The 71,406-nt window shown below is 46.5% G+C and overlaps 4 protein-coding genes across 5 annotated transcripts in view; 2 read left to right on the top strand and 2 right to left on the bottom strand.

Annotated features, from left to right (window-relative positions):
* Window positions 1–27,670: 27,670 nt before the first annotated feature.
* On the top strand, window positions 27,671–44,377 carry PKD1L3 (polycystin 1 like 3, transient receptor potential channel interacting). Its single transcript, XM_073584560.1, has 23 exons — window positions 27,671–27,794; window positions 28,018–28,234; window positions 30,054–30,247; window positions 30,699–30,929; window positions 31,062–31,163; window positions 31,515–31,690; window positions 31,777–31,923; window positions 33,036–33,226; window positions 33,458–33,660; window positions 34,701–34,884; window positions 34,961–35,153; window positions 35,238–35,457; window positions 35,595–35,694; window positions 35,858–36,001; window positions 39,215–39,397; window positions 39,523–39,808; window positions 39,890–40,023; window positions 41,158–41,285; window positions 41,586–41,746; window positions 42,116–42,326; window positions 42,408–42,509; window positions 42,702–42,833; window positions 43,479–44,377. Exons 1-23 carry the CDS (start codon window positions 27,738–27,740, stop codon window positions 43,587–43,589), a joined length of 3,807 nt encoding a protein of 1,268 aa, XP_073440661.1. The 5' UTR covers window positions 27,671–27,737; the 3' UTR covers window positions 43,590–44,377.
* On the bottom strand, window positions 43,715–53,481 carry IST1 (IST1 factor associated with ESCRT-III). The gene is made up of 10 exons (XM_073584574.1): window positions 53,325–53,481; window positions 46,821–46,920; window positions 46,543–46,723; window positions 45,934–46,021; window positions 45,759–45,842; window positions 45,574–45,684; window positions 45,302–45,481; window positions 44,975–45,091; window positions 44,404–44,446; window positions 43,715–44,289 (listed from the first exon to the last, which is right to left on the bottom strand). The coding sequence occupies exons 2-10, from the start codon at window positions 46,906–46,908 to the stop codon at window positions 44,102–44,104; spliced, it is 1,080 nt and encodes a 359-aa protein (XP_073440675.1). The 5' UTR covers window positions 46,909–46,920; window positions 53,325–53,481; the 3' UTR covers window positions 43,715–44,101.
* Window positions 53,482–58,871: 5,390 nt separating this feature from the next.
* Window positions 58,872–64,363, top strand: ZNF821 (zinc finger protein 821). Its single transcript, XM_073584588.1, has 7 exons — window positions 58,872–59,027; window positions 60,708–60,795; window positions 61,242–61,349; window positions 62,333–62,457; window positions 62,555–62,659; window positions 62,795–62,961; window positions 63,148–64,363. The coding sequence occupies exons 2-7, from the start codon at window positions 60,756–60,758 to the stop codon at window positions 63,782–63,784; spliced, it is 1,182 nt and encodes a 393-aa protein (XP_073440689.1). The 5' UTR covers window positions 58,872–59,027; window positions 60,708–60,755; the 3' UTR covers window positions 63,785–64,363.
* A 5,203-nt stretch (window positions 64,364–69,566) lies between these two features.
* The window catches only part of ATXN1L (ataxin 1 like), a 17,215-nt gene continuing 15,375 nt past the window's right edge, over window positions 69,567–71,406 (bottom strand). For both annotated transcript variants that reach the window (XM_073584600.1, XM_073584609.1), the window contains exon 2: window positions 69,567–71,406. This exon is cut by the window's right edge and continues 1,537 nt beyond it. In XM_073584600.1, the coding sequence (XP_073440701.1) occupies window positions 70,766–71,406 (641 nt within the window). In that variant the 3' untranslated portion in view covers window positions 69,567–70,765.

Genomic DNA, 71,406 nt, shown 5'->3' on the forward strand with positions numbered 1-71,406 from the left:
CTTGTAACACAGATGTATGAATTCGGCCTTAGACTGCACTCACACATCCATTGTCCATTATGGATGCAAAGAGTTTCATTGATTCTTACACACTTCTGCTTTAAAAACAGATCTGTGACTCCAGTCCGGGAGACTCAGAGCAGGTCCTCTTCATAGCAGGTCCTCTTTTCATCCATTTTGCTGATCAGACTTGGCCATTAAAGTGTATGGGGATCTGATAAAAATGGGAGACCCATTTTATCTTCACTTTTCCATCAGTGTTCCATAAGTTTTTAACTGATCCATTGCTAAGAGTCAATGGATAAAAAAAAGTTCAGACACTTTACTTACAGATGAGGAGAAAAAAAACCCCAGATGCAAAACAGAGGATGACACATGAAAGACAAGGGTCTCTTTTATAAGGATGTAAAAACATTTTACATTTGTGCCTCTTTAAGAAAAGTAGATGATTAATCTCAGGTTCTCATCACTATTGATAAATCATAGAACGATCCGATCGGTATCTCGCATCAGAACTTTAGGCTTAAATCATTTGTTTCTTCCTACAGATGATGAGTTTTTCTCAAAACCCATATATCATGGACTCGTCATTCAATATCAGCGGAACTGTGGCCAGTCTGTCAGTCCTGAATGACAAAGAAGAGCTTTCCATGTACAACTTGTCAGACAATTTCCAGGTCGGTCAATAAAGGAATTTCTGGTTATGGTGTGTATCCAAAGCCGATTTTATGCTACTATTATCTTTGCACGTTAGCGAAAATCTGCAGTGAAAATTTGCCGCTGCTGCATATGTGAAACTCACAGCATATCAATTTACGCTAGGGTTGTCATTGCAGCTTTCACCCTTTGCAATGCGGCATTTCTACGAATGGATTTTGCTGTAAATTTTACACTGGAGTGGATGCAACCTGTCAGAACAAAACCTTGGAGTATGTACTTGTGTACAAAGTTTCCGCTACAGATTTTGCATTGGATTTGGTACCGTATGCTGCATCAGTATCACATGTTCCTTCTCCTGAGAGAAGCCAGCACAGTTCGCGCTGTTATCAGGCGACGGGTGCTGAAGACAGCTCACATCATTATCCCCTGCTCTGCCTACGATCAGCGCTAGCTACAATGTTGAGAGTTGTATTCAATTGTAAAATTAAGAATAAAATAAAAAATCACATTATACTCACCTTAATACCTAATACTCTGAAGCCATTGTCCCCTGTAAAACAAAATAAAAAATAACAATATCCCTCACCTGTCCGAAGTTGAAAGAATCCATAGTGTCTGACGCCGTGAACTTTCTGTGCAACATTTGATCATCAGCATGAGCGGTGACTGGAGGTGACCACTCACACTGAAGAGCTGGGGAGAATGACTCGCTACAGTGAGAGCAGGCCTCACGGTGAACTGTGGTGACCTCAGTGAGTCTCATGGTGCAGCGCTGAGCTCAGTATGTTCACCACAGTTCACAGAGACTTTTTCTCACACTGCAAGCATTGATCTTACTCAGGTCACCACAGTTCATTGGCCGGGCTGGAAACGCAGCCTCAGTGATCTGCGGTAACCTCAATTACATAAATGCTGGTCACTGATGGTGCGCTCGCAACAGCTCATTCTCCAGAGGTTTTCAGCCTGCAGGCTCACATCTTGGCACCGTCCAGGTTGAAAACCATTTACCGCAGACATGGATTACAGCTTGGGACAGTATATCTTACAGGTGAGGGATATAGTTATATAGTATTTTCTATTTTTGTTTTATTATAGGAGACGAGGGCTTCAATGGAATGGGAATTAGGTGAGTATAACTGTGCTTGTTATTTTTACATTTAAAAAGTTTTTTTTTTAATTTCAAATAAAGGCCTCCTGCTCTTTCTCTTATCAGCGTCAGCAGGCGTAGGCTGATGGGAACACTAGTCCCATCAGCTGATGCCTACGACTGGAGGTAAACTTTGAACTTTGGACAGGTGAGGGATATTTTTTGTTGTTTTGTTTGTTTGTTTACAGGGCGTAATAGCTTCAGTGGATTAGGTGTTAAGGTGAGTATAATGTGATTTTTTATTTTATTCTTAATTTTATACTTGATTACAACTCTCAACATTGTCCTTTGCTCAAGCTGATAGCAGGCTGAACAGGGAACAATGATGCGAGCTGTCTTCAGCACCTGGCGCCGGGGAACAGCACAAACACTACCACTGATTCCCAGGCATCAGTACATGTCACACTGATGACACATGGATGCCATCCATATGTCATCAGTGTGCACATGTGCGGTACGTTTTGTGGCCCATGCTGCTGCTAAAAAACGGTCATGTCAGCGTGTTTTGCCCACGGACACATGGTCCGTCGAAACACACTGACATGTACGCAGACCCATTCACTTGGGGCAAGTGTTTCTGGTACGTGTGAGAACTGTCACCACACGTACCGGACACACAGACGTCTAAAAGTCTTTAACAGCCAGCCAGTACGAGGGTTTACAATGTGATCCTCGCACGAGTTATACGGCAGTCTGTCTCTGCCCTTAGATGGTGACTTTAGCGTCATTTTTCCATTACCAGAATCTTGAATAATGAATTTCAGTCTCAGTATCCTTTTAGTAATAACTTTCTTTTGATAACAGATATTTCTCCCTCGTACGGCAAGCTCGGGAACTCAACCAACCCCGGTCCAGACACCTGCAGATAAAGCTCTACAACTATCATTGAAGATCAACCCTCCGGGAAGCACGTTGGTTGTCATCGTCTCAGTTAATCACGGTGTGCGGCTGGACTTGTTCCATGGATTAAAAGTTATATCAAAAGCACAAGTGACCCTACAAAGCATTTTAGGTATGAATCTAAAAGTGCATTATCAGGATAGAAAATAATTGCTTAAGGTTGATAATTTGCAGTACAAGTGTGATTTTAAATCCGCAGCATCGTCCATAACACTGCAGTTTTTATTCCTGCAGCATTTTGTAAAATTTTATCCACGATGCTGGCACAGTAATTCGCATTTTCCATTCATCACAATGTATGGAAAATTAGAAGTGTAGCCGGTGTGCAAAACAAATATGAGTTGCAAAACTGTTCATACTGGTATATTATTATATTACTTTGCTTCTAGATTCCTACACATGGATTTTGACCCCAGACATGATATCAAACCCAACAGCCAGTCAGATATTTTTGGTCTCCCCATCAAACACCTACGGGATACAAAATCTGCAACTCAAAGTCTCTACATTCACAGTACAATGTGCCTTCTGGAATGCCAATCTTCAGAACTGGAGCTCTGATGGTTGCCTGGTACGGTATCTACTAGTATATGTAATATGAATATATCTCAATAAAGGCTGCAAATTACAGAAAGGAAATTAGAAAAATAAAGCAAAATACCAAATAAAATATTTAGTAGACTGGTATATCATGATGGCGAGTATCACGCCGTGTGGTTCCTATGGATGGCACTGATACACCAGGATTATCTTCCATGCTAAATTAGAAGCAGTTTTTATGTTTTAGGTCAGATTTCATCTCTGTGCATCTCTTCTGTGCAGGTTGGCCCTCAGACGACCGTAACGAAGGTTCAGTGCCTGTGTAATCACCTGTCAGTCTTTGGTTCATCATTCCTGGTTCTACCAGTTGAGATCGACGTCACCCGTACGGCCGAGTATTTCTCTAGGATCTCAGAGAATCCAGTCATCGTTGTCTTAGTGGCATGCTTTTACTTCTGCTACATCCTGATCGTCTTGTGGGCAAGACGCATGGACCTAAGGGACCAAATGCAGGTAGCAGATTGATGGCACTGGCATAGCAGCCCCCTGTAATTTTTGCAAAAGCATGTCGAAACGCTGCCGATTTCTCACAGTTCAGGCTAGTGAACTTCTGCCCCATAGACTAGTGCTAGTTTAGTGTGTATTACGTTGGATCCAAAATGTTTCCATTTTTTATAACCCCAGAATCGACTGATTATTCCTCGTGATAGTGACCGGTGTGCATTATACCGATATCTCATTACTGTATGCACTGGACACCGGAGGGGGGCAGGGACCAGCGCCAAGGTAAGAGGACTTTATTTTTTCTTTATTAATATTTTATATAACATATAAATTATGTTGTGCCCTGATAGTGACTTATTATTTTTACCGACAGGTGTGTCTGTCCCTTTGTGGTGCGGAAAACCAGTTTGGTCCCATCTTGCTCTCAGATACCAGACATCAGGTGTTTAGAAGTGGCAATGTAGATGTCTTCATTCTCTTTGTGCCATTTCCTTTGGGGGAATTGAAAAGCATCACACTTAATCATGATGGCAGCGGTGCCCAGAAAAATTGGTAAGATGACAATTTAGCGTGGTCATCTAATATGACCTACTTCCACTTTGGGGGATGAGAGGCGCTACTGACGTGGTGCCCATCAGAAGGGTACTAGTAGGTATCTTGGTCACATCCTGTCCTACTTGATAGGACAGGAGCAAGACTTGACAGCCATGCACGGGACCTGTCATGCTGCCGACGGGCACGTCAGTAGCACCTATTGCCTCGAAATGTGGATATGAAAGTCCCTGGGTAATCCTGAATAATGACTTTATTCTTCATCTCATAGGTATGTGACTCAGGTTACTGTTCAGGATGTTCAGCTCAAGATGTCTTGGCATTTTCTATGTAACTCATGGTTGGCCAGAAGAGACTCTCTGAGCAAGACCTTCAAAGCTGCCAATGACCAAGAACTACGAAGTTTTAGGTAACCAGTACCAAAACCTTATACCACAAAGATTATTTATTGCTAATCATTTCACCTTTGTCAAAAAGTATACAAGTATTAAAATGGTATTTTGCTTTGTTCTTCCCTCTATATTTTACTATTAACGGTCAGGGTTGACAACTTCTCAGAAGTAATTTTTCATAGTAGAAACTGAAAGAAAAGGGCGCAATAGGGTCTTACCCGAGAAAAATAAAGATATAAGACAATGATTTATACTCACCCTCTGCAGGAGAGTATCAGGCATAAAGGAACAAAGGTCAACTTGCTGCACATCCAAATGACCACGCCGTGGCCATAAATCTTCAGATTCAAGCAGGGAATTTTTATGGATTAAACGTGCGCTACCAGACCATCACTCCTCACAAGTTGTGTGGTTAATACATTTATTTCCCTACGCGTTTCAAAGTTAAAAACTTCTTCCTCAGGGGATGATATGACATATCATCCCCTGAGGAAGAAGTTTTTAACTTTGAAACGCGTAGGGAAATAAATGTATTAACCACACAACTTGTGAGGAGTGATGGTCTGGTAGCGCACGTTTAATCCATAAAAATTCCCTGCTTGAATCTGAAGTAATTTTTCATGTCAGTCTTACATGAGCCATGAGCCATGACTACTATGGGTTTCTCACGTTTTGGATATTTAGATTTTATAACTTTGGCATAATTATTATATTTTTTTATTTCTTTTATTTTAATTTTTTAAAAGTTTAATAAAATATATTGAAAAAAGTTGTCCAGACGATTTGTTTTTTTTTTTTAAAAAGGTTTCCGAGTCAAACAAACAAATATTCATTTACAACAAACACCCGCCACTCCCATCCCTGTGCTTACTGGGTCCCCGTCGGTCTCTGCTTCTTGGTCCTATCTCAACACCCAGGAAATAGCTTCTAGGCCAATCACTGTTCCCAGCAGTGGCCCGCCCCAGCCATTGATTGGCTGAGCAGAATTTCTGACATGTCAAGAAGGGCCAAGCAGCAGACACCTGCAAATTCTATAGGATTTTTGGAGCACACCATCAGCATTACATTTCTGTTCTGTTTTGCAAGGAATATATTTTTGCAGAAGACCCTTAGGGGTTTGCGTGATGAACACATTTGGATTTCCATCCTTAACCACCCGGCCCGTAGTGTCTTTACACGTGTCCAGCGGGTGTCCTGCTGTATGTGTCTTCTCCTCTGCACCATCGTCATCAACCTCATGTTCTGGGAGCTTCCTCAAACTGCGTATCCAGTGATTATTAGTGTTGGTGAGTACGGTAGTTTCTCTTGATCTTTTGCTGTGTTCTCTTAATACTATTTTTCCATCATGCTCCTGATTATTTCGCAGGCAGCTTCATTCTGACGTGGAAGGACATCATGATAGCTTTTGAAAGTGCAATTCTCATGTTTCCTGTCAATTTACTCATTATCTATATTTTCCGAAACACTCAAGTTAAAGAAACTAAAGGCACAAAGAGCAAAATTAAAAAGGGAAAACAAGTTCCCGATGCAAAAAAGAGTCCACCCATCCAGCCAAGCTTCAACACGGTTCTGAAGGTGAGAACAAAGCTGTGAGTTGACTTTCTAGTGGCGGGAAGTAATTACAGTGCTTTTTTCACTTTCATAAAAACCTTTCCAATTTTTTTTCCCCTCATTAGGACTTGTCAGAAACAGTGCGGACTCTGAGCCAAACTTCTCGGAATACGTTAGAAGTAGACCTGGATCAAGAATCGAATGAAAACTTTACCGTCCTCTTGCAGATCATCTCACACCTTTTGCAAAAGCAGCTAACACCTGGATGTGAGTACAACATTTCTCTTTACAACCTCTTCAGCATTGTATACCTGCTAAGAAAATGGCAGATAAAGAGGCAAAATGTGTACAGATATGACTGCAGGTTTCACCACCTTTCCATAGCGGAACAGGACATGTTGCAAAAATTTCAATCCGCAAAAAGCCCCTATATCTGTGCAAATTTTTGCCTTCTGGCCACCATCACAGTTCCTACAAGAAATGACATTCTCAAGGCTCCCTACACTTTGGAGAAAAGTAATCCAAACCTACATGACCTGCCAACCATCTATGGTGTATGAATTCCCCCAAGTCTCCCTTGATTGATGATGATGGATAGTGAAAGTTTAATTTCAATCACCGATCTAGTAGAGGCCTCCTAATTCCCCTCCGACAGATGATGTTGGAGAAGAGAAGCATCAGGCAAGTTGAGGTGTAACACCAAATTTTTTGTTACTGTCCTGGGAGGTGTCCATCAGTGACCTCAGAATGCACGCACCGGCCAATCCCAGCCCGTAGGTAATTTTGCAATACTGTGCACTTTTATAGCATTGCAGTATATTGCAAAAAAAATGCATATGTTTATATCACCCCCCTTTTAATTAATAGAATAAAAAAAATAAACAGATTTGGTCGCTGTGTGTGAAAATTGCTGAAATCATAAAATATTTTTAATATTTATCCAATATGGTGAATACTAAAACAGAAAAAAAAAATCAAAATGGCAGAATGAGTGTTTTTTGGTCTATTTGCCTAAAAAAAGAAAATGGAACAAAAAGATATCAGAAAGTCATATGGACCTGAAAATGATATTCATAAAACTGCAGCTCATACCACAAAAAAAAAGTTGAGATAAAACATTTTCAACTGAAAATTAAAGCGAGGATGAAAATTCTGCAACTTACCGTATCTGCCCCGTGGAAATTTGCCCTAGTGCGTTTTTCCATTATTTGCCCATTTTAATTATTTTTATGATTGCTTTCCAGCGTTATATTCTTCAACACCTCTGGCTCAGCTTTCCATCGATGAGTTACATGCCTTGTTCTGTGCACATTACGTGTCCCGAAAACTTAAGAAAGTTTCCCAAGATCTTCAGAAGCTTGGAAGCCAGCAGGTCCCGGACAAGCAACAGCATGAAGAGTTCCTCACACAGTTACAAGCTCTCCTGCATGTATTAGACAAATCTGTCCCCCCATTGCCCACACAGAGGTAAGAAACAAGGCCACTAAGTTACAATTTAAGGGCTATGGTCCTAACACTACATATATGTTAGATGCTTGTACTGTCATACCCATGCAGGCCCCAACAAAAACAGGAAATTAAAAAGAAAAGACTGCCTTGGTGGTTCTTGTTCATTGGGTGGTCCTTACTGATCTCCATTAGTGTGGTTTCCACCTACTTCACCATGATGTATGGGTTCCTGTACGGAAAGGATAGTTCTATCCGATGGATCGTTTCCATGAGTTTATCTCTTTTCCAAAGCATCTTTATCCTGCAGCCTCTTAAGGTCAGTAAATATCAAAATGTATGCCTTAAAATGAAAACCCCATGAAAACCTTCGTGCAACCCCATATTAGCCAGAGACAAGAGTCACTAAAAACGAGTGGATCCTTCTCTATCAGATTTGGCGACGTCTTACATAGTCACCCATTTATCTGTAGCATGGTATTAAAAAAACAATAATTATCAAGTTAGTATGAATCGATTTTCAGGACCTGGTCCATTGGCCACGCCAATAGTCTCTGGCTGTTGAACGGAATCCTGGAAGATTACCAATGGACACGGTCCTGCAAATCGATTTGCACCAATTCTAACAATGTAACTTCCCATCCTATGAACCAACAATGTACAAAGCAATGGCTGGATTATAAACTTTTATTACTTAAAAGAAAAGAAAAAAAACGTTTTAAAGTCTTTTGTGATTTCCAGGTTGTGGGATTTGCAGTTTTCTTTGCTTTGATCTTAAAGAAGGTAGATGAAGATGAAGAAGTACTTCTAGATACAGAACTAGGGATAGCAGGTTTGTCTCTACTACTTTTTGGATTGATAATTCCAGTTTTGATCAATCGAGACATGAGAAAGTATTTTACAATATTCCCTGAAATCACATATATCCAAAATAGACCTCACAGAATATGTGCACATATATATATACATACAATAAACACATGAATTCTCGGCTATGTATCTGTAGGATATCTGCTATGTTCTGTTTTGATGCGGATCCCAGGGACCATGTAGTAATGTAATGTGATTGTTGCTGTACGTTGCAGATGATTATCAGACATGTGATGAGACGGCACTGTGATGGATCTCCTGGCACTCCGCATTCCCTCTCATAATGTGCACTGGATCTACCTGGAACTTCTTTCATTTTATTGGGACAGATACATTCTGCAGCGCCGCACACAGATTTTTACAAAGTTCCATTTACTTTTTCTCTCCTCACGGTGTATTTAATTTAGGTTTGTATTATATATATAGGCAAACGATGGTATTGCCTTATGCCCAATCACAGGTGTTTTTTTTTATTGTTTTTTTTTTTTTTATACCGGATAAAAAGTGAAGGATTTCAACATTTTTTTTTCTTCTTTTTCCTTTAAAATAAATATATGTTACTAGCAAATATTATTGACCTCCTTTTGGTAAAATTGCATTCAGCCATTTATTGTTATAGAAAAACTGCACGATAACCTGTAGAACTTATATATTATGTATAACTTATAGAAGCACATGAGTTTCATCCTAGCTTTTCCAGCCCACAATGTGATGGAGAAAGCGAGGTTTGCACTCCCAGACCAAAAGAGGTGCTCTTCTATCATTTCAAGATGGCAGAAGAGCAAAACTTTCTGCAAAACTTTCTGAGAGCAAAACTTTCTGCAAAACTTTCTGAGAGCAAAACTTTCTGCAAAACTTTCTGAGAGCAAAACTTTCTGCAAATCCTCATGTACACAGGGATATTGGCCCCCAATTATTATTATTATTTATTGTTATAGCGCCATTTATTCCATGGCGCTTTACATGTAAGGAGGGGTATACATAATAAAAACAAGTACAATAATCTTAACAATACAAGTCATAACTGGTACAGGAGGAGACAGGGCTGTGGAGTCGGAGTCGGAGTCGTGGAGTCGGAGCTCATTTTGGTGGAGTCGGAGTTGGAGTCGGTATAAAATGGACCGACTCCGACTCCTAAAATATATAATAAATTGGGTACAGTAGTTCAATGCAGGATGTGCTGAATATTTTTTCATAGGAGTTTGGGAAAGTTATGAAATGTCCTATAAATGACTGTTCTATTCCTGATCTAAGGCTACATTCACACACAGCGTTTTTCCTGTGTTTTTTGAGGATACGTTTTTCAGCTGCAAAAGATGATCATCTTTTTAAAAAACTGCATCACCTGAAAGGTTTTTGAGCTCATAGATAATGTTTTCAATAGCAAAAACAGATTAGAAATCTGCTCTATCTATCCATTTATCCATATCTGTCTATCCATATCATATCTGTACCAAAAAGAATGAAAACCGGGTAGTACACCAATATATATTCTATTCTATCTAAATATCTTGATTATTGGATCATAAAAATGATTAAATGTCTGAGGTTCACATTGTACTACAATAAATTTTTCACTTAAATATAAGCAATATGTGTGGGAGTCGGAGTCGGAGTCGTGGAGTCGGAGTCGGAGTTGGAGTCGGAGTCGGTGTAAGGGAAATTGAGGAGTCGGAGTCGGAGTCGGAGTCGCAGGTTTGGCTTACCGACTCCACAGCCCTGGGAGGAGAGAGGACCCTGCCCGCGAGGGCTCACAATCTACAATTATGCAGACTTTCCTACAGTTTTCCTTTTTGCCTTTAAAAATAAAATCACCTTAGAAATTCCCTTGTTTTCAAAAACACCAAGTGTCCATTTTCCAGGCTTTTTCTGCTAGGAAACCACTCTCGATATTTTACAATGAAAGTTCAATGGCAAAACTAAAAAAAAAAAATTCCACAAAGACATCTGGGGGTCTTTGTGAGCATTTTGTAAGTGTTTGTTTTAAGCTTTTTTCCCATCCTTAAAACACTAAACTTTATTCATGCTGAATTGGTTTAAAAAAAAAAAAAAATTGTCCAGAATATAAAGCCATAAAAACAATAACAAAATGTTAAAGAAATGCATCAGGAAGAAGTTAACAAAATGCTATAAACCCCACTTCAGTGCAAAAAAATCCTAGAAGGAGCAATTCCTAGAGCATTTTCCACTTGAAAAACTCGTCATATTTCACCATCGCAAAAACACTTCGTCCACGCAAAGATTTTTTTGAGTCCTACATATCTGATGAATGTTTCAAGAAAAAACAGCTTTAAGAAATAACTTTTTTTTTTGTTGAGGCATTTTAATTTTCCTTAAGCTATGTTTACATGCAGCATTTTTGCCTTTTTTTTTTTTTTTTTTTCTTTAGCCCAAACCTGCTATCTCGGCAGGAAGAACACAGCGTTCAAAATGTTTGCAGTATTTTTGATGCATTTGAGCTTTTTGGGTGTGCTTTGTGCACAGTATGCGTTACTTTTATTTAATAAAAATGTTGTTTTTTGCAATGCTTTTTCACTTTCCCATTGTTTTCTATGGTGAAAAAAATGCAGAAAGAATGGACATGCTGCATATTGAAAAAAAGGAGCACTTTTCAACTCAGGAAGAAAAAAAAACCAGCATGAAATCTCATAGCTTTTCCTGATACTGTAAAAAAGCAGCTTTTAATTTGCAGAAAAAAATGCATAAAAATAATGCTGAAAAAACTCAATGTGTGAAAAATAGCCTTAAAAGTTTATTTTTGAAGCGTTTATGGCAGCTTTCTATTTGGACAGTGCCTAATTTGGAGCAGATTTCATTAAGATCTGCTTCAGCAGCACCAGCCGCCGGGAACAGCGCTTACTGTAGCGCTACTTCCCGGCGGCCGTCCTGATGCGGCTCACCTGCAGCACACGTGTCCACACGGATATGGATAGCTCCGGTACCGTGTTTACCGGTACCGGAATTATCTGGACGTGTGAAACTGGCCTTGAGGCCAGAGAAGGAGTCACACTACAGCAAGATACGGCCGAGTCTCGCAGGTTAAAACCAAGCTCTGGCACCGGCACTCCGGAGCGGAGCGTGCAGCTCCATGTATTGCTGTGCGGCTGCACGCTCCGCTCCGGAGTGCCGGCGCCAGAGCTTGGATTTAACCTGCGAGACTCGGCCGTATCTCGCGGTGTGTGATCCCGGCCTAAGGCTTCTTCTTGTTAGCATCTGTCCTCCCTTGGGACATGGTTTCCAGGCAGAGGACCGTCATCTGTGACATCTTTAGGAGTCCCTCTCTTTAGTGTTGGACAAAATGGTTTCCATACGGCTTTCTCAGAAAAATTGTATTTTTATGTTAGGACTGAGAAGACCTGCCTAGATGACTCATGGCAGGCAATGTCATAATTATCTATATAGCTTTTTGCTTCTTATTTTTCCTGTCTCTCCCCTGTATGGTACGTTACACACTCTTTTATGGAATCAATTGAATTAAAAATATGATAAAATGTAATACTACAGAACAGTGGCTTCAGATATGTATCGCAGGCTTCTGTATATACACTAGGCCTCGCTTATCAAAACTATCCAGATGAAAAGCAGTCTTTGTGGTCCATAACAACCAATCAGAGCGCAGCTTTCATTTCATAAACTGCTCTGGGAAAATGAAAGCTGAGTTGTGATTGGGTTGCTATAGGAAACAAAGACAAGTTTTCACTATATCCTTATATAATTCAGCCCGCCTTATATTCAGAGGAGTTAGACAATACTTGTACACCATGTTATGACTAGGTAGAGATAGCAGTCATGAACGACCAAAACTGTCTTTGTTACCCAGAGCAGCCAATCACAACGCAGCTTTCATTTGACCAGTGCATTGTTAGAAATGAAAGCTGCGCTCTGATTGGTTGCTATGAGCAACAAACACAGTACTTATTTGTAAGTGTATTAATAAATGAGGCCTAGTGTCTCCGTTTTGCCGCCTGAAAATGTGCTTATAGAAATGAGACCATATGACTGTGAGCGCATAGCGGTTTTTCTTTTTAGGTGTCTTTAACAGCAGGATTGCTTTAAAAAAAAAAGTCTGAAAAATCACTCAAAATTTTTTTTTTTAACAATTTCTATTAATTTCTATTGAAAAAAATAGATTTGCCGTTCCTACGTTCAGTCTTTGGAATATTTCTTACTAACATCACGTTTCCAAAAAAGAAGTGACCTAGCGCTCTACCCTATGAAGGCGCTCTACCCTATGAAGGCGCTCTACCCTATGAAGGCGCTCTACCCTATGAAGCCGCTCTGCCCTATGAAGGCGCTCTACCCTATGAAGGCGCTCTACCCTATGAAGGCGCTCTACCCTATGAAGGCGCTCTACCCTATGAAGCCGCTCTGCCCTATGAAGGCGCTCTACCCTATGAAGGCGCTCTACCCTATGAAGCCGCTCTGCCCTATGAAGGCGCTCTACCCTATGAAGGCGCTCTACCCTATGAAGGCGCTCTGCCCTATGAAGGCGCTCTACCCTATGAAGCCGCTCTGCCATATGAAGGCGCTCTACCCTATGAAGGCGCTCTACCCTATGAAGGCGCTCTGCCCTATGAAGGCGCTCTGCCCTATGAAGGCGCTCTACCCTATGAAGGCGCTCTGCCCTATGAAGCCGCTCTGCCCTATGAAGGCGCTCTACCTATGAAGGCGCACTACCCTATGAAGGCGCTCTACCCTAAGAAGGCGCTCTACCCTATGAAGCCGCTCTGCCCTATGAAGGCGCTCTACCCTATGAAGGCGCTCTGCCCTATGAAGCCGCTCTGCCCTATGAAGGCGCTCTACCTATGAAGGCGCTCTACCCTATGAAGGCGCTCTACCGTAAGAAGGCGCTCTACCCTATGAAGCCGCTCTGCCCTATGAAGGCGCTCTACCCTATGAAGGCGCTCTACCCTATGAAGGCGCTCTACCCTATGAAGCCGCTCTACCCTATGAAGGCGCTCTACCCTATGAAGGCGCTCTACCCTATGAAGGCGCTCTACCCTAAGAAGGCGCTCTGCCCTATGAAGGCGCTCTGCAGTATGAAGGCGCTCTACCCTATGAAGGCGCTCTACCCTATGAAGGCGCTCTACCCTATGAAGGCGCTCTACCCTATGAAGCCGCTCTGCCCTATGAAGGCGCTCTACCCTATGAAGGCGCTCTACCCTATGAAGGCGCTCTACCATATGAAGGCGCTCTACCCTATGAAGCCGCTCTGCCCTATGAAGGCGCTCTACCCTATGAAGGCACTCTACCCTATGAAGCCGCTCTGCCCTATGAAGGCGCTCTACCCTATGAAGACGCTCTACCCTATGAAGGCGCTCTACCCTATGAAGCCGCTCTGCCATATGAAGGCGCTCTACCCTATGAAGGCGCTCTACCCTATGAAGGCGCTCTGCCCTATGAAGGCGCTCTACCCTATGAAGGCGCTCTGCCCTATGAAGCCGCTCTGCCCTATGAAGGCGCTCTACCTATGAAGGCGCACTACCCTATGAAGGCGCTCTACCCTAAGAAGGCGCTCTACCCTATGAAGCCGCTCTGCCCTATGAAGGCGCTCTGCCATATGAAGGCGCTCTACCCTATGAAGCCGCTCTGCCCTATGAAGGCGCTCTACCCTATGAAGGCGCTCTACCCTATGAAGCCGCTCTGCCCTATGAAGGCGCTCTACCATATGAAGGCGCTCTACCCTATGAAGCCGCTCTGCCCTATGAAGGCGCTCTACCCTATGAAGGCGCTCTACCCTATGAAGCCGCTCTGCCCTATGAAGGCGCTCTACCCTATGAAGGCGCTCTACCCTATGAAGGCGCTCTACCCTATGAAGCCGCTCTGCCATATGAAGGCGCTCTACCCTATGAAGGCGCTCTACCCTATGAAGGCGCTCTGCCCTATGAAGGCGCTCTACCCTATGAAGGCGCTCTGCCCTATGAAGCCGCTCTGCCCTATGAAGGCGCTCTACCTATGAAGGCGCACTACCCTATGAAGGCGCTCTACCCTAAGAAGGCGCTCTACCCTATGAAGCCGCTCTGCCCTATGAAGGCGCTCTGCCCTATGAAGGCGCTCTGCCCTATGAAGGCGCTCTGCCCTATGAAGGCGCTCTACCCTATGAAGGCGCTCTACCCTATGAAGGCGCTCTGCCCTATGAAGCCGCTCTGCCCTATGAAGGCGCTCTACCTATGAAGGCGCTCTACCCTATGAAGGCGCTCTACCGTAAGAAGGCGCTCTACCCTATGAAGCCGCTCTGCCCTATGAAGGCGCTCTGCCCTATGAAGGCGCTCTACCCTATGAAGGCGCTCTACCCTATGAAGGCGCTCTACCCTATGAAGGCGCTCTACCCTATGAAGCCGCTCTACCCTATGAAGCCGCTCTACCTATGAAGGCGCTCTACCCTATGAAGGCGCTCTACCCTAAGAAGGCGCTCTGCCCTATGAAGCCGCTCTGCCCTATGAAGGCGCTCTGCAGTATGAAGGCGCTCTACCCTATGAAGGCGCTCTACCCTATGAAGGCGCTCTACCCTATGAAGGCGCTCTACCCTATGAAGCCGCTCTGCCCTATGAAGGCGCTCTACCCTATGAAGGCGCTCTACCATATGAAGGCGCTCTACCCTATGAAGCCGCTCTGCCCTATGAAGGCGCTCTACCCTATGAAGGCGCTCTGCCCTATGAAGGCGCTCTACCCTATGAAGGCGCTCTACCCTATGAAGGCGCTCTACCCTATGAAGCCGCTCTGCCATATGAAGGCGCTCTACCCTATGAAGGCGCTCTACCCTATGAAGGCGCTCTGCCCTATGAAGCCGCTCTGCCCTATGAAGGCGCTCTACCTATGAAGGCGCACTACCCTATGAAGGCGCTCTACCCTAAGAAGGCGCTCTACCCTATGAAGCCGCTCTGCCCTATGAAGGCGCTCTGCCCTATGAAGGCGCTCTACCCTATGAAGGCGCTCTACCCTATGAAGGCGCTCTGCCCTATGAAGCCGCTCTGCCCTATGAAGGCGCTCTACCCTATGAAGGTGCTCTACCGTAAGAAGGCGCTCTACCCTATGAAGCCGCTCTGCCCTATGAAGGCGCTCTGCCCTATGAAGGCGCTCTACCCTATGAAGGCGCTCTACCCTATGAAGGCACTCTACCCTATGAAGCCGCTCTACCTATGAAGGCGCTCTACCCTATGAAGGCGCTCTACCCTAAGAAGGCGCTCTGCCCTATGAAGCCGCTCTGCCCTATGAAGGCGCTCTGCCCTATGAAGCCGCTCTGCCCTATGAAGGCGCTCTGCTCTATGAAGGCGCTCTACCCTGTGAAGGCGCTCTACCCTAAGAAGGCGCTCTACCCTATGAAGCCGCTCTGCCCTATGAAGGCGCTCTGCCCTATGAAGGCGCTCTACCCTATGAAGGCGCTCTACCTATGAAGGCGCTCTACCCTATGAAGGCGCTCTACCCTAAGAAGGCGCTCTGCCCTATGAAGCCGCTCTGCCCTATGAAGGCGCTCTGCCCTATGAAGGCGCTCTACCCTGTGAAGGCGCTCTACCCTAAGAAGGCGCTCTACCCTATGAAGCCGCTCTGCCCTATGAAGCCGCTCTGCCCTATGAAGGCGCTCTACCTATGAAGGCGCACTACCCTGTGAAGGCGCTCTACCCTAAGAAGGCGCTCTACCCTATGAAGCCGCTCTGCCCTATGAAGGCGCTCTGCCCTATGAAGGCGCTCTACCCTATGAAGGCGCTCTAACCTATGAAGCCGCTCTACCTATGAAGGCGCTCTACCCTATGAAGGCGCTCTACCCTAAGAAGGCGCTCTGCCCTATGAAGCCGCTCTGCCCTATGAAGGCGCTCTACCCTATGAAGGCGCTCTACCCTATGAAGGCGCTCTACCCTATGAAGGCGCTCTACCCTAAGAAGGCGCTCTGCCCTATGAAGGCGCTCTACCCTATGAAGGCGCTCTACCCTATGAAGGCGCTCTACCCTATGAAGGCGCTCTGCCCTATGAAGCCGCTCTGCCCTATGAAGGCGCTCTACCTATGAAGGCGCTCTACCCTATGAAGGCGCTCTACCGTAAGAAGGCGCTCTACCCTATGAAGCCGCTCTGCCCTATGAAGGCGCTCTGCCCTATGAAGGCGCTCTACCCTATGAAGGCGCTCTACCCTATGAAGCCGCTCTACCTATGAAGGCGCTCTACCCTATGAAGGCGCTCTACCCTAAGAAGGAGCTCTGCCCTATGAAGCCGCTCTGCCCTATGAAGGCGCTCTGCCCTATGAAGGCGCTCTACCCTATGAAGGCGCTCTACCCTATGAAGCCGCTCTACCCTATGAAGCCGCTCTACCTATGAAGGCGCTCTACCCTATGAAGGCGCTCTACCCTAAGAAGGCGCTCTGCCCTATGAAGCCGCTCTGCCCTATGAAGCCGCTCTGCCCTATGAAGCTGCTCTGCCCTATGAAGGCGCTCTACCCTATGAAGGCGCTCTACCCTAAGAAGGCGCTCTGCCCTATGAAGGCGCTCTGCCCTATGAAGCCGCTCTGCCCTATGAAGCCGCTCTGCCCTATGAAGGCGCTCTACCTATGAAGGCGCTCTACCCTGTGAAGGCGCTCTACCCTAAGAAGGCGCTCTACCCTATGAAGCCGCTCTGCCCTATGAAGGCGCTCTGCCCTATGAAGGCGCTCTACCCTATGAAGGCGCTCTAACCTATGAAGGCGCTCTACCCTATGAAGCCGCTCTACCTATGAAGGCGCTCTACCCTATGAAGGCGCTCTACCCTAAGAAGGCGCTCTGCCCTATGAAGCCGCTCTGCCCTATGAAGGCGCTCTACCCTATGAAGGCGCTCTACCCTATGAAGGCGCTCTACCCTATGAAGCCGCTCTATATTTTACAATAGAAGTCAATGGGAAAGCTAAAAAAAAAAAAAATACAAACACAAACTGGTGGGTCAGTGATGATTTTCTTAGCGCTATAAAAGGGTTTACCGGTTTCAGAAATCTCCGGTCCCCTTTGTCTGCTGTTCTCGCTCTCTGGTATTATCTGCAACGCTGACATCACATCAACAGCGCTGCAGTCAATCAGTGAGGGTAGCGGCACTGAGCGACTTGTGCCATCAACTCAGGATGAGCTGCCGAACTCATTGATTAGCTGCAGCGCCGCAGACCATAATAGATACCAGGAGACTCAGGGCTGGACCAAGGGAGGATGAGAAAAGGTTATTATGTTTTTTTCAAGGAGGGAGAGAGGCTTTCTGAAGCCAGAATTAAAAAATGGATTAAAAATGGATTAAAAAACCTCCCATAGTTTATTTACATAGCTCCAAAACCGGATCTGAAACTCAATAATGTGATGTCATTTCTGTCCGCCCTGTATTTTTCTGTAATGATCTCCACCTATTTATCTACAATAAAAGCCAATTGTAGTGACCACAATGGTGTACGTGTGCTCAGCAGTGTATAGCTATAGACCATGCACCTGTCCGGTTGGGTGTGCCGCCTTGTTTATTTGATGGGGAGGGGAGATATTTTCGCTCCTCCATCATTTACAGCTTATTGTACAACAACGAGTGTGAAATCTCAGTTCTGTCCAAGAACCATGTGGATTCTGTGCTACTTGACCTTACTTCTCTTGACCAAGTGTCACATCAACTTTGCCCAATGCCCCGACACCCAGGAGAATGTAGGAGACCATTGCATTCAGCTCGTCAATCAAGAGTTGACTTATGATGAAGCAAAATCTTGGTGCCAGAAACAAGATGGACGGTTGGCCCAGATTGGAGACCAGGACACCTTAGATGAAATATTACTGCTAATTAAAGATGAGGGATCTTACTGGATTGAAGTCGTGTCACCCATAAAAGACCAGATGGCTCAAGGTAGCGAGAATAAAAGAGGTAAGCTCGAAAAATAGGAAGTTTAGGGTTAGACCTATCTCGTCTTGACTTGGATTTTGTGACCAAAAGCAGGGCTTCTGTTTCCAAAGGTTTTGGAACCAGCCCAAGAGACACACTATTATATTGCATGCTACAATATTAAAAAAACACCATTCCTCAAGATGTAGTGGTTACGTCATGTCCCTTAAGGAGGGGTCCAAAGGCCATATTTTCGATCAATGTGCTGTCCATGTGCTCAGTGACCACTCAGTGGACACACTGATCCAATAATGATTTTTCACATTGATTAATAAAAAATTTGCAACCTGCACTAGTCTGTTTTTTTTTTGGCATGTCCATAGCATGCAGCAAGGAGTTCCACATGGAGCCAGTCACGTCCAAAATTTTCAGCTTAAAAACTTTTTAAAACATTGCTACATTTTTTCACCAGTTTACTGTATTCCAATCCCCCCTCCTTGAATGATTTTATGTATGTCCAGAATTTTGGGAGCAAATTTTGTGTCATTCTGGAATTGGAACATGCAACTTTTTGTGCAATGCCTGACAAAAAAAAAAAAGATTAAAGACAAAAATGATTAGCTTTTTTTTTATTCCTTGCAAAATTAATGAACTGTGCGCACCATTTTGAAGAATTTGCTGTCAAAAATGTCAATACTACAAGAAAAACAAAACACACAAATGATCAATCGGGTCCATTATTCCAAAGTTCTTTTCCTTTTATGTTTGCCTTGTTTTTTTTCCCACACATTTATTGATAATGATGCACATTGTGCTTTGTGCATAAGTTTACTGTATCTACATAACACTTAATGCACACAGCGCACTGCCTCTGCCATACAGCGCACTGCCTCTGCCATACAGGCGTCATCACCTCCCTAGAAGCAATGCATATAGAATTCAATGGAGTATGCCTCCATTTTTTTCTACACACAGGCGTTTACATAAGACCTTAATCCATGCAAAAGGAGGTAATAATGAACCCCTAAAGGGGCTTTCTGCTTTTAATATTAATGACCTATCTTTAGGTTCTATTATGTAATGATCATATATAGTACAATGAATGGGAGACGCTTCCAGTACAATTTTTGGCCTTTACACAATATACAGACTTCTGTTATCCTTGGTATGGGCAATATCGTCGATCAGCTGATTAGTGGGGGTGCCAGGAGTCGTACTGGTGAAAAATTCTGCGGATTTTGGATGAAGCTACCTTCTTGAAATACTTTATATATCCTGTGTAAAAATACTTGAAATTATACTTGATTAACCTATTGTTACAATCAGAACAAGATCAAAACCAACAACAAGACCAACAGCGGGACACTCGAGAAATTCAGCGCCAAGACGTACAGGAAAATCAAAATGAAAGACAACAACAAGACAACAGAGAAGATACGCAAAAAAATGAACTACAAAATCAACAAGTAGACCAACAGGACCAATACAAAGGAAAAAACGAGGACCAACGAGACCAACACAGAGGAAAAGATGAAGACCAACAAGACCCATACAAAGGAAAAAACGAAGACCAACAAGACCCATACAAAGGAAAAAACGAAGACCAACAAGACCCATACAAAGGAAAAAACGAAGACCAACAAGACCAATACCAAGGAAAAAACGAAGACCAACAAGACTCATACAAAGGAAAAAACGAAGACCAACAAGACCCATACAAAGGAAAAAACGAAGACCAACAGGACCAATACAAAGGAAAAAATGAGGCCCAACAAGACCAACACAGAGGAAAAGATGAAGACCAACAAGATCAATACAAAGGAAAAAACGAAGACCAACAAGACCAATACCAAGGAAAAAACGAAGACCAACAAGATCAATACAAAGGAAAAAACGAAGACCAACAAGACCAATACCAAGGAAAAAACGAAGACCAACAAGACCCATACAAAGGAAAAAACAAAGACCAACAAGACCCATACAAAGGAAAAAACGAAGACCAACAAGACCCATACAAAGGAAAAAACGAAGACCAACAAGATCAATACAAAGGAAAAAACAAAGACCAACAAGACCAATACCAAGGAAAAACCGAAGGCCAACAGGGCCAAAAAGACCAAGAAAAAGGAAAAGATGAAGATCAACAAGAGCAACAAAAAGGAATAGACAATCAAGAAGACCAAAGAGGAGGAGAGCAGGCAGATAAAGGCAATTATGATCACAGAGAACGAGACCAAGAACATCACGAAGAGAGAGACCATGATTACAAGAACCACCACAGAGAACATGGTAAGTGCTAAATCAGAATGTTGTAGTAATCTAGGTGGGATATGATAAGGTCACATGCTGTTGATTCAAAGTTAGAGAAACTTTTTTTTTAGATGATGATGGCTTAAATGTCTTGTCTGAAAAAAAGGGCAGAATCAAAGGTTATCCCTAGACAGTAGACTTTTGAGAATGAAGAAAGTGTAAATAATGGTGTCTCCAGAAACCCCAACTACAGGGGCTCCTATGAATCTAATTAAAATAATTGTTAAACCACAAGTCACACATATGAATGTCGCCTTCCTTGTAGGTAGACACAGGATGGCAAAAAGGATGGCACAGCAGAGTTCAGGGTGCACTGTAATATATAAAGGCAACCACGAAAAAGGGAGACTTGGTCCAGGCTGTGAAGACAAGAAGGGATTCATCTGTTCCTTTGGTAAGTGTATATGGGGGTAGGACAACAGATACGGGTTACACAATAAAAATTGGGGAGTTGTTGAGGGAATAATAATTTAGCAAAAATGCTTAACGTAAGTTTGCAGTGGGAAATTCATGTAAATGAGTCTTTGGATGAATACAGTATCCTTCCCCCAATGACTCAAACTGTTGGAAAGTGATTGTTGTCATGAGTTCTGTATCTTTAATAATATACATGCCAGAATGAAGGTGCAGTATATTACTAGTGTGATACATAGTGATTTTGACTCTGGTCTTCACATTATTTTTCCTAGATATTCCCAAAATTAACCCGCCCCACATCATTAAGGTGAGATTATGATTTTTAATGTGCTATGGACATATATCAGCAGGAACAGTCCTTATCAGAGCTTACATTATACATTTGAGTTACTTGCTGAAGATCCTCTGCCATAAGTCAATATTATATTTTGATGACAGTCGATAAATCTGGAATATTTGATAATCCAGGTCCCATGACTGCTGGATTATAGGAGTTTTGTTTTATGACATTAGAAATATGGCTACTTTCTTTAAGAAAGTGCGCTTTTTATCCATAGTCTGTGTCTTGTATTATGCCACTGATTTGAGTTCAGCTTGTAATACCAGATGCATCCACTGGGAAAGAGGGGCGCTGTTGCTGAAAGAAAGAAGTAATGTTTTTCTAATGTCGTACAGTCCACATAAAAGACGTTTTGTACACTGCTCATTAAAGTAAAGAGAACACTTATCACACATCCGATCTCGATGGAAGAAAGATAAAAGGTGACAATCTTTACTGATAAAAATTGTGTAATTCTTATCAATGAAAACCAAATTCATCAACCAGATGACGGCTGGACTCCAATTCACCCTGAATAGTGAAGAAGGGTAAATTCCAGGATCCAATTTGTGTAAATGACATCATGACAACTCATAATGTGATCAGTACTGTGTATGGATCCCTTGTGTCTCCCAACAATGTCTGGGCATGTTCCTGATGAGACGGCATCTCCTTTCAGACCTAGATTAGGGCATCAGTGGTCTCCTGGACAGTCTGTTGTGTTACTATGCATTGTCGGATGCCCTGATGTACTGTATCCCATACTTCTCGATTGGACCCTGGTCTCGGGAAAATGGAGGCCAGTCAAAGACATCAGTGTCTTTGTCATCCAAGAACTGTCCACACACACTTGCCACTTGAAGCCAGGTTGGCCCGGACCGAGAGGAACCTAGGATCCACTGCATCAGTGTAAGGTCTGACAATTGCTCTGACGATTTCATCCCAGTACCTAACAGGGGTCAGTGTGCACCTTTGGCTTCTACATGGAAGTTTGCTCAATTCTTCAAGGATACGTCTCCCGAGACTATCACTGACCCATCTTCAAAGCAGTCATTCTGGATGATGTTATAGGTGGCAGAATGTTCACCACGGCATCAACTCTTTCACGTCGGTCACATTTGCTCAGCGTGAACCTGCTGTCATCTGTGCAGAGAACGTGTGCCAGTGGTGTTGTCAATTCTTGTGTTTTCTGGTGAATGCCAATCCAGCTGCACGGTGGTCTTACTACGGGATATTGACCCTCATGCCGACCTCATGGAGTCTGTTTCTGACTGTTTGGTCATGCACACCACAAGTAGCTGCTGGAGGTCATTTTGTAGGGTTCTAGTAGTGCTCCTTGTGTTCCTCCTTACACAAAGGATCAGATACGGCTCTTGATGTTGGCTTGCTACCTATCTGCTATCCCTTTCCAGCATTTCTCATGTAATGGCCCAATATCCTGGTATCTGCTCCATGCTTTTGAGACTAGAGACAGAGGAAACCTTCTTTTGATAGCACGTATGCATGGATATGCCATCATGGAGGAGCTGGACTACCTGTGCAACATGAGTGGTCTGCATGTTCCGGCTCATACTACCAGTAGAAACAAGGATGAGCAAAACGCAAAACCAGTAAGAAAGGATGAGAAGATAGGAATTATCAGCAGCCACCATCTGCAAAATCATTCCCGTTTTCGGAGAAGACTTGTTCCTCTCCAGTGCCCCTATGTCATTTTATTTGCGCCGGTGATATGGATTCACGATCGCTTTTGCTTCCTACCCGACAAATTGATGCCCCTGAAGCTTAATTGTGCAGTGACTGTGATATCCATACGTTGTCTACATTTTTTGAGCAGTGTATATATACGGTAACTACATCCTCCCATATATACCCATTTTCCATTGTGCTCCTATATAAAAAAAAAAATTATTGGCGGACGTTTAATTGTGGTTTACTTTTCTTACAGGGACGCTCTGCTGTATGTTTGTACGGAATGTGTCTAAGAAGAAGAGGTACTACCACCAAAAAACCGGCTGTGACAAAACCGAAACACAGTGGAACAGCCCCTCCTCCGGACCTGGATGCCATCACCCCTCTCCAACAGGAAAAGCTTAGAAATATGTCCGTGGATGCTGCAATTCAGGTTATATAAGCCTATTATATAGCATTATACCACTCAATCATTGCCTGGTTTTAAGAGTTCCCCTATAGTGATGAGCGAGCGTGCTCAGAAAAGGTGTGATCAGAGCACGCTCGTGTCCTTATCGAGTATTTTCGGCGTGCTCGAAAAAAAATGCTTGAGTTGCTGGGGCTGCATGTCGCGCAGCTGTTAGACAGCCGTAACACAGGCAAGGATTGCCTGTTTGTTAGTGTTAGGGTTAGCTGCGCGACATGCAGCCACGGCGACTCGAGCATTTTTTTTCGAGCACGCCGAAAATACTCGATTAGGACACGAGCGGAATTATTACCATAAATCATTGACAGTTACTATTACCATTACTTTCTAATTGGCAGATTACTTCAGAGATCGTAACTCTGATGGTGAAGGTGGCATCAGACATCTGGAACGTCTCGCTGGTATCGAAAGCTTCGGATATACTGAGCCAGCTGCTGAACAACAGTGAACTGTTATTACCCGAGTCCCAGGTACAAGGGCAGTCTATCGTAGTGCAGAGCTATAAACGCTCATGCACTCGCGGAGGGATGATGATGATGACGACGTCTTGTACAGAGCCATGATAGGGCTCAAACCTTCTCCCTACATAGAGGGTTTATATTACCCTGGAGACCGAGGTAAAATGAGCCAACACTAGCATATGGGCCCCATTTCTATTTTTTTCTATAGGGGCCCCTTCATTCAGATAATTACTAAACCTTCTTTTTTTGTCTTGTATGTTTTAGGTCAATGCCAGCAACGTTCTGCTGACTCTCGGGGAGCAGCTTTTGGGCTCGCTGAGCGAGGGTGTTAATATTTCCAGCCAAGTGGTGATTGACGCTGCGCAATCTCTGTTCGATGCCTTTGATATCACGATAAGGGCGTCTCTGGAAAACTATGAGAACTTGACCTCCGATCAGGTTTATTCTCTTATTTTTTTTTTGTAATTGATGTGATTGTGATGGAATACTGAGCAATACGGGCGAAGAATGCGCTTAGCTATATGTGACTGTTGAATAAATTCATTCTAGTCTGCATTACTGCTATGTAGACTATACCTAGAGCACAAATTGGCCAATTTGCATGTGCCCATCTGCCATGACAAGGTAGATGGGAACCTACACTATCAAACTTATCCCTCCTGGACCAAGATGTGCAAAATTAAAGGGCAGGTAGGAACCAGCACTAATTAAAATTAGCCTTAAGGCTCATGCAGATGTTTGTGAAACTCGATCTCAATACAGACCACGATTCATAGGTGGTACTCGGGTTTCCAGACCCAAATTTTGACAGCCTCTTAGGCATATATGAGACTGTCAAATTGGGGTCAGGAGACCTGCAGACTGTCAATACAAGTTTGTTTGTTTTTTTTTTTGTGGTGTTGGCCATAGTTTTTGGAGCCTGGACATACTTTTTTTTACTTTTCCCCGATATGCACAGGTGATCAGAATCTTGGATTCTTCGGTGTCGTCCATGGATTACGTACAAGGGGCTCTGTTGTCCCTAGGAAACAACTCCGCACAGAATTATAATTTCTCTTCCAACTTATCCAGCATGACTGTAACCAGGTTTGTAGCTCTATTTAGGGGAAATAGTATATTCCCCAAATTTTCACAATTCAAGCTGTAAACATTATTAAAGGGGTTTTCCTTCCTTCTCTTTGACTTTATCTTTGGCTCCAGTGTGATAAAAAAAAAAAAGAAAATAATATATATTCACCCTACCATTTCTCCATCCTGATGACTGTGTCTTCCAACCATTGATGTGACCACCGGTTGGATGTAGAGGTCACATGCCGACCACGCTGCAAGAGAATGAGAGACTTAGAGTTAGTCTAGCTAAAAGAGAGATCATGAGACCAAGTGACAGCTATTCAACCACCCAGCCTGACTAGTAGCCAACATTTCTGGAGAAGTTTAAGCACCACCTCACCCTGACCCTCCCACTCCACCCCAGAATGCCTACTTTGCATCACATCCTTTGGGGTTAAGAGTCCTGGGAAATCTGAAACAGTTCAGCATCTATGTGACTGCTATTATATTTCCACCCAACCAATCTGCCTGACAGTTGCAGCTTGTACTGAGCAATGCGAGATCTTAGCAGCAGCAGGGAGGAGGCACACTGAAGAGCTGACAATCAGGCTAGGAGGGTGGAGATTCAACAGCAGTAAGGAGAAGTGACACACTGAGAAGCTATCAATCAGGATAGGTTGGTGGAGATTCAGCAGAAGCAAAAGGAAGGAGGCACGTTTAAAAGTTGTCAATCAAGCTAGGTGGACGGAGATTCAGCAACGATGCAGGATAATGACACTGAGAAGCCGTTAATCAGGCTGGATGGGTGGAGATTCAGCAACAGAGGGAAAGAGGGACATTGAGAAGCTATCAGTCAGGCTAGATGGGCAAATATTTAGCAGGAGCAGAGAAGAGGTACACTGAGGAACTGTCAATCAGGCTAGGTGGGTGGAGATTCTGCAGCAGCATGGAAGAGGGATACTAAAGAGATGTCAATCAGGCTAGATGGGGAAAGATTTAGCAAGAGCAGAGCTCTCACTCAGGTTGGGTGAGTGGAGATTCAGTAGAAGCAGAAGGCAGGAAGGACACCGAGGAGCTGTAAGGCAGGGTGGGTATAGATTCAGCAGCAGCAGGTAGGAGGAACACTGAGGAGCTCTCAATCAGGCAGGGTGGAGATTCAGCAGCAGCAGGTAGGAGGAACACTGAGGAGCTCTCAATCAGGCAGGGTGGATGGAGATTCAGCAGCAGCAGGTAGGAGGAACACTGAGGAGCTGTCAATCAGGCAGGGTGGGTATAGATTCAGCAGCAGCAGGTAGGAGGAACACTGAGGAGCTCTCAATCAGGCAGGGTGGGTGGAGATTCAGCAGCAGCAGGTAGGAGGAACACTGAGGAGCTCTCAATCAGGCAGGGTGGGTGGAGATTCAGCAGCAGCAGGTAGGAGGAACACTGAGGAGCTGTCAATCAGGCGAGGTGGATGGAGATTGTATCTAAAAAGTAAGTACACCAGCCTCGGAAGGTCTAAACAACCTATTTAATAATGTATGTGATGTGTATTGTGAAATCTGGTGACAGATCTTCTTTAAAGTCTAAAGCAAAGTGATTAAATGTTTCAATCTAATCATATTCTTATGGTAAAAAAAATATATTGGCGGAATAAAAATATTCAACTAAGATTGTGATGATGGAGTTCAAAAAATGACAAGCACTAAGTTATGTGAGGAAGAAGTGTGACCAGAGCAGTTGTCACTTCCCTTCCCCCACTCATACAAAGTGCATTACTCTATAGAGTGAAGCAGTGATGTCTTACTCTGTCCATAAGGGGGGTTTCCAGATAGCGCTAAGGTTACTATGTACCTAGTACTATATATGTATTTAATCAGCATTGGGCATAGTCTGTAACTGTAGCACAGCCACAGGCAATATTCATAAAAATAGATCATGTGAAAAAAAATACCCACTTATGAAACTGTTATACCCGCATGTGAACACAAGATGGCGATCTTTTGCTCCATATTCATACTATAAATCTAGGTTTGAGATGAAACAAGCCATGCTGTGATTTGTAGTACTACAGCGGATGATGAAATGATACATTATGTGTGATCATATCTCTGCTTCCTTATGTTTCTGGCCATCATCAGGGTGATGTCTTCCAACCTGACCTCAGCACCTTTCACCACCGACCTCCCAGCTGCCTGCAGAGTCACCTTCCCTTCCTCCTCATCAACTTTACGAGAAAAAACTGAGGCCTACCAAATGGTAAATTTAATGGTAAGTTACCTTTTTAGCCCATACTTGCAATTACGATGTGGCATTTATCACATTGTTATATATTAGCTGGGCTGAGCATTGAAAATGTGGCATGTAAACGTGGCAGTAAGTTTTGGGGTTTAACTTTGTGATAACATTTGTTGCGGCTGATTACACCATAATCTGCTCCTCCGCCATTTTTGCAGCTTGCAGATGAAGGTTGTACGATCTGATCCGCGTGACTGCAACAATATTCCACATGCAAAAAAATCTGCTGCAAAATGTCCTTTTTTCCAGCTTTCCATACATCTTGCTGTAATCTTCACAACATTAACCCTTTCTCCCCTTTTCTTTCCAGCTCTTGGCTCTCTCCGTGAATCCATTTAGTCACGTGAGTCCTGTGGAAATAGCGGGTCCGGTGGTGAACATAATGCTCGGGGCTGATGATGGCAGCATTGGCGTTGACAATATGACAGAGTACATTGAGGTGGGCAGAACTTCTGGCTTGATATGAGCCAGGGAATAGATGCGTGCGCCAACAGGGGCGAGCGATGCCAGGCGATGATGCATACATAGCTCTGCTCCTAATTTCTCTTCGTATTTTTGCAGATTGCCCTGTTGGTTTTGGCTTCCTACCAGTATGATGTGAGAGGTGACATATGCCAGGGATCTCACAATTTTGCCGTATTTTTTTTCTTCATATCTTCTAGATCGTGTTGATCAAAAACCAGAGCGCAATGACCAATGAGTCCCAGATGCACCTGACCAAAGAGAAGAACATCATTTTAACGCTAAACCTGACCTCTGCCAACCATTCTGTGGTCCTGAAACTGGAGCCGGAACTTCCAGTCCAGCTTATCCTATATGTCGGATTTGAGGCTAAACCCAACAGTAGCTTATTCCTGCACGAGGTCTCCCTGCCAAACGGTAAGGACCCCCATCCTGGTTCATTCATTCACCATGACATTGCAGTGATGCTATTTAGCGGGGAGCAGAAACAGAAAGCAGAGAACCCCTGTGCAAGAAGAATAAATTGTCCCTTGCTTTCCAGTAGCTCCTTGGACAGCAACCCTTATATGTTACCCTAATTTCTGATGCCCACATGGTATTGCCGCCCTTGGTCGAACATGTTGTATGGCCGCCCTTGGTTGATCATTTGGTACGGCCGCTCTTGGTTGATCATATGGTATAGCCGCCCTTGGTTGATTATATGGTACGGCCGCTCTTGGTTGATCATATGGTATAGCCGCCCTTGGTTGATTATATGGTACGGCCGCTCTTGGTTGATCATATGGTATGGCCGCCCTTGGTTGATTATATGGTATGGCCGCCCTTGGTTGATTATATGGTATGGCCGCTCTTGGTTGATCATATGGTATAGCCGCCCTTGGTTGATTATATGGTACGGCCGCTCTTGGTTGATCATATGGTATGGCCACCCTTGGTTGATTATATGGTATGGCCGCCCTTGGTTGATTATATGGTACGGCCGCTCTTGGTTGATCATATGGTATGGCCACCCTTGGTTGATTATATGGTCCGGCCACTCTTGGTTGATCATATGGTATGGCCACCCTTGGTTGATTATATGGTACGGCCGCCCTTGGTTGATCATATGGTATGGCCGCCCTTGGTTGATCATATGGTATGGCCGCCCTTGGTTGATCATATGGTATGGCCACCCTTGGTTGATCATATGGTACGGCCGCCCTTGGTTGATCATATGGTACGGCCGCTATTGGTTGATCATATGGTATGGCCGCCCTTGGTTGATTATATGGTATGGCCACCCTTGGTTGATCATATGGTATGGCCACCCTTGGTTGATCACATTGTAAGGCCGCCCTTGGTTGATTATATAGTACGGCCGATCTTGGTTGATCATATGGTATGGCTGCCCTTGGTTGATCATATGGTATGGCCGCCCTTGGTTGATCATATGGTTCGGCCGCCCTTGGTTGATCATATGGAGTGGCCACCCTTGGTTGATCATATGGTATGGCCGCCCTTGGTTGATCATATGGTATGGCCACCCTTTGTTGATCATATGGTATGGCCGCACTTGGTTGATCATATGGTATGGCCGCCCTTGGTTGACCATATGGTATGGCCGCCCTTGGTTGAACATATGGTAAGGCCGCCCTTGGTTGATCACATGGTATGGTCGCCCTTGGTTGAACATATGGTATGGCCGCCCTTGGTTGACCATATGGTATGGCCACCCTTGGTTGATCATATGGTATGGCCACCCTTTGTTGATCATATGGTATGGCCGCCCTTGGTTGACCATATGGTATGGCCGCCCCTGGTTGACCATATGGTATGGCCGCCCTTGGTTGAACATATGGTAAGGCCGCCCTTGGTTGATCACATGGTATGGTCGCCCTTGGTTGAACATATGGTATGGCCACCCTTGGTTGATCATATGGTATGGCCACCCTTGGTTGATCATATGGTATGGTCGCCCTTGGTTGATCATATGGTATGGTCGCCCTTGGTTGATCATATGGTATGGCCACCCTTGGTTGACCATATGGTAAGGCCGCCCTTGGTTGATCATATGGTATGGTCGCCCTTGGTTGATCATATGGTAAGGCCGCCCTTGCTTGAACATATGGTATGGCTGCCCTTGCTTGAACATATGGTAAGGCCCCCCTTAGTTGACCATATGGTAAGGCCGCCCTTGCTTGACGAGTATAGTTTTTTTTAACTTATTTTCAATCTAATGTCTCCTTTTTCTTTCCAGATGGCTTATTTACCTGGGTGTTCACTCAAGACTACTTTACCAATGGCATCGGGATATACTATATCAATGTGACTTTGACTAATGGAAGTATATGGGAGAAGCAGACAACTTTGGCTTGTACTGTCAGCCTATTCGCTGCACAGTGTGTTTACTGGGATGAAGATTTGGGAGACTGGGATGAATATGGCTGTTTTGTGAGCACTTAAAGTTTTTTTTTTTGGTTTTTTTTATATCCCCATCGCCTGCTGCAGTTTATTTAAAGAAAACAATCTTTAGTCACTCTCCCCAGGTCCATTTATGAGTCTCTGCCACCACTCCTGGTGTCTCTTATTGTCTGCAGCGTTGATGTCGACAGCACTGCAGCCAATCGGTGAACTTGGGGGCCCGCTTATTGATTCACTTTAGGCTATCAATGTGACGCTAATGCTACAGACAGTAACAGAGTAACAGTGGCGTAGACTCAGCACTTGACCCAGTGAGGGTGAGAAATGCGCATTTTTTCCTAAACATTCTGAAGCCGTAAAACCTTTTTAACTTTATCCATCATGTTTCTGTGCATTATATCTATCTATGCTCATGTATTAGTCAAGGTACTGTAAGCTTGCAGCATTGCTGACACATTTATTTCCACTTTTTTGGAGACAGGTTGGACCCAGAAGCACAGAATTAGAGACCCACTGCCTGTGCAACCACCTGACTTTTTTTGCAAGCTCCTTCTTGGTCATGCCGCATGTGGTGGACCTCAGCGATACTCTGATGCTCTTTGCCAATGTGGCAAATAATCCAGTTGGGCTGGCGCTGCTCGGCAGCCTGGTAGGATTCTTCCTGATTGTGGTATTTTGGGCGTGGAAAAAAGACAAAGAGGATTTTAAAAAGGTAAACGGGAAGACATGACTACGAGGCATGAAGAGATGACACCGGGGGGAGTTTCTAAAATACATCCATCACCGGCACCAGGTACTGCGCTGCTTGTAATCCTGACTTTATGCATTTTCTTTCCATCTTCAGGTCAGAGTGGCCATTCTTACAGATAATGATCCTGCTTTTCACCATAGATATATGGTCAAAGTATGCACCGGATTTCGTAGGGGGTCTGGCACCACTTCTCAGGTATATACTTTGTATACTGCACCTGTTTGCCGTTATGATAACCCTGTTGGTGTTTGTTGCCTAATAAAAAAAATATATACTTTTTTTGGTTAGCGATCAGACGTACAAGTCATGAGAAATCTATAGGCTGGAAGTGCACTGGGGGCGTGTCAGGGCACTCGCACTGTTTCATCCACACCCCCAGTGCACTTTCAGCCTATTTTGCATACGGTTCCGGATTTGAAAAAAATGGAATCATTTTTATTGCCGTACAATCTCATGTCTAAAAAATGGTTAATTTTAATGTCAAATTAGATTATTTTCATATTCCTTATGGATTTATCATGATCTTTTTTTTCTCTGTTTTTGCAGGTTGTTCTGACCCTGTATGGATCAGAGGGGCAGTCTGATTCCCATCTCCTATCGGATTCTGAGAAGGAGATATTTCACAGAGGGGCGGTCGATGTTTTCCTGCTAAAGACGTGTAATTTGGGGGAGCTGCACAGCCTGAGACTTTGGCACAGTAACTCTGGACTCAGCCCTTCTTGGTAATGGATCTGATTAATAAAAATGCCGTAGATCTGTCTTTGGAGTCCCTCAAGTGTTTTTTTTTTGTTTTTTGTCATTTGGACAGGTACGTGCACCGTGTCTCGGTGACTGATCTGGCCGCTGAGAAGACTTGGTACTTTCTTTGCGACTCTTGGCTTTCTGCCGACTTCGCCGATTGCCAGATGGACCGAATCTTTGCTTCTGCCTCTAAAGCCAACCTAATGTCTCTGAGGTATGGAATCACGTAGGACGCAATGGCAGCACACGCCAAATACTTTGACTCTCCCATATTTGTAGATCTTGCATTATCTGTTTTTCATAAGTTTTTGCTGGCACAGAGGTGCCGTCCGGTGACACCTGCTCCTATGGCTAGGGTCACAGGACCGTTTTCTCTCCATGCGAGAAATATGGTCCTATTGTGCTAATCAGACTCTGATCAGAGGGGGATCCGAGTTTCTCGGAGGTGGAGAGAAAAAAAAAGTTTCTCCACCCCCTCCTTTATGTCACTCCGTGAAAATAAGACCCATAGACTTGAAACCGATTCTTGCAGGCATGGGCCCATATACTTGAATCAGATTCCTGCAGGCCTTGACCCATAGACTTGAATTCGATTCTTGCAGGCGTTGACCCATAGACTTGAATTCGATTCTTGCAGGCGTGAACCCATAGACTTGAATCTGATTCTTGCAGGCATGGGCCCATAGACTTGAATTCGATTCTTGCAGGCGTGGACCCATAGACTTGATCCCGATTCTTGCAGGCATGGGCCCATAGACTTGATCCCGATTCTTGCAGGCATGGACCCATAGACTTGAACCCAATTCTTACAGGCGTGGACCATAGACTTGAACCCGATTCTTGCAGGCATGGGCCCATAGACTTGATCCCGATTCTTGCAGGCGTGGACCCATAGACTTGATCCCGATTCTTGCAGGCGTGGACCCATAGACTTGATCCCGATTCTTGCAGGCATGGACCCATAGACTTGAACCCAATTCTTACAGGCGTGGACCATAGACTTGAACCCGATTCTTGCAGGCATGGGCCCATAGACTTGAACCCGATTCTTGCAGGCATGGACCCATAGATGTGAACCCGATTCTTGCACAGAGCGATTATTTTCCATGGACCACTCGGTTGGAGAAGAAAATCGGACATGTGCACAGCCCTGTAGCATAACATGGGTGTGAGTGCTGTCCGTCAAAACCATGGATAGCAGTCACTGATTTGTCTGGCTGTGTGCACGATTACTTACATTTAGCCACCGTCCTGTATTATGGGCCCCTACCAATGTTACGTTTATTATTGCTTCACTCTGGGACTTTTGCCGTTTTATGTTTGCAGGTATCTGCTATTCTCAGGCACCGTAGAGAAATTTCTCAAAGATCACCTGTGGTTTTCAGTGTGGACTCGTTGCCCCTGGAGCCCGTTCACCCGCGTGCAGAGGATCTGTTGCTGCATGTGTCTCTTGTTCTGTGGCCTGGTCATTAATATCATGTTCTGGAACGATCGTTCGGACGAGGACTCACAGACAGGTACACGGGAACAGAGCCGAGACCTGAATATAGTGAAAAATGGAGGCACAAACTACAGTATATTAAGAAATGACTTACTAGGCGCATGTATACACCCATACTGGGGTCAATAAAGGTTTTCGGCATTGTGACCTATTCTAGAGATGGAGGCAATGTGAACAGTTGTCGATTCTTAGCTAGAACTGACAGTATTTTATACTATTCTCTTATATCTGGTCGATTTCTTTACAGGGAAGTTTTTAATAACCTTCACTCAGATTATAATCAGCGTCCAGTCGTCAGCCATCCTGCTGCCTGTGAATCTCCTGATTGTACAGATGTTCCAGCTCATCCAGGTACAAGTGAAACAGGTGACGCCAACGCTAAATAAGCTACGTGTTTCCCTCGCGCCAAAACCACCAGCCAAAGAGGCTGCGGCACAGCATCTGCTCAAGGTAAGAGCGTTCGATTCTTAATATGGCCATACACCTGAGATTGCTTCCTGCTAAACCCTTGATCAGTTTACGGCGATCACCCCGAACCTGCCGATCACATATGCGCTCAATCAGTGGAGAGTGGAGGATGATCAGGCATGTTATAATCCATCAGCCCAATCATCTTTCTTTCCCTGCCATTGAGGAAGAAGTGAGAGCCCCGATTCACATTAACAACGGAGCGTCCTGCCAAATTTGGCGGACATAGTACACACCTGATATAATGAGCACCATTATATTCTGCAGTGTATTATAGTAGCGACATTTTGGATGATTTTACTAAATCTTATCCACACTGTGGAAAAAAAAAAAAATCTTTGCATAGTTGACCTTTTATAAAAGGTGCAATTTCTGCAACGAAAAAAATGCGCACAACTCTTACGGATTTTGCTCGTGTTGATTTGGCTGCAAATATTCTGTTGTTTTTATTTATTATTTTTAACACACTTATAGTGATTATAGTCTACGGACAAGTTCACGCGTCCATTTTTCCTTTGCAAAAAAAAAAAAAAAAAAAGAATTGTCCAATTTTCATCCAATTTCTGTATCAATTAAAATGGGTCCACCAAAGAATTGGACAACACATGGACGCTATCGGAGTTGCCTCCTAGCACGATCTGTTTTTCACCATCTTTGGCCACGTTCAGTGTTTGTAAGCCAAATTCAGAGGAAAAATACGGTATACTAGAAACACGTCACCACTTCTGTATTTTTCACCCACTCCTGATTTTGACTTACAAATACTGAATGTGGCCTAATGGATAGGAGAAGATTGGTGAAACCTCCATATTTTTTTTTTATTTCGCATACAAGATGCAGGAAATGCCACGCTGGTGGTAAAAAATGGGCAAACTATAGCAAAACGGGTGAAAAATTGAATAAAATACAGATGTACTGAACTTAGCCAGTGAATATTTGAGTTACAGCCTTGTGTCACCAATTTGGTTGTCGCCTACATTTTATATATATATTTTTTTCTTCTATCTTGTCCTGTGTTTTAGGAGCTAAAAGATATCGTGGACTACCTCCAGAAGTATATAATCCAGGTTCTGGGCGAGAGTGCCAACGATCTGCCTTCTCCTAAATCTGACTCCGTGCTCGCCTACATAGAGACATTGTCCTGTCTGGTGGAATCCTACATCTGTGTTGCCGGAGAAAGTTCCCAGAGTATCAATCACATGACGGGTGCGTATATCCAGCAACCCCAAAAATAAATAGCACCCCCCAATTATGACTAACCTCTCGCCATCTTCCGTTGCAGTCATCACCCCACATCAGTGTCATTTCTTACATTACCTATATAAAATCTTGGAGAACCTCCAGTATCAAGTCTCCTCTGTGGATCTGGATTATGTCCCTAAATCTATCGATTACATCCAAGCCTCCAATATTCTGTTCGATCTGAAGGAACTTCTGCACACCTTTAATGTATCCGGGGCACCACTGCCAAGCAGGTATCCAACACAGGTCCTGACTGGCGATCCTCAATATCTCAGTGGTGTGTAATTTGCTTATTTTGTTTTGTTTTTTTTTTACAGCTTGACCACGAGTTTTCCTGTTACCATAAACCAGAAAAGATGTCAGATGCCCAAATTTTTCACCTTCTTGTGTTGGTTCTTTTTGTTTGCAATCAGCTTCTTTTCTGCTTTCTACATGGTGCTGATTAGTCTGGACATGACCAAGGCCAAAGCCACCAGCTGGCTCATATCCATCCTGCTCTCCCTGCTACAGAGCATCGTCTTAATACCACCCATCAAGGTATATGCATGCAAAATTGGCGAGGGGTGTGGATTTAGAATTCTGTCTGTGGATTTTCCTCTCTCTCTACTTCACCAATGCAAACGCAGACGTGGCTGTCGGCCATGTCCCTGCTGACGCTGTTTGCTGTTGCACAGGTGTTTGCACAGACTATCTTCATGTTCCGTATCCTGAAGAGAAGAAATATTGAAGACGCCTCCGAGGAACAGCAACTGTACGGGATTCTTGGCCTGCTGGGTTAGTACAGTGTCATGTTATTTTGGCCATGGAATTTGCTGAAGTCCCCCCAATAGGGTGACAATGGGATCCGCACTGATCCTAATAAATGTGTCGTAAACGCTTAGGTACCAAATCCTTTCCATTATAATTTATAATTATTTTTTGGCACTTGTACTCACAGTAAGCCGTGAAGACTGGGAGCTATCAGGCTTCAGGGACCCATCTAATCTGGTGTATCGGGCGCCATCTAACAAGAACACCACCAGTCTGAAGAAACAGAGATCCATGGAGACGAAACTTTACAAACTGATCCATGAGATTGCTGGTAAGGCAAATTATTTCTATTTTTGCTATGTCTATATCAAATAGCGATCATTACATGAATTATCTAATACAAATACCTGTCCTGGAGACTCCCAGAAAAAGGGGGAACCCTCCAGGGTTCGTGAGAAAACGGGATACAACGCCTTGGAGAAAAACTGCAACAATTATGTAGGTACTATTGAATCTGAGGTCGTGAGATAAAATGTATCTGAGACCAAAGTTGAGACAAATAAGTGTATTTAACAAAGCAAGAAGTAGAACATAAACTAACAGAGATTTTCCTGCAATTGTAACGAAGTGCACAGCACACAACAGAGACGTTCAGCAAACTTAATAGCGGGGCGCGACCGCTAATATAAGCTAGTCCAGCAGTAATAAGAAGCAAGAGTGCGAACGGCACTTATACGTGGAAGTCCAGCAGTGAAGAGAAGAATACAACCGGCACTCATACGTGGAAGTCCAGAACTATGCAGACAGAGGAGATGACATTTTTCATGGAAGTCCAGAAATACATGAGTGGGGCATAACAGGAAGAAGGCCTTAAATGTACCTTTTGGGTTGAAAAATTCCACTCTAGTCCTGCACAGCAGCCCACAACAGACACAGTCTCAGAAGTCTGGACAGTAAGTAACCCCAGCCTGGATCCAGAAGCAGCTTAGAAGACTGAAGGCAGCTGGAAGTGGCGAGTCAGAGCACTGAGTAAGGAGCAGCAGCTGCAACCTCAGAGGCAAGTCAGGAGAAAGCTCAGAAGCAAACAGCAAAAAAATACTCAGGCAAGGAGGATCTCCGGACCCGGACTTAAATAGCAGGACAGACAGGATGTTCGAGGATAGGGCGAAGACCGGACTCCATCTTGGACAAGGGCAAAGCAGGCTCCATGGAACATCCGGAATCCTTACAAAAACAGTACTTTTGAAAGTTTTCCTGTGTCTTGAGCCTGGATGCGCTGTCATCCAATGTTTATTCCTAAGGGCGGAAATGGTGCAGTGACCTGTAAAAAGGGGCTTGGTAATAGAAATTTTTTAACACTGTGCTTTGTACATTGCAGTCCGGAAGTGTGAAAATTGGCAAGCATATCAATAAGAAAACCTTTCCACAAGGCAACCCTTAGACACAGGCCAAATGACTATCTTGGTTGCTGCTGGAATTGACATTTATTGACAAGTCTAAGAAAAAACAAATGCAAAAACCCTGCACCCAATATTTCAGATTTTATTTTAAAGGGGGTTTTACATCTTTAGGGACATTTTTTTACTTGAATGCATTTTGGGGATCAAAATAATTTTTTTACAGTTGGATTTTATTCAAAGTTTTACAGCGTTTGCCTCCTATAGCACTGTGTATTTCTGGCTGCAGAACCAGTTCACTGAGAATTCAACATTGGAAAACTCTCCCATGAGAATGAGCACAATTTATTTTTTGCTTTCTGGGCTCCTCTCAGTTGATTTATGACAACAGACCACAATTGCATGTGCAGAGAAACAAAAAAAACCTGTAAAAGCCAAATTGTGTAAAAAATTTTATTGAAAAAAAAAAAAGATATATATCTATTTTTAGGCCCCAAAAATTATCCAAAGGAAATTACTTAAGGTATAAACTGTGTTCCAAATTATTATGCAAAAAGAGTTTAGGAGTGATAAGGTTAGAATTTTTCTGTTTGTCATTTAAACTCATTGATGGTTATGTGTGTCAGGGCTCTTTATATCACTGAAAGCAATTGCAGATACCTGTGCAAATTAGTTTGGCAGGTGTGTCCAAATAAAGGCAAGACTACTTAAGAAGGCTGTTCCACATTATTAAGCAGCCGACATTTTTTGCCAAAATGGGAAAGAAAAAGGATGTGTCGGCTACTGAGAAGCAACAAATTGTGGAGTATTTAGGTCAAGGCATGACTACAATCAACATTGCCAAGACACGTCATCGTGATCATCGCACAATCAAGAAGTCTGTAGCTGATTCCCAGCACACACGTGTGCGTGCTGAAAAGGAAAAATTGAGGACTCTTTCCAACAGGCAATTGCGTCAGGTTAAAAGAGCAGCAGACAAGTTTTTGAAGCTGCTGGTGCCTCCAACGTCCCCCGAACAACAAGATGCAGGGTCCTTCAGAGATTTGCAGCTGTGCGTAAGCCGTCCTGTCGACCACCTCTATCCACTGCACACAAGCAGAAACGGCTCCAGTGGGCCAAACGATAAATGAGACGGACTTCCAGACTGTTCTCTTCACTGATGAGTGCCGTGCAACGCTCGATGGTCCAGATGGATGGAGTGGAGGATGGCTGGTTGATGGACACCCCATGAAAACACGGCTAAGGCGCCAACAAGGAGGAGGTGGAGTAATGTTTTGGGCTGGAATCATGGGGAGAGAGATTGTCGGCCCCTTTAGGATCCCTGAAGGGGTAAAGATGAACTCCATAATCTATGTGGAGTTTCTAAAACAGCACTTCCTGCCATGGTTCAAGAGGAAGAACCGTGCTTTCCGCAGCAAGATCGTTTTCATGCATGATAATGCACCGTCTCATGCTGCAAATAACACATCTGCATCTCTGGCTGCTATGGGAGGACAAACTTATGGTGTGGCCACCATCTTCCCCTGACCTCCACCCCATTGCGAACCTCTGGTGCATCATCAAAAGGAGTGTCTATGATGGCGGGAGGCAGTTCACATCTAAGCAACAGCTCTGGGAGGGGATTCTGTCCACATGCCAAACAATTGAAGCACAAACCATCCAAAAACTGACAAATTCAATGGACGAGAGAGTTCAGAAGCTTCTTTCCAACAAGGGGTCCTATGTGCAAATGTAACATCACCTAGAATAAAGTTTTGACTTGAAAACTGTTTGATTTCATTTTGTAATAAGCTGATAATGCTTATAATTTCACAATTGACCATTTTTTTGTTCAAAATAAAAAGGTTGAAAACTCTGCTGTGCATAATAATTTAGAACATGCATTTTGCGTGTTTCTTATTTTTAAATATATACTGTTTTCATAGGCAGCTTGTTCAAAAACATTGCAATTATACTAGAATAGTAGATGACTGGAAAATAACAATGACTGCAATTCATATAGGTAATTTACAGAAAATAGGAGGAAATATTTTTTGCATAATAATTTGGAACACCGTGTATAATAAGCTATTATGACGGTTATTGCAGATATTGTTTTCCATTTTTAGGTTTACCAAATTATGCCAGTTTCTTTATTCTTTTGCTAGTGCACATGATTTTTCTGGTCACCACCATGCTTATGGTATATGCAGACAAAAGTCCCAATGAGTACAACCTGTACACGGCCATAACCAGCAGCTTCTCCACTGTGAATAACATTCAGTTCATACCAGATTTTTATAGCTGGTCACGAGGAACGTTGCTACCAAATCTGTATACCGAAAACCCAGGTAAGCGATATTTACCAGACCATACATGGTGGCTGTATTGGTGGCCATATTGCTGATCAACACCAAAAATGCTGTAATAGAAAGATTTAAGTTTATAAACCTATTTCTTATGACTCTCATCTCAGGGTTCATTACTGATGGAAACTGCTTCCTCCTGGGCAGCCCCCGCATCCGGCAGCTACGAAGACTCTATAACAGTGCAGGCAATCAGAAGCTGTACCACCGAGAGGATACGGGCAGCTACGGGCCTATGTGGAGCCCATTAAATGGCAGCAGCAATGCTTCAACAGACATGTGGATGTACCACACGGTGGCTGATCTGGGAGGACATCCAGTCTGGACACAGCTTGAATATTACCCTGGAGGGGGATATGTGGCAGAACTGGGCCTAAACAGCAGCTCTGCTGGGAGGTATAACGTTGGAACCACCGCTACAGGACGCACGGGTCTGAGTAGGGCTTAACGGGTAACTTTCTTATTTCTCTTCTGCAGTGTGATTACTGACATGGAAACAAGCAAATGGCTGGACAGCTACACCAAAGCCATCTTTGTGGAGTTCAACGTGTACAATGCCAATATAAACTTCTTCTGTCTCATCACCTTCATCCTGGAGACCACCGTGATCGGTAGGACTTGTGTGTATACAGTTACTGTAGGTACAGAAATATCCAGACACTGACCGATTGAAGTGGAGACTTTCCGGATACATTAAAGGGGTTGAACAAAAATATCCTGTAAAACATTTTTCAGGATGAATGGTTTGCACCTTGTAGGGACTCATCTATATCTGATGAAGTCTTCTATTTATGGTCAACTTAGATACTGAAAGATCCACTTCCTGGAGAGTGATCTTCACTTGGGTGGATGCTGTGAAGGGGTTTTTCCTCACTATGGAAATGATTCTGGAATCATCCACCACTGTTGTCTTGCATAGACATCTAGGTCTTTCTGAGATCCCAAGCTTTTTTTTTGCAGAATGTACTAAACTGTTCATTTGGCCCCTCCTAATATTTTTGCTATCACTTTGATGGATTTCTTCTTTTTCAGCCTAGTTATGGTTGGTTTCTCTTCCACTGAAATCATCTTTGTCCACATGTTGTGGGTTCATAGCTACAGCTTCTAAATGCAAATGCCACACCTGGAAACAGCTCTAGCCCTTTTACCTGCTCAATTAATGAGGCAAAAGCCCATTAAAGAGCTTTTGAGATAATTGTCCAATTACCTTTGGTCCTTTAACTAGAGGCAGCTCCATATTAAAGAGCTGAAATTCCTAAATCCTTCCCAACCCTCAAATGAAAGCAGTGAGTCTGCACTTTAAGCTCACTTTGATTATAGAATTGTATCTTGATTATGTTTTGGTAAATGGCTAAAATCCCAAAACTTGTGTCACTGTGCAAATATTTCAGTATGGGAAACACTACTACAGGTGCTGTATATTGCTAGTGATCCTACGGACTTCCTCCTACCTGCCGATATCCCCACTCTGTTGTCACTCAGCAAAGGAGGTGCCGTGGAGGCCGGCAGGTATGTTGGCCATGGACTAACATGGTTGCTGGAACAGGGTCTTGTGCATCGATTCTCATGTAGCTTGCAACCGGCGACGGAAAATCCAACACTTTTGTGACTCGGTGTTGCAGTAGGTCGTAACACAACACATTAAGAATTGGTCAGATGCAATGTTCTCCATGGAGCACGAGCCTGTCGAGAACCCTTTGTGGTTCTGTGTATTAATAATTATTCATTGTTCCTGCTCCTTATAGGAAGTCTATATCCATCAAGCGAATTGCAAATTATGCGACTGTATCATGAAACGGAAGGAAACACAACCGTTAAGTTTGTCAGTGAGATGCTGTCCATTGTGATCTTCTTGTACATCATTATAGTTCAGGTGAGGATAATTTAGTTAATTTTCTATAGTTAAGGATTAGTAAGTAAACCTAGACCCCAGAGTTGTACACGGAGATCATCAGAGCCAACCCCCCCAGTAACCTTCATAGGAATAGAATAAAAGTCTGGCTGCCTGCAGCCACCTCTAGGGGGAGCTCATTGCACTGGGATTCATACAGCAGCTATTGAAGTGAAAAAAGTCTCCCCCTAGTGGTGGCTGCATGAAAACACCACTCAGTGCTGTACTATCTTCTGCAATCTACATACAAGTGGGCTCATCACTTCATTTTGATCTTTAAAGGTGGTCCGTTTGAAGCAACAAAAATGCTCCTATTTTTGCCAGTCAAGAAACTTGCTGGATTTGTGCATCATTGCAATCTGCTCCGCCAACACAGCGCTGTACATAAAGCGTGTATATCTGCGCCAGCGGGATGTAGATCGTTACCATGCAGATCGTACTCGGTGAGGATACACTTTTATATCTTTATTACAGTCACTATAACTTATGTACAACACTGCGGAATAGGTTGGCGCTTTATTAAAGGGGTATTCCAGATAGAAGCCAATGGAGAGGTGATCAATGCTACATTTGTTGGATCATCTGAACTGGGGCCTATTAACGGTCGCTGACGTTTAGGGACTAAGACGCTTCCAGACAAGTCTCACACATTGGACTTTCATGGCCCAATTGAAGGTCTCTTGACATGAAGTCCTAGGCATATACAAGGCCGTTGAGTCTGGATCCTCCAGACAGTTCCTTTCATCAGATGATGTTACTGATGTTCTTTAGTGGCTGTTGGCTCAGTAGCGTCTTACCCCTCTCCTTGGTAGGTTTGTCAGCTTCTACGACACTGCCACCATCGACAGTGCCCAAAGCTACACCATCGCCTTCCTGGTATCACTATTAACCATCAAGCTCTGGCGCCTCCTCAACCTGAACCCAAATCTGCACCTGATCACGATGACGCTGCAGAAGGCGTGGAATGAAATCAGCGGCTTCCTTCTCACCATCCTCATCCTCCTGGTGGCGTACTCTATTTCGGTGAGTATTGTGCACATCGGTGGAGCTTTGTGTTCTAATTTTATATATACTTTTTTTTTTTAAATTTTATTACTTTTTCAGTGCAACTTACTTTTCGGCTGGACCATTTCCAATTACAGAACGGTGACGGACTCTGCTGTGACCATCATTAGCCTTTTAATTGGCATTTTTAATTACGATGAGGTAAGGGATGTATTCACACTCACATCTGTACAGCAAGAGTTTACGCTCCCAAAACTTTAAGGACTGTTCCAGTTGCTTGAATAACACCATACTGCATTCTTCTTTCGATCAGCGCCATAATTTCTCGCCAATACCCCATTTATGTCCTTGGCTGCCTTTATTATAAAGCTTGTGACATCTCTCCATGTGCAGGTGATCAATCTGGACCCCGTCCTGGGCTCCCTGCTCATCTTCACCTGCGTCATTTTTCTCGCATTCATAATCGTCAATATCTTCTTGTCCGCTTTATTGAACGTCTTCTCCAGTGAACGGAAGAACCCAACGGTAAGAACAAAATTGTAAAAAAAAACAAAGACAAACCCCCACCTGCAGCAAATAGGTAATCAGCCTTCACAATACAAGGTGCATACATGATTAAATAGATCTTCAACCTGATGAAGGCTGGTGTACTTACTTAGAAAATGCACACCAGAACGCCTGTGTCATCCAGTAACGAACATGCTCACACAATGGTTATTGCAAAATTAGACAAGGGAAACTATGATAAATGATCTAGTAGAGATGAACAATTTACTTCTAACTCCCTTTGTACTCCGTCCAGACCAGTACAACATGGCAGCGGGTCTTCGCTTCTGCATCCAGCATCCAGGGCACCTTTGGAACCAAATACGCACCATGATATTGTGGGGCTTAATAAGCACCAGAAGAGGCGAGGATGCCAGGCACAGAAGTGAGGACACACCAGCACAAATCAAATTGCTCATCTCTATTAAATAGTCATTGGGACAGTGACTTTCAAAGGAAGTACACGAGCCTCATCTGGTCTGAAATCTATTTAAGAATGTATCCCAGTTGGTATAGTGAAACCAAATGACAGATCCGCTTTATTATGGAACATATAATAGAATTAAACTGTATACTCACCTGTGATGTACCCCCAACCTCATCTCCACCTCTTCCACTTTTTAGCCATATGAAGAAAAAGAAATAGTGGACATGCTCATGTTAAAGCTGTTGGGGCTTTTTGGAGTATCCAAGAAGGCAGAACAGTCATCAGCGGGGAAAGAGAAGCAGTCATGATCAACCTAGTCCAATTGTAAGTCAGTGCATAGTGAAAAGAAATCCTATTTATTGGCAGCATACACATATATTTCAGCCGCTGGTATATTCCTCATTTCTGCTTTATAATCACTGTGCAAAAACCCTGGAAGGCCACCACTTTATTTTTAAGAAATGCACGCTCATATAAGCCTGTAAATGTTATGTACAAAGGTTAGAAAATCAGGTAGGGAAGCAGCTCATTAATATATTAGCAGCGATCAGTCCTTTGGGTCACGCTTTATGTCATTCCTGCATAACATAGAAAATATGGCTGCACTGGAGAAATAAGTCCTCAGCTTAGACTCGCACCAGGCCAGTGGCCCCCCCCTGACTGCAACAGCCCCCGAATATTCAGTGTAGGGGTAAATTAACACATCAAACCTGCATTGGGAGGGAACCATATTCACCCCTCAGGTAGACGAGAGGCTCTGCCTAGAAATGGACGAAGGAGGTTTTATAGCCGAGGGTCAGATCAAGATGTTAAAAACTGTCTAAGTTTTCTTCTTCAGCTCCTCGAATCTGCGCGACAGGTCATCAAAATCAATATCTTCTGAATTGGAAGTTGCAGCTCCGGCAGAAGCAGCGGGGAGAGTGTCTGGAACGGACGGCAATTCTGGGAGGACAAAGTTATCCGATACTTTTGTTCGGGGTTTGGCGACAGGTACGGAATTACCTGGACCTGAAGAAACAAAAGAGAAATGTGGTTCACCACTGTTCCTCATCTCTATCCCAAATATAAATAATAAAGCATTACTTCCAACCACTAATCATGCTCGTCCTTATGTGCACTCACCATCTTGAGGAGGTGCGTTTGCCTGTGGCCCGCCATCACCAATCTGTTGGAGACAAGGAGTTATAGAGTTGGTGTAAATCGATTGGCAGGACCCGGTCTAGGGGGTGTCCATCAGACGGAAGCCCTGCATACCTCCTCTTTTAATTAGCTGGGCTGGTGCGAGATCGCACAGACAATGTCGCACCAGATCATCTAATAAGATGAGACACCGATGCCGGGGAAGAAGGAGGTGGAACGCAGGAATCTGATTTTGCCACTGAACCAAGTCCTACAAATAGATTTGCACCATTTCTAGTTCATTTAACATCTCTCACCTTCAAAGAAGAACTGCAATATAAAGAAAAACTTTTGGAATGTCACCAAGACATCGTGAAAGTTAATATTACTGCAGGTCCAGGTGCACTATACTCCACCAATTGGAAAAAACAACAGACTGCAACCTCAGAGCTCAGACTGTAACCTCACTGTGCCTCCGCTATAATACAGAGCCACACGGAGAGAAAACATCGGACGCAAGCGCCGCTGGCACCGTCCCTACGGTGTAGCATCATGTGCACCCTCAGCTACTTACAGACTCATATGTTGGAGGCATAGATGGGATTGGTGGGGGCCCCATGCCCATTGCTGGAGGATTTAGATTACCAAAAGGTTGATAGATTCCCATAGGCGGTCCATTGAATGTCTCCTGCTGTGAAAAGGGAAAAAAAAAGTGTTATTACAAGGCAAACTGCATAAATTACTAAATAGATCTGTGTTGATGAGGCTGGTGTACTTACTTTTAAACTTTGGCAGAATAGTTATATAAAATTGAGGATTTTAGTTTTTATGATTTATACAGTCATTCCGATATGGATATTCAAAGTAAGTACACCCATCTCATCAGTTATAGCTCACATACCGGTCCACCAGGTGCGGGGTAACTGAATGGAATAGTAGGAGTTGGCATCTGCATAGCTGGCACAGTCGGCAATGGTACACCAAATCCTCCACCCCCACCGCCGCTGCCGCCTCCTTTTTTCATGTCGTCTGAAAATTCCACATCTATAAGATCTGCCTCGATGCCAGTGGGAACCTCAGCCTTAAAATGCAGGGGGTAATTGGAAATTAGAAGAGGTGTAGGGTCACTAGCGGACAAGGCTACCATTACTGAAATGATAGTCCTTCACCTACCATGACCACAGAATCCGGTTCATAGGGTACATTGTAGTTCTTGGCGATCTCGATGAGGTACCTCTCGACCAGAATTTTTGGAGGAGCCTCCACACTCAGCTTGTGCATCAGCTACAAGAAAGAAGAAGTCACAACTAGATAATATCTTCTCAAATGCAAGGTCACCCAGTGACACCAGCACTTACCCGATCATTGACAGTGCCAATCTGGTTTGTCCTGCACAGCTTGCCGTATTCTTTACTATACTTGGCGCACAGTTGATCCGCGACCTGCGGGAAGAAACAGCGACGCCCGTCAGACCAGGGCAGCGTCATAGTCCGTAAAATAATTTTGAACACGTGTATGACACCGATAACTCACTATTTTCAGCTCAGACACTTCAGTCTGTAGACGTGGAGCCGCCCAAATTAACGTGGAGACGGCTTCAGCCAAACCCGGATCCAGCTCCCTGGAAGAATACAAATGTGTACAGAGATAAATAGAGGATACCCTAATGGGGTATGCTTTAAAGGTCCAAATAAATCAGTGCAATACTAAGGAAATCCTGAAAACATGACGCATTGGGGGACTGAAGTTTAGGGAACACTGCAATAAGTGGTGCCTGACAACTAGGACTGCTGCCATCCTGACAACTTGAGGGCTCCTCCACTCTCAGTAGAGAACGTATGGATGGCCATAGCAATGTACAGACATGCGAGGCCTCATGGGGTCCTAGGAATAGGACGCTCACCAAACTACTATTAAGGAGGTTTTCTTACATCGTTGACTTATCCTTAGCAATGATCATCAAAATGAGATGGGTGGGGGTCTGATGCCCACCACAATCAGCTGCAAACAGTGAATGGAGCTGAACAGTGTGCAGCCACCGCTGGAGCTGAAAACAGCTGATCTGAGGGGGGCGGACCCCCACCGATCCGATTTTGGTGCATCATAGGATTATCAGTTGAAAAAATCCCTTTAATCTCTTACTTCATGGATTGAATTAACCCGAATCTGGCCAGGAGCAGATCACAGTACAGCTCTAAAATCTCCATGGCTTCCACCAGGTAATCTTCTCGGATAATGTGCTCCACCCGGATCCTTGCTCGCTCATCCTTCCCTGATGATAAATAGTCCGCGATCTCTTTCCGGGCCTTTTGTGCCAATTCGGCTGCAAGGAGAAAGCAAAAGAAGAAAAACTTACAAGACGGAACCTATGTGCGTATCTAGTCTGGTGCAAACCCCTTTAATTGCTGGGTGTTACTCACTTTTCTTTTTCTCCAGGAGTTTTAGTCGGTTTATGACAAGCCTCAAATTCACTCGAAGCCGCTCGGCCTTGAACCCGGAGCCCAACATTGTGCTTCACTCCTGCAATTAAAGAGATTTTCATTGAGATAATGCAAAAAAAAAAGGGGGAACCTATTGGTAAAAGGCACAGACTAAAGTATGGTGCTGAAATATGGTGTCTAGAAACTTCCCTTTTTCTGTGCAAAGTCGCAAGAAATCTAGTGTAGAAGTCACATGCAAATAAGGATGGAATTGCACTGGGGGTGTGGACAGCTTCTTCCCCTCCCTCAGTGAACTTCCATATAACTTGCAGATTCTGTAAGTAAAATAAATATGCTTTAATAGAAAAAAAAAAATGGGCTGAGGCAAAAGTTTATGCACCCTGCATGATTGATACCTAGTAGCACTCCCTTTTGAAAGTATCACAGCTTGTAAATGCTTTTTGTATCTAGACAAGAATTTGTTGAAATTTAATTGAATCCATTCTTCTCTCTACCCGTGGAATGTTTCCCGCGCAACACAACCCCAAGCATGATTGATCCTCCCACATGCTTAATGGTTGGTGAGATGTTCTTTTCCTGAAATTCTGTGCCCTTTTTTCTCCACGCATACTGTTGATCATTGTGGCCAAATAGTTCTATTATAACCCATCGTTCCACAGGATTTGTTTACAAAATGCATCCGGCTTGTTTAGATGTTCTTTTACATACTCCTGACACTGATTTTTATGGTGAGGGTGCAGGAGAGGTTTTCTTCTGATGACTCTTCCATGAAGGTCTTATTTGTGCAGGTGTCTCTGAACAGTAGAACAATGCACCACAACGCCAGAGTCTGCTAAGGCTAAGTGCACACGTAGCAGAAAATTTCTGCTGGAAAACCTGACTCCCAGAAACCGCGCTTTTTGTTCTGTGCGTTTTCATGCGTTTTTTTACGCGCGTTTTCTAAACGCATAGAAATAATCAGAAACGCAGAAAAATCCGTGAAATTAGTGAGCATGCTGCGGTTTTTACCGTGATGCGTTTTTTTCGCGGTAAAAAAACGCATCAATGTGCACAAAAAGTGGAAAATGTATAGAAATTAATGGGAAGCTTATTTTTCGCGGATTTATTGGAAAATTCACTGTAAAAACCGCAAAAAAAACGTTACGTGTGAACACAGCCTTAATCTTTCTGAAGATCTTTTGCAGTCAAGCAGGGATTCAGATTTGCTTCTCTAGCAATCCTACGGGCCGCCATCAGTGAATTTTTTCTTGGTCTTCTAGACCTTATCTTGACCTCCGCTGTTCCTGATAACTGCCATTTCTTAATTACATTTCGAATTGAGGAAAGGGCAACTTGAAAACGCTTTGCTATCTTCTCCTGCTTTGTGGGCCTCCACCATTTTCAGAGTGCTAGGCAGCTGCTTAGAAGACCCCCATGGCTGCTGTTTTTGGAACAAGGTTTGAGGAGGCTGGGTTTTTATTAAGCTGTGACATTTGCATCACTTGGCCTTTCTTAATGATGATAGTGAACAAGCCATAACCCTAACAGGCTAATTAAGGTCTGAAACCTAGGTCTAAGTTATCTGAGCACGCAAATCTCCAAGGGTGCCCAAACTTTTGCATCAGCACATTTTCGATTTTGTATATTTTAAAATGTAAAAGTTGAAAATACACAAACACGTATTTTGTTCTGCCTAAAACACAAAGGAAATGTGTCATCTTTAACTGTAGACCTTTAAGAGATCATTTCATCTTCAACTTGCTTGACTGTTCAAACTAATAGTAATTTTGACCAGGGGGTCCCCAAACTTTTACATGCCGTTGTAGCTCTACAGCCATCACCTCTTCCTCAGGTGACAGGTTTAAGTCCCATGGAGGATGAGTCAGTCTATCTGGGGAATGTAATTACAACACATCGTGACTTTTATAACTTCCTCCTCCGCCCGCTCTGTACTATTATATGTGCCTGATGTCATTGCAACACGTTGGGAAAACACGGAAACTAAAGCAACGTTCCCCCCCCCACCACTGTCTACAGGTCTATGGATTACAACTTTTCTATTTTTTTCCCAAAATTTAATGCAGCTTTTTTTTTTTTTTTTTTTTACAAAAAGTCTTAAATATAATTGTACCATTTTTTGCCTACAATTCCTATGCAGACCTATGCGTCTCCATGGTTACGGAACAGACAATGCTGTTGGTAATCTGCACCTTGTATACAGCATGACGGCACATTCCTCATGTGAGATACGGACATGTGACCTGACCTGAGGGTGGTGAAGTAATGCAGCACATGACTTCAAATGGAGGGCGGCACAGTGCACTGTAGCACAGGGTACAGCAGCGCCCTCCAACAGTTGCAAAACTACAACCCCCTAGCATGCAATGACAGCTCCAACCAAGCATAATGCAAAACAACAACCCCCAGCATGCAATGACAGCGCCACCCCGGGCGTAATGCAAAACTACAACCCCCAGCATGCAATGACAGCGCCACCCCGGGCATAATGCAAAACTACAACCCCCTAGCATGCAATGACAGCTCCAACCAAGCATAATGCAAAACAACAACCCCCAGCATGCAATGACAGCGCCACCCCGGGCGTAATGCAAAACTACAACCCCCAGCATGCAATGACAGCGCCACCCCGGGCATAATGCAAAACTACGACCCCCAGCATGCAATGACAGCTCCAACCAAGCATAATGCAAAACAACAACCCCCAGCATGCAATGACAGTGCCACCCTGGGCGTAATGCAAAACTACAACCCCCAACATGCAATGACAGCGCCACCTGAGCAGAATGCAAAACTACGACCCCCAGCATGCAATAACAGCTCCACCTGAGCATAATGCATTAATAAGGGGATAATTGGCTGATAAATCCTGATGCTGGGACCCCTTTAAAAGATGGAAATATACCTTAAAATTGAATAAATTGGAATTGTCTATCCTCAGATTTTGGGATTAAAGGGGATTTTCTGTCACTTTTGGATCATTAGGGTCTGATCTCTGCCAATTCGGAGTATGAAAGAAGCAGCACGGCTGATTTAGTCCTGCACCCCACGCAAGGGTGACATACAGACCCCTGGCTGGGAGCACCACAGTGAACAAAACACTTTGATGCAGCCTTTCTACTCTCTGGATTGCGGGGGTCCCAAGGTTGGTAGAGGGGACATTGATTAAATCCCTTTTAATTCAGAGCAGTAATGTGTAGGGTTTTGGGGGTTTTTTGGCGCTGTCATTGCATGCTGGGAGTTGTAGTTTTGTATTACGCTCAGGGGGCGCTGTCATTGCACGCTGGGAGTTAGTATAGGGACATGTTGCTCTCTACTGGAATACTGAGAGGCTGCAGTGTCATGTGACTGTGGGAAATCCTAACGCTGAAACCACAGGAGCGGTGGCGGTCGGAGAGGTTAGTACATGGCATTATTAATTTATGGGTGAAACTTAGGTAATTTAGAAGGGGTTTGTCCAGCAGCGGACATCCCCTATAAATATGGCTATACTTTTATATTCAGGGGTTGAATGGGAATGTCCCCAGGTGACTCATGCTGCTCTCTTCGCCCTCGGCCTGTCCGCACTCCTATGTATCCCTATGAAGCCGAGCAGGTGGCTGGGAAGTAATAATGTAACGCAAGTACAAACAATGAATCACAAAAGACACAAGAAAATCTACCTTAAAAAAAAAAAAAAAGTAATTTTGGTATTGCTGCAATTATCCCGCTCCGCAGAACTGCGATCGCACACCGAACGTCATAAAAGGAAAACTTTTGGATTTTTCCTCCATTTTTTTTCAGGAGATTTAACGGTAAAATTAACCAACGGCCATGAAAGGGGGCGGGTAGGGGACACGGCAGCAGGAAGGGGTTAATGGGGTCCTGTGGACAGCCTATGGGGCAGAGGATGGCCCGGGGTCAGGCACGCGCGGGGCTCTCGCTCTCTTTCAAACCGGGGGTCAGGCGCGCGCGCGGCTCTCTCTCTCATACCGGGGGGTCAGGCAGGCGCGCGCGCGGCTCTCTCTCTCTCATACCGAGGGTCAGGCAGGCGCGCGCGCGCGGCTCTCTCATACTGAGGGTCAGGCGCGCGGGGCTCTCTCTCTCATACCGGGGGTCAGGCGCGCGCGCGTCTCTCTCTCATACCGGGGGTCAGGCGCGCGCGGCTCTCTCTCTCTCATACCGGGGGTCAGGCGCACGCGCACGCGGCTCTCTCTCATACCGGGGTCAGGCGCGTGCGCGCGGCTCTCTCTCATACCGGGGGTCAGGCGCGCGTCTCTCTCTCTCGCACCGGGGGTCAGGCGCGCGCGGGGCTCTCTCTCTCGCACCGGGGGTCAGGCGCGCGCGGGGCTCTCTCTCTCGCACCGGGGGTCAGGCGCGCGCGGGGCTCTCTCTCTCGCACCGGGGGTCAGGCGCGCGCGGGGCTCTCTCTCTCTCGCACCGGGGGTCAGGCGCGCGCGGGGCTCTCTCTCTCGCACCGGGGGTCAGGCGCGCGCGGGGCCCTCTCTCTCTTGCACCGGGGGTCAGGCGCGCGCGCGGGGCCCTCTCTCTCGCATCGGGGGTCGGGCGCGCGCGCGGGGCCCTCTCTCTCTCGCACCGGGGGTCAGGCGCGCGCGCGGCTCTCTCTCTCATACCGGGGGTCAGGCAGGCGCGGCTCTCTCTCATACCGGGGGGTCAGGCAGGCGCGGCTCTCTCTCATACCGGGGGGTCAGGCAGGCGCGCGCGCGGCTCTCTCTCATACCGAGGGTCAGGCGCGCGCGGCTCTCTCTCTCATACCGGGGGTCAGGCGCGCGCGGCTCTCTCTCTCATACCGGGGGTCAGGCGCGCGCGGCTCTCTCTCTCATACCGGGGGTCAGGCGCGCGCGGCTCTCTCTCTCATACCGGGGGTCAGGCGCGCGCGCACGCGGCTCTCTCTCATACCGGGGGTCAGGCGCGCGCGCACGCGGCTCTCTCTCATACCGGGGGTCAGGCGCGCGCGCACGCGGCTCTCTCTCATACCGGGGGTCAGGCGCGCGCGCGGGGCTCTCTCTCTCGCACCGGGGGTCAGGCGCGCGCGGGGCCCTCTCTCTCTCGCACCGGGGGTCAGGCGCGCGCGCGGGGCCCTCTCTCTCGCATCGGGGGTCGGGCGCGCGCGCGGGGCCCTCTCTCTCTCGCACCGGGGGTCAGGCGCGCGCGCGGCTCTCTCTCTCATACCGGGGGTCAGGCAGGCGCGGCTCTCTCTCATACCGGGGGGTCAGGCAGGCGCGGCTCTCTCTCATACCGGGGGGTCAGGCAGGCGCGCGCGCGGCTCTCTCTCATACCGAGGGTCAGGCGCGCGCGGCTCTCTCTCTCATACCGGGGGTCAGGCGCGCGCGGCTCTCTCTCTCATACCGGGGGTCAGGCGCGCGCGGCTCTCTCTCTCATACCGGGGGTCAGGCGCGCGCGGCTCTCTCTCTCATACCGGGGGTCAGGCGCGCGCGGCTCTCTCTCTCATACCGGGGGTCAGGCGCGCGCGCACGCGGCTCTCTCTCATACCGGGGGTCAGGCGCGCGCGCACGCGGCTCTCTCTCATACCGGGGGTCAGGCGCGCGTCTCTCTCGCCCCGGGGGTCAGGTGCGCGCGGGGCCCTCTATCTTGCGCCGGGGTCAGGTGCGCGAGGGGCCCTCTATCTCTCGCACCGGGGTCAGGTGCGCGCGGGGCCCTCTCTCTCTCTCGCACCGGGGTCAGGTGCGCGCGGGGCCCTCTCTCTCTCTCGCACCGGGGTCAGGCGCGCGCGGGGCCCTCTCTCTCTCTCGCACCGGGGTCAGGCGCGCGCGGGGCCCTCTCTCTCTCTCGCACCGGGGTCAGGCGCGCGCGGGGCCCTCTCTCTCGCACCGGGGTCAGGCGCGCGCGCGCGGGGCCCTCTATCTTGCACCGGGGTCAGGCGCGCGCGGGGCCCTCTATCTTGCACCGGGGTCAGGTGCGCGCGGGGCCCCCTCTCACTCTCGCACCGAGGTCAGGCGCGCGCGGGGCCCCCTCTCACTCTCGCACCGGGGTCAGGCGCGCGCGGGGCCCTCTCTCTCTCGCACCGGGGTCAGGCGCGCGCGGGGCCCTCTCTCTCTCGCACCGGGGTCAGGCGCGCGCGGGGCCCTCTCTCTCTCGCACCGGGGTCAGGCGCGCGCGGGGCCCTCTCTCTCTCGCACCGGGGTCAGGCGCGCGCGGGGCCCTCTCTCGCACCGGGGTCAGGCGTGCGAGGGGCTCTCTCTCTCGCACCGGGGTCAGGCGCGCGCGGGGCCCTCTCTCTCTCGCACCGGGGTCAGGCGCGCGCGGGGCTCTTTCACTTGGGGTCAAGCGCAGGGCTCTCGCCCGGGGTCAGGTGCAGGATTTGCAGCCTCTCACTCACTGACAGCAGGCAGAGCTATAGAGAGCGATGAGGGAAGGAGACAAAGGCAGTTACATCAGTGAAGACCCGCCCTCCATACACGGACTATGGGGCGGCACTGTGTATGAGGGGAGACACAGGACGCGCACACCGGCCACCGTACTCACCGCAGACCCCACACAAGCCCCGCCGGGTGTACAGGCCTCACTGCGCCGCCGGCTCTGCCTGTCAATCCCTACAACTGCGCCAGCACACGCCCTCCGCTGACGTCACGACGAGAGGCGGGGCTAAGGAATAGACATAAATGCGCTTCCTAATGACGTCAAAGTCATGTGCCACTGTGGTGGGCGTGGCTTAGCCTGAGATCAGCCGAGCTGTGATAGGTGGAAAGTGTTTACGTCCTGGTGACGTCATGGTCATGTGACAAAGTCTTGTGCTCTGTGAGGCTGCGGGCAGAGGAGTGTACAGAGTGTAACTCTTTGCTGACCGGTCCGTCTGGTGTCGGTAGCTTCTGCACTTTACCACCTCTGGGCTCAGGCTAAAGAGTGACCCCTGCCGGCTACCGCCAGTACTGCAATTTAAAGGGATTGTCCATTTATGGTTCAGATTAAAGAGTGACCATTTATTTGTAAATAAAGCGTAATTATTGTGCTCTTTCACTTTCCCTCTCTCCTTTCAAGAGTCCTAACTTTTGTTTCGTGCAGCCACCAGCTGTAGTTTTGAAGGACGCCGTTCATTTTACCGTAGAAAATTGGTGGAAAAATAAATTCCTATGCAGGGTGAAATGTTCATTTTTCATTTTGTTTTTATGGTGTCTATTAAAACTGACCTGTTAGCATGATTCCACGGGTCATTACGACTACGGAGACGCCAAGCCGGGGTATAAAATATTATTTTATTATTTTTTTATTTATTATTTTTATAACATATTTTTGACACAAAGTGTCACCATTATTATTTTTTTTCCGTTTTTCCCTCTGTTGCTTTCTAAGGGGTTGTTTCTTATATTATTATAATTAATTTAATAACTGAATTAATTAAGTTTAATATTAATATAAATATTATCAATATAAATGTAATATAATTAATTTAATAAATAAATCAATATAATTATATATAAATTTGATATAAGAGAATTTATAAATCAATATTACTGTAATGTATATAAATTGGATCTAATTTAATAATAAGTATTAATTTATATACCTTTAATATCAATAATTTAATACATTAGAATCAATGGTGCTATATAAATAATAATAATAATAAATTAATTTTAATTAATTTGTTTTTTAGTGCCTAGTATAGTATTGTGTAGGGAAATTGATGATTTCGGCTTACAAATACTGATGTAAAATACTGAGGGTGTGACCGTGGCCTTATGCGCTGCGGATATTAAATCCCGGCCATTTCCCTTAGAAGGTGTGTGGGTGTAAAACCCCATTGTGAATGGTAACGATGAGACCATGTGCACATGGAGCGTTGTGGGGAGTCTTCTTGGGGTACGTCGTCTCCACGAAACACCTGAACGTCTCCTCCTGTTGGTTCCTATTGTAAATCTCCTCCCTGTCGCTCGTACGTTCCGGGTTTCTAAAGAAAAAGGCCAAAAAAAAGAAGTGACCGGAGCGCTCTTCAGGCGTCCTCCTCTACCGAGCTGCTCCGTACTTTACCATTGAAGTCAATGGGAGGCCCCAAAAATAGTCACAATGATGGCGGGTGTTTGTTTTTAAGCCTTTCTCAGGCATTTTCACCTCACAGAACGCTGGCGTTTTATTCATTGTTTATAGGGTTTTTAAAAAAAGGCTCAAAAAGACTTGGAAAAAACATTATTTTTTACACAAAGCTTTAGAGAAAGAAATGCCGGATAGACGGCGCACTTTCTGGTGTCGTGTGAACGTGGCCGGTAGGAAAAAGAGTGCCGGAGACGTCGGGGAAGGGGGGCTCTCGCTGTGCCATATTTCCCGGTGGCTTGCGGGGGCGTACAAGCATGGCTGACAGGATTCAAGGCACCTCGTTATATGGCAGACATTTATGGGGGATACACGACAGCATCACGTCTACGCCACCATGACAGCGCTGGTCCCATACATAGAGGGACGTGCCACCATGACAGCGCTGGTCCCATACACAGAGGGACGTGCCACCATGACAGCGCTGGTCCCATACACAGAGGGACGTGCCTCCATGACAGCGCTGGTCCCATACACAGAGGGACGTGCCACCATGACAGCGCTGGTCCCATACACAGAGGGACGTGCCTCCATGACAGCGCTGGTCCCATACACAGAGGGACGTGCCTCCATGACAGCGCTGGTCCCATACACAGAGGGACGTGCCTCCATGACAGCGCTGGTCCCATACACAGAGGGACGTGCCACCATGACAGTGCTGGTCCCATACACAGAGGGACGTGCCTCCATGACAGCGCTGGTCCCATACACAGAGGGACGTGCCACCATGACAGCGCTGGTACCATACACAGAGGGACGTGCCTCCATGACAGCGCTGGTCCCATACACAGAGGGACGTGCCACCATGACAGCGCTAGTCCCATACACAGAGGGACGTGCCACCATGACAGCGCTGGTCCCATACACAGAGGGACGTGCCACCATGACAGCGCTGGTCCCATACACAGAGGGACGTGCCTCCATGACAGCGCTGGTCCCATACACAGAGGGACGTGCCTCCATGACAGCGCTGGTCCCATACACAGAGGGACGTGCCTCCATGACAGCGCTGGTCCCATACACAGAGGGACGTGCCTCCATGACAGCGCTGGTCCCATACACAGAGGGACGTGCCACCATGACAGCGCTGGTACCATACACAGAGGAACGTGCCTCCATGACAGCGCTGGTCCCATACACAGAGGGAAGTGCCACCATGACAGCGCTGGTCCCATACACAGAGGGACGTGCCACCATGACAGCGCTGGTCCCATACACAGAGGGACGTGCCTCCATGACAGCGCTGGTCCCATACACAGAGGGACGTGCCTCCATGACAGTGCTGGTCCCATACACAGAGGGACGTGCCACCATGACAGCTCTGGTCCCATACACAGAGGGACGTGCCACCATGACAGCGCTGGTCCCATACACAGAGGGACGTGCCACCATGACAGCGCTGGTCCCATACACAGAGGGACGTGCCACCATGACAGCGCTGGTCCCATACACAGAGGGACGTGCCTCCATGACAGCGCTGGTCCCATACACAGAGGGACGTGCCTCCATGACAGCGCTGGTCCCATACACAGAGGGACGTGCCTCCATGACAGTGCTGGTCCCATACACAGAGGGACGTGCCTCCATGACAGTGCTGGTCCCATACACAGAGGGACGTGCCACCATGACAGTGCTGGTCCCATACACAGAGGGACGTGCCTCCATGACAGCGCTGGTCCCATACACAGAGGGACGTGCCACCATGACAGCGCTGGTCCCATACACAGAGGGACGTGCCTCCATGACAGCGCTGGTCCCATACACAGAGGGACGTGCCTCCATGACAGCGCTGGTCCCATACACAGAGGGACGTGCCACCATGACAGCGCTGGTCCCATACACAGAGGGACGTGCCACCATGACAGGGCTGGTCCCATACACAGAGGGACGTGCCACCATGACAGCGCTGGTCCCATACACAGAGGGACGTGCCTCCATGACAGCGCTGGTCCCATACACAGAGGGACGTGCCTCCATGACAGCGCTGGTCCCATACACAGAGGGACGTGCCACCATGACAGCGCTGGTCCCATACACAGAGGGACGTGCCTCCATGACAGCGCTGGTCCCATACACAGAGGGACGTGCCTCCATGACAGCGCTGGTCCCATACACAGAGGGACGTGCCTCCATGACAGCGCTGGTCCCATACACAGAGGGACGTGCCTCCATGACAGTGCTGGTCCCATACACAGAGGGACGTGCCTCCATGACAGTGCTGGTCCCATACACAGAGGGACGTGCCTCCATGACAGCGCTGGTCCCATACACAGAGGGACGTGCCTCCATGACAGCGCTGGTCCCATACACAGAGGGACGTGCCACCATGACAGCGCTGGTCCCATACACAGAGGGACGTGCCTCCATGACAGCGCTGGTCCCATACACAGAGGGACGTGCCACCATGACAGCGCTGGTCCCATACACAGAGGGACGTGCCACCATGACAGTGCTGGTCCCATACACAGAGGGACGTGCCACCATGACAGCGCTGGTCCCATACACAGAGGGACGTGCCTCCATGACAGCGCTGGTCCCATACACAGAGGGACGTGCCTCCATGACAGCGCTGGTCCCATACACAGAGGGACGTGCCTCCATGACAGCGCTGGTCCCATACACAGAGGGACGTGCCACCATGACAGCGCTGGTCCCATACACAGAGGGACGTGCCACCATGACAGCGCTGGTCCCATACACAGAGGGACGTGCCACCATGACAGCGCTGGTCCCATACACAGAGGGACGTGCCTCCATGACAGCGCTGGTCCCATACACAGAGGGACGTGCCTCCATGACAGCGCTGGTCCCATACACAGAGGGACGTGCCACCATGACAGCGCTGGTCCCATACACAGAGGGACGTGCCTCCATGACAGTGCTGGTCCCATACACAGAGGGACGTGCCTCCATGACAGCGCTGGTCCCATACACAGAGGGACATGCCACCATGACAGCGCTGGTCCCATACACAGAGGGACATGCCACCATGACAGCGCTGGTCCCATACACAGAGGGACGTGCCTCCATGACAGCGCTGGTCCCATACACAGAGGGACGTGCCACCATGACAGCGCTGGTCCCATACACAGAGGGACGTGCCACCATGACAGCGCTGGTCCCATACACAGAGGGACGTGCCTCCATGACAGCGCTGGTCCCATACACAGAGGGACGTGCCACCATGACAGCGCTGGTCCCATACACAGAGGGACGTGCCACCATGACAGCGCTGGTCCCATACACAGAGGGACGTGCCACCATGACAGCGCTGGTCCCATACACAGAGGGACGTGCCTCCATGACAGCGCTGGTCCCATACACAGAGGGACGTGCCTCCATGACAGCGCTGGTCCCATACACAGAGGGACGTGCCACCATGACAGCGCTGGTCCCATACACAGAGGGACGTGCCTCCATGACAGTGCTGGTCCCATACACAGAGGGACGTGCCTCCATGACAGCGCTGGTCCCATACACAGAGGGACATGCCACCATGACAGCGCTGGTCCCATACACAGAGGGACATGCCACCATGACAGCGCTGGTCCCATACACAGAGGGACGTGCCTCCATGACAGCGCTGGTCCCATACACAGAGGGACGTGCCACCATGACAGCGCTGGTCCCATACACAGAGGGACGTGCCTCCATGACAGCGCTGGTCCCATACACAGAGGGACGTGCCACCATGACAGTGCTGGTCCCATACACAGAGGGACATGCCTCCATGACAGCGCTGGTCCCATACACAGAGGGACGTGCCTCCATGACAGCGCTGGTCCCATACACAGAGGGACGTGCCTCCATGACAGCGCTGGTCCCATACACAGAGGGACGTGCCACCATGACAGTGCTGGTCCCATACACAGAGGGACGTGCCTCCATGGGGGGCACTATACATTATTACTGGCTGGCATTTGTGGGGGCTGTTACTGTGAATCCTCTGGTGAGGGGCCCTATTGCATGAGACTGACTGTATACAATGGTTATGGCCGACACTCCATCATCCCCCTCGGCCTGGTCACATGACCACGTGACGTCATCAGAGGGCCTCGCTCCCTCCAGCAGATGCGGCCGCACTCATCGTCTGTCTGGAGCCGGGACACGCCCGGACACCGGGGCCGGGGCCTCATGCATGTGAGTACCGGGGGTTGCCTGCACCGGAGATCACTGCAGGGTAAACGCCCCCGGGATGTGCCGCTGTAATCACTGCAGCGGGGCTGGGGAGACATGCAGATCGCGGGGCGCCCCCTGCTGACCGTGCAGCCCTGCACCATGCATGCGCCATACATACCCGACCTGCACTGTAGTGTGATAATAATGTCCAGCTGCACTCCTCACCCATTCACTGCTGGCCCTGCTCCACGGGGCGATGGGTCCCTCTGCTCTGTGACGATGAGGCTCCCCGCTCTGGAGGCGATGGGTCTCCCTGCTTCGGGGGCGATGGGTCTCCTTGCTCCGGAGGCGATGGGTCCCCCTGCTCCACGGGGCGATGGGTCTCCTTTCTTCGGGGGCGATGGGTCTCCTTTCTTCGGGGGCGATGGGTCTCCTTTCTTCGGGGGCGATGGGTCTCCTTGCTTCGGGGGCGATGGGTCTCCTTGCTTCGGGGGCGATGGGTCTCCTTGCTTCGGGGGCGATGGGTCTCCCTGCTTCGGGGGCGATGGGTCTCCCTGCTTCGGGGGCGATGGGTCCTCCTGCTCCACAGGGCGATGGGTCTCCTTGCTTCGGGGGCGATGGGTCTCTCTGCTTCGGGGGCGATGGGTCTCCCTGCTTCGGGGGCGATGGGTCTCCCTGCTTCGGGGGCGATGGGTCTCCCTGCTTCGGGGGCGATGGGTCTCCTTGCTTCGGGGGCGATGGGTCTCCTTGCTTCGGGGGCGATGGGTCTCCTTGCTTCGGGGGCGATGGGTCTCCCTGCTTCGGGGGCGATGGGTCTCCCTGCTTCGGGGGCGATGGGTCTCCTTGCTCCGGAGGCGATGGGTCCCCCTGCTCCACGGGGCGATGGGTCTCCTTTCTTCGGGGGCGATGGGTCTCCTTACTTCGGGGGCGATGGGTCTCCTTTCTTCGGGGGCGATGGGTCTCCTTTCTTCGGGGGCGATGGGTCTCCTTTCTTCGGGGGCGATGGGTCTCCTTTCTTCGGGGGCGATGGGTCTCCTTTCTTCGGGGGCGATGGGTCTCCTTACTTCGGGGGCGATGGGTCTCCTTGCTTCGGGGGCGATGGGTCTCCCTGCTTCGGGGGCGATGGGTCCCCCTGCTCCACAGGGCGATGGGTCCCCCTGCTCCACAGGGCGATGGGTCTCCTTGCTTCGGGGGCGATGGGTCTCCCTGCTTCGGGGGCGATGGGTCTCCCTGCTTCGGGGGCGATGGGTCTCCCTGCTTCGGGGGCGATGGGTCTCCTTGCTCCGGAGGCGATGGGTCCCCCTGCTAGGTGTTGGACTTAGTAGTACGGTGATAGCCGGGAACCCCGCTGGTCTCTAGACCGTGGGACATCCTCCCCCCGCTGGTTTCTAGAATGTGCCCCTTTCTGCCGCCTCCTTTTTTTTGGTACTTTCCCTGTTATCTAGACCCCACGCCTCTCTGTGCTACATAGACCGTCTACCACCCATGCTTTGGCTTTGCGTGGTCAGCCTTCCTGGAGGACCCGCAGTCTTTTGCTTGGGGGCTTGCCAGGAGGCCTGACCCTGCGACTCTTAGACCTGGATGATGGGAGTGAATATGACGCACACCCAGCACTTTCCCTCGTTTTTGCACACATTCTGCATTACGTTTTTCTCCCTTGTACCTGCTTTTACTTTTTCATCGTTTTCCCTCCAATCTCAGAGCTGCTCTGTGTAGGAGGACAGCGTGAATGTAGCCAGTTCCCATAAGATGTCCCGGAGGAAACAGACAACTCCAAATAAAGTACATTGTGAGTACCCTCCTATCCAAACTTGTGGGGGGGACAAACGGGAATACGTGACGCATTGGTCTGCATGGGAGCTGTAGACACACAACTGCTGCAATGGAATAACTTTTTGCACGTATGTATTGATACAGACGTCATTACCTATTCAAGTTGTCAGACAGTCTGTCGGCACAAAATGACTGGTCAAACCAAGCACAGGCACACGTTGCACCCTTGGTGTGGCCACACAGCTCCGGAATCCTTCTCTCATACCAGAGACCGAAAACAAGAAGGTCAGAAGGTGCACTGAGCCGTTTGGCCATGCCAAGGGTGCGCCGATCACCTGTGCTTGGTTTGAACAGTCATATTGTGCAGACAGACTCCATAGGCAAAGCTGCAAGTAGCACTTATCTTCAGGACCCCTGGGAGGAGTGTAATGGTATTTTTGCCCCTTTTGTTTCCCTTTTTAGGGGAGAACATGTTTGCAGGATTGGAGCAACAAGCTTGTGAAGCGATGATGAAAACTGAGATTATAAAGCAGGAGGTGTCCGAGATGGAGCAGAATGACCGGAGTAGCAGTGAGTCGGGTGCAATGTAATAGTCTAATCGATCGTGTGGTTGCCAATTACCCTTCTTCCTATTAGAAAGAACCTGTCAAAGATATTGTCATAATGGCCCTTTTATACTGATTTAATGGATAACTGTAGTGAAAAAAAATCTGTAGCCTGGTTCTTGAATTCACCTTAGATGCTTTGGTGCAATAGCCTCTTTGTGCATCAGAGTGGGACTGTGGGTAGGGTCTTCGGCTCTGCCGTGGCCCCTCCACATTTGTATGAGCCTCCTTTTTTAAATTTCATGCTAGCTCCGCCCGTGTACATTCATGTGTCCAGCAAAATGGCGCCGGAGGTGGCACATGCTCAGATTAACCTCCAGCTGTCCACAGCAAAATGGCGCCGGAGGTGGCACATGCTCAGATTAACCTCCAGCTGTTTCCTGCAAAATGGTGCCGGAGGTGGTGTATGCTCAGATTAACCTCCAGGGGTCTCCAGCTAAATAGCATCGGTGACTGCATATGCCAGCGGTGCCTTTTTTGCTGGAGACCATAAGGTTAAGCTGAGCATACGGCGCCATTTTGCTGGAGAACGTTGGGACGTGAATGTGCGCAAGCGGCGCCCTCGGCAAGATCAGGGGCTAGCTCGAAATTTAAAGGAGGCTCATATAAATGCGGAGGGGCCACGTCCATACTTTTAACAGGTTAAATCGTGATGACAGGTTCTCGTCAAGGATATAAAGGGATATGATCATATTTGAGCGCATCTCCTTGCAAACAAATTGTCATGATCTTGGTTAAAAAAAAAAAGTGTTTGTGTAGACGCCGGTTGCAGTGATGTACGGGTACTGTCTCCGATCCCGGCAGGTGGCAAGCATCAGCCACTCTGTTCATCTCCTCCTGGCTTCTATATTGCGAGGACGGGGAGCAAAAGTCCCTTCTTTATGGTGGGATTCAACAATTCTCTCTAGAATATCCCCTTTAAGGGCCGTCACGTTTTGCTTATTCCAGGCGACACTGATGAGGAGACTACAATTGATGAGCTGTCATCTCCGGCCTCTGAAGAAGACATCACTGAGAAGGAAGATGAACCGGGCGTAAGCAAAAGGATGAGGAAACGGGAAGATGCGTCCATGGTATGGGGCATAACGCGAGGGGTAATGGAATGGCGACATACTTGAATCCGTCATATGTAGGGCACGCTGATCTGACGCTCTCTTCCTCCTTTGTTAGGTCCACGAGTCTTTTGACGGTAATCTGGATTCTGCACTTTTTATTTGCCCCCTTTGTCAGCTGGACTGCGAGAGCCAGGAGCAGCTGATCACTCACGTGTACCAGGTAGGAGACACGCTGCCCCTTTATCCCCATAATGTCAGCATTCTGGTATCTGGCTCCTCCCAAAAAATGGACATTTACCTTACTGACACCCCCAAAACAGACCTGACTACATTTATTCTCAAATCTTCTCTTCAGCACACAGCTGCCGTGGTGAACACAAAAAGCTACCTGTGTCCGGTGTGCGGCCGAGCCCTCAGCTCCCCGGGGTCCTTAGGACGACATCTGCTGATCCATTCCGATGATCAGCTTTCCAATTGTGCTGTATGTGGCGCACAGTTCTCCAGCCATGACACCTTCAACAGGTAAGGGCAGAAAAAAAAGCACACTATGAGCAGCACTGACAATGTCCCAGGACTTCTGCATGACAGTCGGGTATCAAACGCACAGCCTGGCAGGCACCGGTCAGCGGCACGTCACCAGGCTGCATCGGAGCTACCCTTTAAAATACATCCGCATAGTTATAAAGTTATGTCCTGCTTGTTTTTCAGTGAAAAGCTGCCAGAGGTTTTGTCTCCGGAAAGCTGGGACCAGAACAACCCTAAAAGCCCCAGCGGTATGGACTTCAATGCTGTTTACCCTGCTGGAGTATTACTTGTGTGCAATAACTGTGTGGCTTACAGGAAGATGATGTCAAGCCAGACCCCCACAGTGCGTAGGTGGGCCAACCGTAGACAGAAAGAGCCCGTGCAGGCCCGATTGCAAAGGCTGGAGCGGGAGCGTACCGCCAAGAAGAGCAGACGAGACAGCGAGACCCCCGACGAACGAGAGCTGAGACGGATGAGGGACAGGGAAGCTAAGAGACAGCAGAGAATGCAGGAGACCGACGAGCAAAGAGCAAGGCGCTTGCAGCGAGATCGCGAGGCCATGCGCTTGAAACGGGCCAACGAGACTCCGGAGAAACGTCAAGCCCGACTCGTTAGAGAGCGAGAGGCTAAACGGTTAAAACGACGTCTGGAAAAGATGGACATGATGCTCCGAGCGCAATTTGGGCAGGACCCATCGGCAATGGCGGCATTGGCTGCAGAGATGAACTTCTTTCAGCTTCCGGTGGGGAATAATGAGCTGGAACAGCAGATTCTTGGGAAGATGGCACTGGACGATCAGAATAACGGGACCCTGCACTGACCGTGGGGAGTGGGGGGGGTTGCGCTCCTGTTAGAATGTGATACACTTTAATCAGATTTTTCTCTATACCGCTGCTGGGTCTCTCCTCCTCCATCCTAGGGTGGTCTGGATCTCTCCTCCTCCATCCTAGGGTGGTCTGGATCTCTCCTCCTCCATCCTAGGGTGGTCTGGATCTCTCCTCCTCCATCCTAGGGTGGTCTGGGTCTCTCCTCCTCCATCCTAGGGTGGTCTTGGTCTCCTCCTCCATCCTAGGGTGGTCTATGTTGCAATCCATAGCTCAGGATTACAAAGCTGCTGGAGGGGAAAATGTTTAGTATCTGCAGTGATATTACAAAGAGACGATTATTTGATGAGCGCGGGATCCAGATCTATGGAGGATACGTGCGGCCGGCGCAGCTGAGACTGTGATACAGGGTATGAACACAAGCAGACATCACATTTGGCTCACGTGGCTCCTGTCGTGCCTGAACTCTGCAGTACGGGCGCTGTATGTGTGTAGTATGTCTTATTTATGTGTGTATGGCAGAGTATCGCAGCGACATCCGTGTAATGTGGAACCAATAAATTATTTTTATACGAGGTTATGGCGGCCTTCTGTTCTGGGTGAGAGAATTGGGGACGTTGGTGGTTTTTACGTCTAGAAAATGTCGCGTCGTGAATTGTTCAAACAGGTTTTTGCTCAGGGGCGCCAAACGATTTGTGTAAAAAAAAAAAAAAAAAAAAACTTAATGGCCGCCATGCACGGTAGAGGCCTGTAAGCCATCTGTCCCGGCTCTGCCATTTCCTTATTACTATATAAAGGAATGGTGGAAATGCCCTGTGTGTTCCGGGCTGATCAGGGAATTGGTATTTGAATGGAGAAAAGTTAGGTAAGTGTTCAGATGGAGCAGATTTACTGCACCCAGAGGACTCCTACTAACTGCTGCTTGGTATAAAAGCTGCATGAAGCAGCAGGGGCTGCAGTGAGATGCGACGGCCTCATCTTCAGTGGCCATGGGGGAAACCAGATGCTGTTGGAGTATAAAACATCAGACCTCATTATTGCTATGAATACAGACACTGAAGCAGCATGGACTCCAGGAAGATGTGAGCTGCTGAGAGCCAACAGGGAACCATCAAACTGTAGCTGCTATGAAATGGCTCTGAGAATGCAGAGACTGAAGCAGCAGAGATGCAGGAAACCGTCAGAATGAAGGTCAAGAGTTAGGAGATTATACAGCATCAGATTACAGCGCTGAGAGTTCAGACACTGAAGCGGAAAGGACTGCAGCCTAAGAGCTGATTACTGTACAGTACTTGGTATAAAAATCCGCATGCAATAGCATCGACAAAGACATAGCCTAGTGTTAGCACACTGGAAATTGTTCCAGAAAATAAAGCATTTCGTCTGGAAAATTTTCTATTACACGTTTTGTTATACAAGTTTATTTCCTTTGTGTGTACTGGAACAACACAAAAAGAACTGAAAAAGGCAAATTGGACATAATTTCACACAACCCCCCAAAAATGGGATAATAAAGTTGTTGGCACCCTCAATATTTGCTTCCTATAACCATCTACAAGCTTCTTACATTTCTCAAATGGGATTTTATAGCACTCTTCTTTTGCAAACTGCTCCAGGTTTCTCATATGTGAAGGCGCCTTTTTCCAACAGCAATTTTAAGATCGCTCCACTAGTGATCAATGGGATTTAGTTCCGGACTCATTGCTGGCCACTTCAAAATTCTCCAGTTCTTTGTTGCCATTCATTTCTGGGGTCATTGTTCTGCGGGAAGAACCATGACCTAGGATTCAAAACCAGATTTCTGACACTGGGCACTATATTGCAACCCAAAATCCTTCTGTAATCTTCAGATTTCAAGATGCCTTGCACACAGGACACCCAGTGCCAGTAAAATAACTTCAAAACATCTTTGAACCTCCACCATATTTGACTGTAGGTAATGTGTTCTTTACTTGATAGGCTTCGTTCCTTTTCCAGTTGGCTTTACTGAAAAGCTCTATCTTGATCTCATATGTCCCCAAGACGCTTTCACAAAAAAATTTGGATTACTTGCGTACATTTTGGCAAACTGCAGTCCAGCTTTTCTTTGTCTCTGTGTCAGCACTGGGGTCCTCCTGGATCGCCTTTCATAAGGTTTCTTTTCATTCAAATGTCGACAGTTTGTGCTGACACTGATGTACCAAGCCAGTAGGACAACTACAATTTCTTTTGGACCTTGATTGGGGCTGCTTATCCACCAACCGGACTATCCTATGTCGCAACCTTTCATCAATTTTTGACTGCCATCCACAGGGATTAGCTTCAGTACTATGGGTTGTAAACTTATGTTGCGCACCGTGGACAAAGGAACACCAAGATCTCTGGAGATGGACTTGTAACCTTGATACTGTTATTTTTTTTTTTCAGCAATTTTGGTTCTCAAGTCCTCAGACAGTTCTTCTCTTTCTGTCAATGCAAATATTGAGTCATCTTCTCCCTTTTATATCTGGTTTCAGGTGTGACTTTCATATTGCCCACACCTGTTACTTGCCACAGGTAAATTTGAACGAGCATCACATGCTTGAAACAAGCATGTGGGGGGGGGGGGGGGGGAATTCTGTCCAATTTGCTTTTTTTTGGGTTGTTCCAATACACAAAGAAAATGAGCGTGTATAGCTGAACATGGATATAAAGTAAAATGCAATTGTGGCACACACAATATGTGGAGGGAGAAATCACATAACTGATATTGTAGAAACCTTCCCACATATATATCTCTGTAATAGGAATGAAAGACAAACGGCAAACTATATAAAGAGCACTCAAAAGAAAAAAGCAGTCAAATAGTCCCATAAAACGTCACTTTTATTACATAGTTTATAAAATAATGGACAATAATGTACATGGGATAAAGGGGGATAGGATGCGAGCACACAATGGCACACCGGAACAGGACTCACAATCCACCCAGCATGCTACAGCAAATAACCTTATGGGGCTGACATAAACCATTGTAGAGGCACACAGCCATTATCACAGTCATGAAGCAAGTGCATATATTACAAAAGGCAAATAGATTGCCCAAAGATACAGTGGGGAAAAAAAGTATTTAGTCAGTCAGCAATAGTGCAAGTTCCACCACTTAAAAAGATGAGAGGCATCTGTAATTTACATCATAGGTAGACCTCAACTATGGGAGACAAACTAAGAAAAAAAAATCCAGAAAATCACATTGTCTGTTTTTTTTTCATTTTATTTGCATATTATGGTGGAAAATAAGTATTTGGTCAGAAACAAGCAATCAAGATTTCTGGCTCTCACAGACCTGTAACTTCTTCTTTAAGAGTCTCCTCTTTCCTCCACTCATTACCTGTAGTAATGGCACCTGTTTAAACTTGTTATCAGTATAAAAAGACACCTGTGCACACCCTCAAACAGTCTGACTCCAAACTCCACTATGGTGAAGACCAAAGAGCTGTCAAAGGACACCAGAAACAAAATTGTAGCCCTGCACCAGGCTGGGAAGACTGAATCTGCAATAGCCAACCAGCTTGGAGTGAAGAAATCAACTGTGGGAGCAATAATTAGAAAATGGAAGACATACAAGACCACTGATAATCTCCCTCGATCTGGTGCTCCACGCAAAATCCCACCCCGTGGGGTCAGAATGATCACAAGAACGGTGAGCAAAAATCCCAGAACCACGCGGGGGGACCTAGTGAATGAACTGCAGAGAGCTGGGACCAATGTAACAAGGCCTACCATAAGTAACACACTACGCCACCATGGACTCAGATCCTGCAGTGCCAGACGTGTCCCACTGCTTAAGCCTGTACATGTCCGGGCCCGTCTGAAGTTTGCTAGAGAGCATTTGGATGATCCAGAGGAGTTTTGGGAGAATGTCCTATGGTCTGATGAAACCAAACTGGAACTGTTTGGTAGAAACACAACTTGTCGTGTTTGGAGGAAAAAGAATACTGAGTTGCATCGATCAAACACCATACCTACTGTAAAGCATGGTGGTGGAAACATCATGCTTTGGGGCTGTTTCTCTGCAAAGGGGCCAGGACGACTGATCCGGGTACATGAAAGAATGAATGGGGCCATGTATCGTGAGATTTTGAGTGCAAACCTCCTTCCATCAGCAAGGGCATTGAAGATGAAACGTGGCTGGGTCTTTCAACATGACAATGATCCAAAGCACACCGCCAGGGCAACGAAGGAGTGGCTTCGTAAGAAGCATTTCAAGGTCCTGGAGTGGCCTAGCCAGTCTCCAGATCTCAACCCTATAGAAAACCTTTGGAGGGAGTTGAAAGTCCGTGTTGCCAAGCGAAAAGCCAAAAACATCACTGCTCTAGAGGAGATCTGCATGGAGGAATGGGCCAACATACCAACAACAGTGTGTGGCAACCTTGTGAAGACTTACAGAAAAAGTTTGACCTCTGTCATTGCCAACAAAGGATATATCACAAAGTATTGAGATGAAATTTTGTTTCTGACCAAATACTTATTTTCCACCATAATATGCAAATAAAATGAAAAAAAAAACCAGACAATGTGATTTTCTGGATTTTTTTTTTCTCAGTTTGTCTCCCATAGTTGAGGTCTACCTATGATGTAAATTACAGACGCCTCTCATCTTTTTAAGTGGTGGAACTTGCACTATTGCTGACTGACTAAATACTTTTTTTCCCCACTGTAGGTAACATGCTATTTTGAACTTAGTGCTGCAGGAGCGGAGGGAAGTCGGCCCACCCCGACGCGCGTTTTGGAGCGCTAAGCACCTTCCTCAGGGGGCATGGATGGAGGGCTGCTATTTTGAACTATCTTTGGGCAATCTATTTGCCTTTTGTAATATAAGCACTTGCTTCATGACTGTGATAATGGCTGTGTGCCTCTACAATGGTTTATGTCAGCCCCATAAGGTTATTTGCTGTAGCATGCTGGGTGGATTGTGAGTCCTGTTCCGGTGTGCCGTTGTGTGCTCGCATCCTATCCCCCTTTATCCCATGTACCTTATTGTCCATTATTTTATAAACTATTTAAGAAAAGTGACGTTTTATGGGACTATTTGACTGCTTGGTTCTTCAGAGTGCTCTAAACATGTACATGCAATAATTTTATGGGAGAAATACTTTATTTTCTGGAACAATTTCAAGGGTGCAAACACTTTTGGCCCTGACTGTAAGAGGTCGTCTAGCCCAAGTAGCAAAAGGGAAACCACCGTCATGTAGCTATGGATGTTGGTGGTCTATTACTGTTTATTTCTTGGTATAAACACTGCCTGAACATTAGGGGCTGTAGAGAGATAAGAGGTCCTTCAGGGAGTCCAGATGAATATATCAGCTTAAACTACAGCTACGACAATGCAGACACTGATGCAGCAGGGACTGCAACCCCCAACCATTACAGTACATGTAATACAATGTCACTGAGAATGCAGAGATGCTTAGTATAAATGCTGCTCTGAAATGGAAGGTTGTGTACCCCAAGTTCCAAAAAGGAAACCATCAGTATGCAGCTTTTAAATTCCACTCATGACTAACAGCTAAAGAATATTCTCCATTTAATAGTGGATTAATAGAACCACAAATGCAGCCCGCTTCCAAAAAAAAAGGTAAGACACCCGGAGAAAAAAGAGCTATGTGTTTATATAGGCATATTGGTACATAGAATGCTTACATGTTAAATGTGTATTAGCATGAAAATACAGTTGATTTTTTAATATTTTTATAACTCAGAGAAAATAAAGGAAAAAAGAAACAAAACAAAAAAAAAAGCTCAGCGGGAATACAAATATACAGTACAAATTGATTTATTTAAATCAGTTACAAAAAAAAGCACAACAAAATATAGATTAATGCTCTGGTAAAGATCAGGTAGCAGAATAGGAGAGAAGCACCGGCCTAAAGTCTAAGGCTTTGTAGGATGCATATCAGTTAATTAGATGAAACGCGTGTCCCAAGGGGATGGAAAGTGGTGCCCTCCGGACCTCCCTCCCTAACCTGGGGCAAGGGCAAGGGTCCGCTCCGCTCGAAGACTGACGCATCGTACAATTAAAAGGATCTGTTATTTAACACTGGTCTGAGGCCAAAAAAAATGCTTCCTTGTGTTACAGTTGGAAAAAAATACAAAGTTAAGCAGTGCATTAAAGCCCCAACCCCTGCGCACAACTCCGGGTGCAACCGCATGCCCCCGAATGTTAGGATTGCTTGTGAATATTTGCTTTGCTCCTAGTATAGCATATATATCATTATTGGAGATGGGGGTGTACTTTAATTTATCCAGTGACTCGTCTGGCCTTCGTAGAAGGAAATGATGGGAGTATATGTAGTGTCCAGTGACGTTCAAAGTGGGATCTGGTGGGGGGGGTCTTTTAGAATAAGATTTGGCAGTGCGGAAAGTAGGCATTAAAATAGCGTACACGCCAGATATGAGCTAAATATATAGATGTCCCTGCGGGGGGTAAAGCTTTCGGTCAGAAGGTGCAGGAGAGCCAGGGTCCGTGCTATACCTTTATTGCACTTGGGAAGTGTTTTTTTTTGGGGGGGGGGGCACGACCATAGATACTGGCCAGGGAAGTGTCAGTTACTATTACGGCCGGTCCCGAAAGTTTGCGACGCTTAGAAAAGCATTCCGCCTGTCGACTGTGCCCGTTCTGACGTGGTAGGGTCAGGTCTTAACTGGAGGCTTCGAATCTCAGGAAGACACTTACTCCAAAAAAAATACCCTCATCTCAAAAATAAGTCACCTCCTCCACTTCCGATATCGAAAAACATTCTTATACTTAACACATCAGCGATAAATGCATGGAAATGCACAATATATACGTATAAAATAGGGTTAACCAGGAAAATAAAGAGATCTCCGTTTTTGTGTCTGTGCAGTAGACATTACCCTCCCGGGCCATTTTTTTCCTCCGGCAGCAGGGACCCAGTCTCAAAACGTCAATGATTATCCCTGTACTCTAACTGTGCAAAATTAGGGTTGGCAGAGATTTATTTCCCTGCGTTTGACCGGCCTTCAATGGACAGCTTCACCTCTTGTGGAATGAACGAATGGCGTGAAGGCGAAGGCCGGGCTTCTGAACTCTGTCCGCTATATCTTTGGACTCCTGGGTTTGACCAGCTCGGCGAAGCTGTGGGAAGAGGACATGAGGTCTGGGCCAGGGAAATCTGAGCCACACCATCTTTCTGGAGCTGATTTTGCCTATCGCCATCTCTTTCGGGCATCTGTGGGCACTCCCTAGATTGTAACACTGCTTTCTCGATCTGATGCGGCAAAGCCTGGTGTGTGCTGCCTGCAGGCGACGCACCGTTCTTGGAGATACTCTGCAAACTTATGGATATGCATACGTCTCCCACTTGAAGTCGGTGGCAAGGAAGTGCAAAAAGCTGCGCAGTCTGTGACGGGCTGCATGAAGACCAGCCTTGTCCGTACACAAAAAACGGGTGCTCGGGAGGGACGTCAAGACACACTTTGCTTTGTTGCTCCCCCACTACGAAATGAAGAGTCACAAATCCTGGCCACTGACTCTCCTGGATGTCCACCACTGTGCTGGAATCGATTTTAAGGCCGCCGCTGACTTCTGCGCTTCGCACGAAATCCTGGGTCTGTAAGTCTTCTACCCTTTTCAGTT

The sequence above is a fragment of the Dendrobates tinctorius genome, unplaced genomic scaffold (genome assembly GCF_039654945.1).
Source record: "Dendrobates tinctorius isolate UK_male_01 unplaced genomic scaffold, ASM3965494v1 ptg000009l, whole genome shotgun sequence".
Lineage (NCBI taxonomy): Eukaryota > Metazoa > Chordata > Amphibia > Anura > Dendrobatidae > Dendrobates > Dendrobates tinctorius.

Excerpts from the sequence above, each read along its gene's own strand:
- ZNF821 (XM_073584588.1), top strand. The coding sequence starts at position 60,756 with ATGTCCCGGAGGAAACAGACAACTCCAAATAAAGTACATT. Across the intron at positions 61,350-62,332 it reads GCAGAATGACCGGAGTAGCA|GCGACACTGATGAGGAGACT; the intron begins GTGAGTCGGGTG and ends TGCTTATTCCAG. Across the intron at positions 62,458-62,554 it reads AACGGGAAGATGCGTCCATG|GTCCACGAGTCTTTTGACGG; the intron begins GTATGGGGCATA and ends CTCCTTTGTTAG.
- PKD1L3 (XM_073584560.1), top strand. The coding sequence starts at position 27,738 with ATGCTCGGGGCTGATGATGGCAGCATTGGCGTTGACAATATGACAGAG. Across the intron at positions 33,227-33,457 it reads GGACGAGGACTCACAGACAG|GGAAGTTTTTAATAACCTTC; the intron begins GTACACGGGAAC and ends ATTTCTTTACAG. Across the intron at positions 42,510-42,701 it reads GCATTTTTAATTACGATGAG|GTGATCAATCTGGACCCCGT; the intron begins GTAAGGGATGTA and ends CTCCATGTGCAG.
- IST1 (XM_073584574.1), bottom strand. The coding sequence starts at position 46,908 with ATGTTGGGCTCCGGGTTCAAGGCCGAGCGGCTTCGAGTGAATTTGAGG. Across the intron at positions 44,447-44,974 it reads TGCCTCCAACATATGAGTCT|ATTGGTGATGGCGGGCCACA; the intron begins GTAAGTAGCTGA and ends TGTCTCCAACAG. Across the intron at positions 44,290-44,403 it reads AAACGCACCTCCTCAAGATG|GTCCAGGTAATTCCGTACCT; the intron begins GTGAGTGCACAT and ends TTGTTTCTTCAG.